The sequence below is a fragment of the Mytilus trossulus genome, chromosome 10, assembly GCF_036588685.1.
Source record: "Mytilus trossulus isolate FHL-02 chromosome 10, PNRI_Mtr1.1.1.hap1, whole genome shotgun sequence".
Lineage (NCBI taxonomy): Eukaryota > Metazoa > Mollusca > Bivalvia > Mytilida > Mytilidae > Mytilus > Mytilus trossulus.
The window spans coordinates 49,795,159-49,867,247 of NC_086382.1; the positions used below are offsets into that span (position 1 = coordinate 49,795,159).

The 72,089-nt window shown below is 31.8% G+C and overlaps 2 protein-coding genes across 7 annotated transcripts; one reads left to right on the top strand and one right to left on the bottom strand.

The window, feature by feature from the left end:
- Positions 1-12,703: 12,703 nt before the first annotated feature.
- On the bottom strand, positions 12,704-17,300 carry LOC134687558 (glycoprotein endo-alpha-1,2-mannosidase-like). The gene is made up of 3 exons (XM_063547943.1): positions 16,717-17,300; positions 16,058-16,167; positions 12,704-13,518 (listed from the first exon to the last, which is right to left on the bottom strand). The coding sequence occupies exons 1-3, from the start codon at positions 17,261-17,263 to the stop codon at positions 12,808-12,810; spliced, it is 1,368 nt and encodes a 455-aa protein (XP_063404013.1). The 5' UTR covers positions 17,264-17,300; the 3' UTR covers positions 12,704-12,807.
- A 5,129-nt stretch (positions 17,301-22,429) lies between these two features.
- Positions 22,430-59,690, top strand: LOC134687559 (SR-related and CTD-associated factor 4-like). 6 transcript variants are annotated; one of them, XM_063547944.1, is made up of 17 exons: positions 22,430-22,631; positions 32,047-32,337; positions 33,163-33,280; positions 34,461-34,663; positions 35,647-35,844; positions 36,363-36,412; positions 38,391-38,541; positions 45,334-45,387; positions 49,758-49,978; positions 51,190-51,276; positions 52,110-52,201; positions 52,475-52,575; positions 53,109-53,216; positions 53,663-53,828; positions 54,108-54,254; positions 54,955-55,187; positions 55,685-59,690. In XM_063547944.1, exons 1-17 carry the CDS (start codon positions 22,596-22,598, stop codon positions 57,752-57,754), a joined length of 4,326 nt encoding a protein of 1,441 aa, XP_063404014.1. In that variant the 5' UTR covers positions 22,430-22,595; the 3' UTR covers positions 57,755-59,690. The 6 variants fall into 6 exon arrangements, with proteins under 6 accessions (XP_063404014.1, XP_063404015.1, XP_063404016.1 ...); XM_063547945.1 differs by having other exon boundaries at positions 49,758-49,972; XM_063547946.1 differs by lacking the exon at positions 45,334-45,387.
- The last annotated feature ends 12,399 nt before the right edge of the window (positions 59,691-72,089 follow it).

The window sequence follows — 72,089 nt, forward strand, 5'->3', positions numbered from 1 at the left end:
AAAAGATTCACACGGAAGTCACAAATCTCTACCGAGAAACGTGTATAGAACGGGAAATTGGCTTTGAAAAATTCGCTAAGATGACCGTAAATCATCTTTAAAATATTTTCAAGATGACCGTAACATATAATAAGGATGACCGTGATTGGTAAAATGATGACCATAATTTCGAAAGGATGACCGTAATTTATAAAGGATGACCGTACCTTTCATAATATAACCGTCATTTCTAAGTAATATCCGTATTTGTATTACCTTTTTTGTATCAAATAATTAATCGTGTTGGTGTAAGACGTATTTATAAGACAACATTAGTTTAAACAATATTTATTCAGATAATTCATCATATTATACAAAGGAAATAATATTCAGTATCAGAAACAAGCAATTTCTTTTACAAATCTGTCTCCTTTACAAAAATAGTACACTTATTGAACAATACATAAATATAAATACTGGCATGCTATGTAATAAATATATGAATATGAAAAAGGTGAAAGAAAAAGAATAAGAAAAAATTTAATGAAAAAAAAAAAAAAAAAAATAAAAACATGAATTATTGTAATGTATAAATTGTGAAATGCTTGGGTTGCTATTGAGTGATGAAGCATTAACATCAAGGATTAAAACGTTTACTTTTAATAATATATTTCTGCACCAAACTAAATAAAAGACTATTTTGCTCATTTGAGAGTACCGTTGATCCAAAAAGCAAAGTTTTTGTGTTAACTTGGACAGGAAGAACTGAAACATAATCCAATAGTTCTTGTCAGTATATATAGGACAAGATAACAGGAAGTGAGAATTTGTTTCTACATCACCACAACGACAATTTGGAGAGGCTACTAAGTTACGAAGGAAAAGGTGAGAATTCAATGAGCTTGAATCCACTCTTAAGCGAGCATGAAGAATTTGACCAAAACGATGTCCTATATAATAATACGCTGGGATCTTACTATTTTGTGTACTTATTTGTTTTTTGAATAATGATAAAGATTCACATTTTCTTATGTTTAAGTTAAGAGTGTTCCATAGTTTTGTTGTTGCAGGGATGAAATATTCAGAATATAAACGGGTCCGTGTGTTGACTTGTGAAATATTATTTATTTGTCTTGTATTATGACCATGCCTACTGCCTACTGAATCAGGCAATAAGTCTTTTAAATACGCTGGAGTTTTATTATTCAAAATTTTGTGATAATGAGTTAGTCTGTGACTGCGTCGTCTTTCAGATAATTTTTCCCATCGAGTTTCAACATATAAATTTTTTATACTGGTAAGTTTAGTACCCTCCGTTTTGTGTTTTGTGTTAACTTGGACAGTTATTATTTTATTTGGAATACATTTTTCAGCAGCTTCTATGATAGTTTTTGTTATTTCGGTTGTAAATTGTTCAACGTTATTTAAGTTAATTACGGAATTCCAATTTTTTCAGATAAAATGTAACGATATCTGTCATAGTCTCCTGGATCATATAGCCAAAGTTTCCGCTTAAAAGTTTTTTGACGACATTTTGGAAAGTTCAAAAGACTGATTATAGGACAGTGAAAACGTATTTGGTCTAATAAAGGTGGCCCGACTCCACAGTAATTTATTATGCGAGCATCATTTGTTATAAAAAGGTCTAACAATGATGACGACGATTCAGTAAAATGAGTAGGTTCATCTATGATCATTTGAGTAAGACTAAATTGGCTTAACAAAGGTGTAATTTTTGAAGACAACATTATCCTAAAGATAGACAAATATAAGACGTGCTTCAAATACATGGTTCGTCATATGTAGCATCCAACTACAAGCCAAATAGTTAAAAAGAACTAACCGAGCCCCTTTTGCGACAAACTCAACAAAAAACAATGCATACAAATATGGACAGTTCTTTCAATAGACGGTCATCCTTTTAAATTTAGTCATTCTTTATAAATTACGGTCATCCTTAACAATTTACGGTCATCTTTTAACCAATTACGGTCAGCCTTGTTATGATTCGCTAATCCTGTTACGGTCATCTCGATTTCGATTTACGGTCATCCTCGCAAATTTTTCAATTCCAAATTCCCGTTTAATACACGTTCCTCGGTAGAGATTTGTGACTTCCGTGTGAATCTTTTATACATTTACATCGTATCAAAGTATGCTTTGTAAAGAAAATGATATAGAAACAACTTAACAGACAATAAAAATACTGACCTAATTTTTCATCCGACATCTTGGGATGACCGTGAATGCAGTTACGGTCATCAGCTTTACCCCAGTGAAGTATAAGCACTATGAGATATAGATATATAAAAACTGTTCAATAAATCCGATTTAGTTAGATTGTGAACTCAATCGGCAAAATAATTTGTCATTTGAAAAAATGAGATTATTTAAGATGGAAAATTTGTTCAAATAACACTGAAACTATGTTATGGACTCCTTGTAAGGAGAACACCTCAAATGATAAGTTAATTAGGAACTTCGAGAAATTAACACACTTGCAAATAAACTCATCATAAATACGAGGATTGAAATTTCATATTTAAGCCAGACGTGCGTTTCGTCTTCAAAAGACTCATCAGTGACGCTTGGAAACAAATGTTAAAAAGGCCAAATAAAGTATGAAGTTGAACAGAATAAGGACCAAAACACCCCTAAAAGTTTTGCCAAATACAGTTAAGGTAATCTATTCCTGAGGTAGAAAACCGTAGTATTTCAAAAATTCAAGGTTTTTGTTAAAAGTTAATTTATAATTGTGAATATATCAAAGATAACGCAAGTCATCACAGAAGTGCTGACTACTGGGCTGGCGATAACCTCGGGGAATTAAAACTCTACAGTGAGCCATAACACGACAAAGGGATAATCAAATTGACAAGGAAATGACAAAAAAAAACCACCAACAATCTCAGGACGAACACTGGTAAAACAAACAAAAAATTGAGCTATACAAATCACAAAAAATTATGGGTGATCGGGCAGGTACACAAATCGTGCTTCATATGCAAATAGACCTTACTTCATATAATAAACCGCCACAAACCTGATGAATATAACTCCCGAGAGGGGTTATTTTTGTGTTATTTTCACTTCTCAGCAGAGGGAGGTTACCACTGCTAGCGGACTCTTCGTCTTGCCCGAGGGAGCCACCAGCTCAGAATTCGGTGCTTCGGTACTGACATGATTAAAAACATACTTTTGAACCATTCCCTGTTAATATATCATAATATTATTGAGAAACTAAGGTTCGAACTTCCTCATGGCAAAGATTACTTTAAATGAATTTGGCTATTCTGATTATGTCACTATTAATCATATAGCTCCCAACATTCCTATGTATAAGTACATCCATTGCTTTCAAATGTTTGCAAAAACTGTCAGAAAAACTTAAAAAAAGGACAATCTTATGGGTATCATCCTTGCTGACTAATTGAAAGTCGCTGGACCGTAACATGAAGGCAGAGCCTCGAAAAAGTCTTCAAACTAATATGTTAAAATAGTAATGCAACTTTATACAAAATACATTGATTGTTCACAAGTACTATAAAACTGACTAAAGCAGACAACTTAATACTGAAAATTCATATTAATTCAATATAAAAAGTAAAATAACAAAACTACTTAACTCTGCAGAAAATTCAAAACGGAAATTCCGAAGTGGATCATGGCATAGAAAACAATGCCTCGAAATTGCCATCAAACTGATATAGTCTTAACAGCCAAGTGGTGATATCAATTTGAAATTTTGTGGTGTAGACATTTTGTGTTTTTGTAAATAGTATCAACGTGTTAATAAACGAGATTTGTTTTTCTTTCTGTGTGTTTTTGTTTGCTAGATTCATAAAAACTATAAAACAAATCATGCAGTGGTCGCTATCTACGAGTTAACAGAGTCTATTCATCACCAGAATAATTGCAAACAGTTCATATCTTCTACATGCTATTAGTGAAGTTGTTAGTTGGAATCGTTTTAATGATGAGTATAATCACTATGAAGCAACTTTCAGAAAGTAAGACCGTGTCACATACTAAATTTTAGGGAAATTGTTATTGTTTGTGTCTGCTGAACTGTGATCTTGTTTAATCATTCTCAGCTGGAGCAAACAATTAGAATGTATTGAACTAGTGGACAAAAACATTCAGTCTGCATATAACTCATTGGTAAATGACAGAACCAAAATTGAAGGGGAATGTTTTGTATGTTTCACGTTATTCCAAAAAAGAATTTTGTAAAACAGTACTTTCGTTACCACTTGTTAGCCAAGGATATCAAAGTTTAAACGTCAAAAATAAAGGCAACAAAGTAAACCGATGTTCAAAAGTGCTACAAACTAAAACAGATGTACGCATATCGACTATATATAAAGCTATGAACTGAATACAAACAGACCAACAGAAACACTATACTACAATTAAAACAAACGCCAACGAACATAGAAAGGGGCTATTTGGTATTATTATCCATATTCCAGATTTGGTATAGAACATTTGAAGAAAAAATATTGAGTGAACCTGGTTTTGTGGCCAGCCAAACCTCCCGCTTATATGGCAATGTTTACAAAAGCGTTAAAATGACAACACTACGTCATTTGAATACAGTAAACAAAACACAAGAACACTCAGGACAAAACAATACATAAATTGATAATTTAAAGGTACATTACAACATGTTAATCGCAAAAACGAACACCTCATATGACTTTACCACAGTATACACCCAGGTATAAACTCACCGTCACTTAAATAGATCATCACGACAAAAAGTGGTATACTTTTTGTGAAGTTTATATCATCACAGGTAAATTTCTTAAAATATATTAGATTTGTGTTTTAATTTATAGACACGTACAACAACAATATTGAACAATATATAATTTGGATTGATTTCAAATGGTTTTTTTATTTGTAAATTTTAGCAGCTGGTTTTTTGGTAAATCAAAACTGTGTATAAACAAGACAATCTTGTGCGTATAGTTGCTTAAAACATAAAATCATACAAATGAAATGTTGAGTTTGTATCTTTTAAACTTTTTATTACTGTATAAAATAAAAATAAAGGAACATTAATATAAGGCAAGATCATCCAAAACGAAACAGTAAACCGACATAAAAATTGAAAACAAACAACTTTAAATAAAAACATCATCTCTCCTCCTCACAACTCTGTTGAAGTAGTTGAAGTGTAAGGAGCGCACTCTTATATTTGAAGAACGTATATTACGAACATACACAAGACTAACGTATCATTTGTAATATGTATGCGATGCGGAAGAGGGTATGTTGCTGCTGAGAAATAGGATATTGGTGATTTAGAAGATGAATCGTCCCGTTTGTCATAGATTATCAGTGTGACTTCGTCCATCTGTGTCAATATTGAGTAAGAGACCAAGGTAAGAAGCAGTCCTACTAGTATCAGAAGTATCCTTACTTTCAAGTTTACTGGGATATATGCGATGCAAGTGATAACCAAGATACTAGTAGTTTAATGATAGGACACCAACAATATCTATGAAAGAAAGAAAAAAGACGAATTTTGCAAGGTGTTTTTTTTGTCTTTTAGATGGTTTTGCATGAATTCTACAAATATATAATTGCAGATCAAAAAGTCTAACAGTTTCAATGTATTTTCTGGTAGAATCAGTGTTGTTCTCACAAAATAAGAATTATTATAACCTAAATCACGAAATTTGTATCTATGATTCCAATCTTAATAGAAAAAGCTCAGTTTTATGAGATGTTGAAGTCGATCCTTCAATTGAGCATGGGGAATAGTAGTGTAAAGCACAGAAAAAAGCGTTGCAACATTGCAGAGATTGTGATCTAAAATTGACCAATAAATATTTAGAATCTAATTAAAACCACTGGTTGAATATATATCATCATAATATTTGTGAAGGCAATCTTGTACTGTAGAAATAATAGTGGTCAGTACTTTAGAAAGATGTTTAGTGGAACATCTTGATTATCCAGCTATGTATTGTTCCTTTTAATGGAGTTTGGTGAAGTTTTGGTATCCCGTATAATTACGGTGTATTTGCTTTGTTTTCTTTGATGGTAATACCAAAAGAAAAGGACTTATTTGTCATTTTCTAAAATGTCATCCGCTGTAAATTATGTTAAAAGAATATGTAGGATAACCAGTTTTGCTGTTCAGGTTATTTTGTGAAACATTCCAAATAATTGTTTTTGCATATTTACACATACAAACAATGTTATTGGAGGCTTTATCTGCTGGAATAACGTTACGACATAATTGTCACGAAAAAAGAATAACGCATCCACAACCTCCGGGTTCTTGAATGGGAGAAACCCTTTTATTCGTAGCGAATCGTATTTTTGTTAATGCGCTTCTGAATGCATGATCGAATAGCTTCTAAGAGTATCCAGATCTTGTACATCTGGCTCGTGCTTTACCTATTTTCTGACGTATTAGTTATAATCTTGGTACCTTTGATAACTTTATAGTCCTCGACTATATCAATCAGTTACCTGAAATTCTTTTTCTTGTTGATGGGATGGTGAATTCTATGTTGGTCCCTTGGTTAACAACTCTCTTCGTTACTTATTGGCTACGATGCCAAGGATGCTAGTAAGAACATGACCAGCTAGACTATAATTGAATTTTAACGATACACTTGAGCAATCAGCAGGTTTGGGTTTCATATCTTTCAGTTTAAAAGTGAATTAGTCAATGTCAAAATCATAACAATCGATCTTGACCAGTATTTTAATGTCAATGCTATTGTACTGAAATTCAAAAAACTTGATAAAAATAAAATCTCAAAAATACCGAACTCCGAATAAAATTCAAAGCGGAAAGTCCATAATCAAATGGCGAAATCAAATGATTAACACATCACACGAATGGACAACAGCTGACTTGGTACAGGCATTTTCAAAGTCGAAAATTGTGTTTTAACCTTGTTTTTGGTGTAATACCACCATTGATTTTCCCCTATTAGTCTTTGTTAAATTTGCACTTTTCAAAAAATTGTGCAGAATTTATCTTTGTTTCAAATAAAGAAATACTTGGCATGAGTAAAGTTTTATCCTGTCCAGTTCTATAGAAAAAGTTTCACATAACATTTCATTGCATATAAGAAAATAACCATCATTGGAAGTTAACCAATCAAATTTCTCCCCTTATTCTATCTGTGTACAAGGTTTAGTCACCATGTAACCTCAAGATTACAAAATTTTCTATAGAAATCACAATTAAAAAATAATGGTGTTTTGAAATACCCAAGACATATGTTTATGACACAGAAATAGTTTTACTGCAATAAAATGTAGGATTAATTACCTACAACGGTCAAATTCAAGGGAATATTTCTTTAGACCTACTTTCGTATGCAACCGGATGTGATGTACCATGATTTGGTGGTATTACACCCGATTTATAGCACTATAAACCTCTAACTTGTATGACAGTCGCATTAATTCCATATAGCTGTTTTCAATTCATGATCCAGTCGCTAAAAACTTGTTTTAGTTAACTAAGGACATAATTACCCAGAAACCGAAGAACACTTTTTGGGTTAGTATGGATCATAACTCTTGATCAGTGTTTAGTATATGCCAAAAACCATCAAAACAAAACATGGCTCGCCCATGACAATGTTCTTATAATTATTGAAGTCTGCAAAGCTGACAGGAGAACGGAATGACATTTGCATAAATATGTACCCTGCCTCTTTGTGGTGAGTTATAATGAAGTGAGTACATGTATTGCACTCCTCCTGGTGCCTGAGTTTTTAACTACATTGAAGACCCACTGGTTTTGGCTGTTGTTTGCTCTTTGGTCGGGTTGTTTTCTCTTTGACACATTCCCCATTTCAACTCTCAATTGTATTACTGATACCTTTTATCATGGTAGTATTAATTGTGCAAGGAAATAATGTTCCTACTTTTTGACCTAAGGGTTACATTCACAGCTGTACCGTTGTAAAAACTGGTACATGCATTGAGTACAGGAACCAAAATCCATACATATGTATTATAAGATAAGAATAGTTTGTAATGATTCTGTCTGACTCTTTAAAACCATAAATATTTCATGCTTATCAAAAGATGTATATCAGTCGTTAAAGACAGAAAATCTCTACAGTAAAATAAAAATATAGTGTTCTTCTTTCATTTAATGTAAAACTAGTTACTAGTTTCCCATATTCACTAAGAAGCATGGAGACTTGTACCAGACAAACATTAGTCAAGTGCATTAGCCATGATTAACTATGTACAGTGATTTCTTTTCGTGTTTTCATGCAGACATGGTAAAACATAACTTAAATCTGCATTCAATATATTGGTGCAAGTATGAAATGCACATGATATAAGTATGATGTAATTTTAAATCATGTAGCCTATTTCCCTTTATACCTAACTGTCAATAGCATTTGATATAATAACATTTATCATTCTGCATGTAGCTGTCCCAAGTCAGGGTCCTGTAATTCAGTGATGTCGTCTGTATATCAAATTTGTATTCCCTTCATTGTTTTTTACATAATTAATCAGGATTTAGTTCTCTCCTTTAAACTGTTTCAAACTTGTCATTTTCTGGCCTATTATCTATTATAGATTTATTTTTAGCTGAAGGCAGTACCCTAACTATAGCTTTTAACTTTGATGTAATTTGGTGTTTGGAGGAATTTTTTTCTCATTGCCAATTTTACCACATCTTCTTATTTTATAAGTTGATTGGACATGGTATTCTTCATAACTAGATACAGTTGAATCATTTTACATCTACTAGTATATAAAATAAGGAGACTTGATATGAATGCCAATAACACCAACTATCCATCAAAGCTCAAAGGAAGTTGATCAGCAATTATAGGCCACTGTAGGGATTCAACAATGAGAAATACCCATACTGTATACTAACTCGGCAGGAATATGCCCTGACATGGTAGAGATAATACAATTCAATTCAGAAGGCTATAGGCCTATTTTATACAAAATGAATTTACGAAAAACAAATATGACAGACATGAACCAAACAAAATTACGGCATGGTTAAACATGTTTGTAGCAGTCAATCCTCCAGTAATCTGGGACAGTGGTGAAACAGCATGATAGAAAACAACGTATGTATGAGAAACAGAAACAAAGGACAACCACTCAATTACAGGTTTCTGGCTTGGGACAGGCACACATTAATACATCATGCAATAGTTATATGCCTATTATCTTATGTTCTGCCTATAAAGAATGCCCTACTAGTAAAGACACAGTGTTAAGTATTAGACAAATTAAATTGCTTGAATATATTATCTTCTTTCATGCCAAACTAAATGACTAATCATACAACAAAACACATAGATAACAATGAACATATATTATATATGTACTAATTCTAAAAATTAATTCTGAGACAGATGCACCATACACACAACTTCATTACTAATATAAAATCTATTTGATTGTCTATTTATGCAATGTTCTACTGATCTATATATACATACATGTAATTATAAATTAATATAGATTATGTGTATGAATAAATTTACACAAAAAATACAAAAATAAATCAAAAACAAGGTCTTTGTATATGTTAAATATTTTCTTATTATTTTCATACATTTGTATTGGATAAATCAGTATTGAATTTCTGAGACAGACTGGGAACAAGTAGACATGCAGACTTATTTCTACACACTAAATATGTAAATCTCAACAACAAAAAAAGGATGAAAAATATGTCAGTTAAAAAACATTGTATATAATACATGGACAAACAGATCTATAGATGCTGATTAGAATTAAGCTATTTTGATATAACAATGGTTTGAGATCTCTAAATTGTTATAAATAAAAATATCTGATCCAAAATAAATCCCTTGTACCATTGATTAAGGTATATAATATTTGGATTTCGATGTGTTTATAACAAAGCATTCTGCATCAATTTTAGATAAATAAAATAACAAATGACATACCAGGTAAAAAAACCCAAAATAAACGTCAGTTTAACAACTAGTGCAATAGAGATAACAGATCTAATTGCATGGCAGTATTATTTTGGTAGATATTTTCGATCTGATTTGGATTTTCCAATAAAACAGCATATTCACCTAAAGAAATGTGATATTTAACATCTTTTACATGTATTATTATCATAGTCAAAGGTATGGTGCACAATTGGTTTAGGTAAAAATTAGTCACTTTGATGATGTTATATTTGTTTTAAAACCAAGCATACAATATGGGTTTTTCTCATTGTTTTACCATTATATTAAAACAAAAAAAAATATGTTGAAATGACAGAATGATAAATGTATGTTTATTAATTTGTAAAATACATATTGTAAAGATAACAGGTTACATAACTGTATGATTTATAATAAATATACAAAAAAACTAAATCATTAATCATATGCAATAGATATGCTTAAAAAAATCTTATTGGTTTCATAAATTTGTTTATCATTAATCAATATTTACTTTCTGAGACATACAATTGACAAGCAGATATAGGTTTTCCTATACAATGTTTAACATTGATATACTACATTATGTTATAACTCTGTAAAGGTAAATCTTAAAGACGAAAAGATGACAGCTGCATAACAGAAAACATGTCATACACTATAGGGACTAACAGATAAACAGATGCTCAAGGTACCTAACACTACAGGGAGATAACTCTGTAAAATCAGCAGAACGTTTTAATGACATTGTGTTGGAAAGGGAATATAAAGCTTTTCAATGATCAAAATCTGTTTTTGTCAAACTGCTATGTAACCAGTGTAATTTTTCTGATTAATTGGTTGGTTTAAATTTTTTGAAATTTTATATTTTTGTCAAATGGTCAAAGTAATTACTTTGTCAAAATTTTAAGAAAATTAAACAAGCCAAATTAACTTTAGTTCAGGTGTTGGGTACCACCTTAAATGCTTCATTCCAAATATTTTTGGGATATCTATATCTGGTTATGAAACACTTACAGATCACAAAATATTCTTATACTTTTTTTGGCAAAATGGATGTCTAACATATATAAAGTTATGAATTGGTATTCTGATAAAAACAAACTAGTCAAATTTTACTCACTTCTCTCTCAACTATAAGTGGCAATAAAATGACATAACACAAGAAAACACTTTAGTCAAGTTTATCTAATTCGTTTGTCAATATTAACCTAAAAAAAAAGTGTTGAAATGATGAAAAGATAAATATTCATGTTTAAATTACATGTCAATAACAAAAATTACAGGTACAATTAATAAACAAACAAAAAAACCTAAATCATCAATCAAATACAAGGTACTTTTATATGTTAAAATTGGTTGTATCATTAAAATTAATGATATCAGTCTCAAGTTTTTCTGATTATTTTTCTTGATGATACATACGTTTTTTAAAGAAAGGCAATTTGAAGATAATACTGCATTTTACCAATTTTGGTGATAATTTTGCATTGACTAAAATAAAGTTATTTATAAATATATGGGAAGAAAAAAATTAGCATTATTTGCAATAGAATTTTGCTTTGGACGAAACATATACATGATGTAAAATCTTAAATTTTTTTCTGGAAAATAATCCAATCTTTTTTTTAAATACCTCAAATTTGTAAAAATATGTCCCAATCAAATAAATGTTAAAATAAAGCAATTTTGATGTTAACATGGTTTACAACTAAAAGTATTCACAAGGATCTGTGATATTGTGAATTTTAGTTATACATGAACTTGAAAGGTATTTGAAAAATGGATGTGGTGGGGAAATACATGTAGTTCTTATCCTTAAAAAATCAAAGGGAGACAATTGTTTTCAAAATTGATCTAGTAAAGAAAAAGTACAAGGAATCAGCTGTCAGTTTAAGCTACTCCATATACAAAACAACAACAAAAGTTTCTAATTTTAAAATGATTGTCCTCTCTACTTTGTAATACAATTTATTTTGATTTTAATTTTTGGCAAAATCTTAATTAAGTTCAATGACAGTATATAAACTAAAGAAGAGGTTACATTTAGCCTAAATTGCTACCTAGCTTTTATTTTCATGCTCCATTCAACAGTTAGTGGTTAAATCTGTTTCTTTAATGATTTTAGTTAATATGAAGACAAATTCTGACTCTGACATGAAAAACTGCGGAACTACAAGTTGATTACATGTATATCATATATATATTTAGGGGCCAGCAGAAGGACGCCTCCGGGTGTGGGAATTTCTCGCTACATTGAAGACCTGTTGGTGACCTTCTGCTGTTGTTTTTTTATTTGGTCGGGTTGTTGTCTTTTTGACACGTTTCCCATTTCCATTCTCAATTTTATATAAATAAATCAACTGATTAATGTATAACATGTATATATTGATTACAAATTGTTACAATGAAGTAATCAAATAAGCCACATTCATAGGTCAAAAATGTTTCACTTATCCTAATCACCCCCCCCCCCCCCCCCAAGCAGAAGTAGAATTTTTATCAAAAATGTGTTTATATATGAAATAATAGGGGAATGTCAAACTCGTTTAATATGAGAAAAAAAATTACAAAAAAAACCACTTTTTTTTTCTAATTTAACAAACTATAAAACTGGTGAATAAAAGATTCAGATTTCATTGGTTAAAAAAAAATCTACAATAATTACATAAAATGTTATTACAAAAGTTTACAAATCTATTAATATCTATATTAAGTTTTTCATACACAAAAATATATCGTTATGTATATTAATAATACTATAATCAAAGGAACAATAAATTAAGGGCAATATTTACATTGATGCAAGATTTTGATTTATCACTAATAATGTTATGTTATGAACCTAGAACTTTGAATTATTTATGAATGTACAAGTCTGAACAAAAGTTGTTGTTTATTTTCTTCTCAAACCTAAAAAGGTATCAACAATTTTTCTAGTCAATTGGAGATAATATAAAGGCCCTTGTGAGCCATAATCTAAGTAGTAAAGGTCTTCTTCAACTTTTTTCTTTGTGGCTGGTTCAATCTGTGTCCCTTCGTGCCATTCATTGAAAGATGTTATGGATAAAAACTCTGGATATAAGTCACATGCAAATTTTGACGCGGACATATAATATGAACCATTGTCTCTATTTCTAATATTTTTGGCATTCCATGGTCTTATCCTTGTGTCAATATACCCTGGCCCAATGCTTGGTATAAAGATTTTATTTCTTTCTTTGGCATATTTCATGATTTCTCTCCAATGACCCCATGTACTACCATAAGAGAATCTATCTGTTGCAAAGTATGAATAAAATCCATCAAAGCCTGCTTTAATTAGATCTGATTTATGTTGTCTTTCAACAAAAAGTCCTATAAATATACCATCCAATTCTGTATTTCTCACAGTTATAGCACCATTAGATTGGAATATTTGTGCCCAGTTGCCAGGTGGAATGTTATAAGAATCGTAGATATAATATACAGGTAAATGTTTCTTTTTCATTTTGTCATAATGTCTATAGAATGACTCATGGTCTCCATATTTGTCTAGAATATACTTAATATTGTCTCTCCATGTCTCTGGTGACCTGCCTTTATATGGCTCTATATGGAAAGCAATCTGTAAAGAAAGGATGATGATATATTTCACAAATAAAACTTTTCAGTGTAATGACCATGTGAAACAGTGATTAACCTATTCATGATAAAGAACTGTTTTCTTAATGGAGCTCGCTATCATCAATTTTAACCTCATATTTCAAGTAAACTGGGTAAAACTATATATTGATTTGTGTACATAATCTGAAAAACATTGTTCCATAATTATAGGAAAAAACAAAAGAAATTTCATAATTTTATGACAACCACAAAATCAACATCAATTATTTATTTTTCATCATGCATAAACTTTTGTTCAGTATTTTTATCTTCCCCCCCCCCCCCCCCCCCCCATAACAACATGGCCAGCAAACTAATCAATCTTTAACCCTTTCACGTTCCGCCAAATTGGACGTAAACTTATGGAAAGACACTATCAAAGTTCAATCGCATATAGCATTCGCACTGAGGCTTACATAAAGGTCGTTTTAGGTCCATTTGAGAGATAAATGATAAAATATTTCAAAAAATATTATATATCAGAAATTTTGTCTTTTGAAGTCACGTGTTATCTGTCCAAAAGTCACGTGACTTGCGAAAAAAAAGTAAAAAAATACAAAAGTCTTCAGAAAAAGGTCGTGTGGAGACTTTTATAAGGGCTAATAGGATAAAGTTTAAGTGTCAAAGCAATGTCCTAAGTCTGATAGACACAGGAAAGTTACCATTATGGTATAGTTGGAGGAAATACGTGCTATATACCCCCAAAACGTGGATGCCCGCAACATGCAAAATAACGGTTTTCAGCCGTTTTTTCGTCAAAATCTTATACTTGACACAAATTTTAGCTTAAATTATGTTTTTCCAAGCAGCACATAGAATTTTGACTTTGAAAGTAAAGATTCAATGAATTACCAATAATTACTTTGGTATTTTGGGCCTATGAGGTTTTAGTTTAAGGGGGGGGGGTGCAATTAGGACACATATTCTTTAAAAATATACAAACATTGTTTTTAAGTTAACTTTTGTATGTATTCATGACCCTCTTTTTGAAATTGAAAGTAAAGTTAAGTTAAGTTTCATTTAATATAGGAATTTATTTTTTCACCTCCGGCTTTGAGGTTCGAACATGCAATCTTCCTGCTATGGGCTAGTGCAGCTTCCCACTGGACCACGGGAGTTCCAGTTTAATATATCGAAATTTTAATACTTAACTCTTTCATAAAGCAACGAAGTGAAAGTAATCAAATAATCAGCCTGTTTACTGTTTTCGTTTAGAAATTAAGTCTCGATATAACATATAATTGTTGTAAAACCCATTATTTTGAGCAAATATAGGATGATATCATACTTTAGTCTGCCATTTTTTTCTAGACTTTTACCGGTTTCTTTATTTGAACAAAAGTGTTTTCGACATTTCCATAACCAGGCACATCAGAAACAATGTTCTGTTACATCTATTTCAACTTCGAAAAAAAAAAATCATGACTTTTTGTCTTTTTTGTCTTTTTTTCAATTAATTTGGAAAGAAATGACCACAAATTGAGAGTGCATTTCAAGTAAATGATTGCGTTGGTACACTTTCAATCACTTTTTTCACTTAAGTTCAAGTTTTAATCATACTTTGAATAGTTTCCCTCAAAAATACACGGCGAAGTTAATAAAAAAAAGTCATATTGCCCCTAAAATCAACAGTTTATTTTCCCATACTCGACGGAAATATTAAGTTCAAATAAAAAAAGAAAACACGGTTTTTACAGGAGAAAACGTTGTTCGTTAGGGACGATTTGATACCAAACCGTACTCGGAAGAAGTTTTAGGCACCACTAATCACACAGCTGTGATATAGGGGATTGATTTGAGCCATCAACCACTTCTGTACGTCAACAAATGTCAAAGATTCAATACTTTGCGCAAGTTAGTTACCCAAAAATATAGCCCATCGGTACCAGAGTACCGATGGGAACAGGAAGGGGTTAATTCAATACTACCATTTGAATGCTATTGTTAAAAAAAAAGCTTTTTATATTAGTGTACGACTAGTTGTACGAGTATATTTTAAGTATATTTCCACCCACCTGTAACAAAGTTAGAACAAATGGATAAGGGGAGATAAATCCTGTGAATACATGTAGCATCACTAATTCTATAATTTACAAAGCTAAAAATTCATGAATGAATTAACTACATTTTGATTCTGAAACACTTGAATCATACTAAACAAAAATATGTCTGTAGTACATGGATACCCCATCCACACTATCATTTTAAATGGTCAATAGACCATGAAAATGGAGAAAAATCTGTAATTTGGCATTAATATTAGAAAGATCATATCATAAGGAACATGTGTACTAAGTTTCAAGTTGATTGGAAATTAACTTCATCCAAAACTACCTTGACCAAAAACTTTAACCTGAAACAGGACAGACGGACGAAAGAACGAACAAATGAAAGGAGGAACGGACGCCCAGACCAGAAAACATAATGCCAATAAACGGTACATAGAAAAAATATCTTGTGAAGTAAAGAGAGAGAGATACATGTAGTTCAACCTACCGTACCTTAATTCTATAAAGAGCTGAAATATCCAATAATTCTGGTATCAATGAATCTGGTTCTTTGCCCTCATTGTCTGCTTGTCCACTTGGATACCATGATACAACACATACACCTGTCATTATAAGAAGACAATATCACAAAAATGTCAAAACTGACTTTGGTTTGGTTTATGGCAATCATGCAATATATCATAATCATGATAATTAACAATTACACTGTCATGAAAGTCATGAAAGTGGGAGGTTATGCTAGCTTTTTTAAAACCTGGTTTAACCCTCTATTTTCTTTGGAAAATGTCTGTACCAAGTCAAGAATATAACAGTTGTTTTGAATTTCTTGATTTGGTTGATATAGTCTAACATTTGATTTTTGTTGTTTTTTATGGACTTTTCTTTTTTTCAAATTTATCTTAAGAGTTTGTTATCTGCCCTTGGTCAGGTTGTTTTCTATTTAAAACATTCTTCCTTTACGTCCTCAATTTTACATGGAGTTTTAGTTAACATTAAATATCTTGTAACAAAGAAAATACATCTGTCACAGTATATCTGTATAAGAAAGACCTACCTACTTCAGCCTTAACCAGCAACTTCTGCAATAAACAGATGAAGTTTCAGTGAAATAACTTGTGACATTAAAAATACATCTGATAAGAAAAACTTACCAACTCCTGCCTTCTGCATCTGAGCCATATGTTTATGAATGACATTAGGATCACTGGAGCTGTATGGTCCTAGTTGAGGGTAGAAGTTAGCTCCTATATCATCAGGGGGCACATGTGTTCCTGTCTGGTATTTTTTAGCCTCATCTTTATTCCAGTGCGGTAAATATGGGTGATTCCAGTGATAATATTTTTCATCATGATCTGGATTTCCATACCATGGATAGTAGAATATATGCACATTATAACTCAGTTTGGATTCTACACGAATGATTAAGTTATTGTCATTTATATGATTTTCTGTAGAATCCTCTTCCACATTTTGAAATTTAGAGAGTTTTGAATTGCCTTGTGGTGTTTCATTTACGAGCTGTTTAGGCCTTGCATTTATATCAAGTGAATCTGCATATCTGAAACTTAATGAGTTTTGAGTTGACTCCTCCTTTGGAAACTTAGAAACTATAAACAGACCAATCAGAATATACAATACACATGCCAATAGCAAGAAAACAAGAAACTGTTTCCTCCATCTACATGTTAATATTTTCATTGCTTTTGTTGGTTTTCAACTAATTCTATTCTCTCTAGTCTGTCTTTCAAACACCTGGAAAATAATACAAAATATAAAGTCATGGTCATACATTCAGAATGGTTTTAATAAAGATGTATCATTTGACATGCTAGTATACAGCTCTAAAGACTTTAAGGACAAATTTATTTTACCAAATTGTATATTCTCTCTACACAAAATGGCAATCTCATCATCTGATCATCTGACCATTGATAATTGCATATTTCAGGAAAAATACAGGGTTATTATTACAAGTATATCAGTCCTCCATCATTTTTTTAAAAATATTCTTCCTTAACAGTATCATTGCTTAGATTGTGCAATACATGCTAAACTTGCATGTTATTTTACCACAACTAAAAAAATTCATACATTCTATCTATATTTATTAAGAGAGCCGTGGTGTAGTGGTTAATGCATCGGACTACTAACACAAAGGTTCATGGTTCGATTCCCATTTGGGATGAAAATTTCAGGAACTCAATTTTCGGCTCTCCCTTGACACCATTTGCGAGTATGGTCTTAAGGAAACGATGATAGTCCGTCGGACGGGGACGATAAATGGCTGACCCGTGTTAAGAGAGAGCCATATCTCTTGCACGTTAAAGACACCCATGTAGATTTCGAAAAAGAGTAGGCTAATGCCGCTACAAGGCAGCACTCGCACCTGCAAAGTGGAAAGGGATTAATATAAGTTGCAAAACTTGTTTCCCAATCCACTATAAATAAATATGTTTAGACAATATTTATTCTAAATCATCTTACTTTACCAAATGGTGAAATGCAGCAAATGTCATGTACATTCTTTCCTTGCAAGTTCTGCTCTATTTACCAGTCAGATCTTCATGAAAAATCTGGGATAAATACTCCAACATCATCTGTAAAAGAACTTCAATTGTTAAATCTTTTCACTTTTTTGTCTATTTATACTTTCCCTGTCCAATCAATGATATAACTAACTATTGTGTTGTTCAGTACTTCAATAATTTTAATTTAGAGATGTCTTCAGGTTTTCTCAATACCTCCTGATACTGCTATTGGATGTTAAAAAAAAAAACAGTTACCATGATAAAAATTTAACAGGAAAAAACACATTATCATGATTATTGTGATGAAAAAAAATGTAATTTTTAAAGAGCTCCTATAAATTTGTTACAATCAATTAAGTGGTAAATCTGTAACAGTTAAAAAGCAAATACAAATCATTAGCAAATGGAAAAAAATAGTTTCACATAATTCCATGTAAATGACATATATATTTTGGACCCCCCTCTTTTTTGGACGATCAATGCATTTGAATGGGGACATGTATAGTCGGAACCACCCCCACCCCTTTTTAATATGACTGGATCCACCCCTCTATTTTTATCTATATGTACGATGTATATTGTGAAAAAGCAATAGAATAAGTTTTACAAAATAAAATTTGCATCTTGAATTTGATGATCGCAATAATAAACTAGATGCTCCGCAGGGCGTAGCTTTATACGACCGCAGAGGTTGAACCCTGAACGGTTGGGGCAAGTATGGACACAACATTCAAGCTGGATTCAGCTCTAAATTTGTTTGTGATTAAATAGTTGACACAGCATAGGTTTCTGACACAGAATGAATGTGTTCTAATGAACTTAAAAATTTTGTTTTCTCTTAGAGCAATTCACTATGCTGTTGAATATTAATTCTCTCAAAATAATGTTTGAAGAAATTTTATTTTTATTTTTGAAATTTCAAATGAGAAAAATTGAACCCAATTTTTTTAATCACATCCCCCTTTCTCTTATTCCAAAACTAATCTCAATTAAAATTTCTAATGGAGTTTGCAAAAAAAACTACTCAAATAAATACATCATAAAATATTAAGATGTAAAAAACTGCTTGTTATCACTGAATGGTAAAGATTATTTTAATTTATCAGTTGGTAGTAAAAAGTGAATATACATTGTATATTGTATGTAACAAAGATTTAAGTTGATTCGGGACAAAGAAAGATAACTCCAATTAAAAAAAAATCTTGCTATTTCACAATATTGTGCAATTACATATTTCTTGCTTACTATTCTGGACAAAGAAAGATAACTCTAATTTTAAAAAAAAATTGCTATTTCACAATATTGTGCAATTAGATATTTCTTGCCATTGCGCAATACTGTGTAATTGAAAAGACTTGCTATTGCACAATACTTAATATGATAATTTTAGATCCTGATTTGGACCAACTTGAAAACTGGGCCCATAATCAAAAATCTAAGTACATGTTTGGATTCAGCATATCAAAGAACCCCAAGATTTCAATTTTTGTTAAAATCAAACTAAGTTAAATTTTGGACCCTTTGGACTTTAATGTAGACCAATTTGAAAACAGGACCAAAAATGAAGAATCTACATACACAGTTAGATTTGGCATATCAAAGAACCCCATTTATTCAATTTTTGATGAAATTAAACAAAGTTTAATTTTGGACCCCAATTTGGACCAACTTGAAAACTGGGCCAAAAATCAAGAATCCAAGTACATTTTTAGATTCAGCATATCAAAGAACCCAACCGATTCATTTTTTGTCAAAATCAAACTAAGTTTAATTTTGGACCCTTTGGACCTTAATGTAGACCAATTTGAAAACGGGACCAAAAGTTAAGAATCTACATACACAGTTAGATTCAGCATATCAAAGAACCCCAATTATTCAATTTTGATGAAATCAAACAAAGTTTAATTTTGGACCCTTTGGGCCCCATATTCTGTTGGGACCAAAACTCCCAAAATCAATACTAACCTTCCTTTTATGGTCATAAACCTTGTGTTTAAATTTCATAGATTTCTATTTACTTATTCTAACGTTATGGTGCGAAAACCAAGAAAAATGCTTATTTAGGTCCCTTTTTGGCCCTTAATTCCTAAACTGTTGGGACCTAAACTCCCAAAATCTATACCAACCTTCCTTTTGTGGTCATAAACATTGTGTTTAAATTCCATTGATTTCTATTTACTTAAACTAAAGTTATTGTGCAAAAACCAAGAATAATGCTTATTTGGGCCCTTTTTTGGCCCCTAATTCCTAAACTGTTGAAACCAAAACTCCCAAAATCAATCCCAACCTTTCTTTTGTGGTCATAAACCTTGTGTCAAAATTTCATAGATTTCTATTAACTTAAACTAAAGTTATAGTGCGAAAACCAAGAAAATGCTTATTTGGGCCCTTTTTGGCCCCTAATTCCTAAAATGTTGGGACAAAAACTCCCAAAATCAATACCAACCTTCCTCTTGTGGTCATAAACCTTGTGTTAAAATTTCATAGATTTCTATTCTCTTTTACTAAAGTTAGAGTGCGAAAACTAAAAGTATTCGGACGACGACAACGACGCAGACGACGACGCCAACGTGATAGCAATATAAGTTGAAAAAATTTTCAAATTTTGTGGTCGTATAATGAGCTAAACACATTCTGAATTTACAGTAATAATTATAGTTGATCTTATGCCTTATAGCCTGTTTTAAGTTATCTGAAAATTTTGGCATAAATTACGGTACCCACATTTGATACAATCTATTATTAGTAGTGATGTGCAGTAGTCAACAGTTGCTAAACCAGCTACAGTCTGACATGTATGGTCAAAACCTAGGTTGGAATTTTTTACTTTTCTAAAAGTGCCTATATTGTCATCATTATTTTTTTATATACCATTGGCCCAGCGGCTTTTATCATCCCTCTAGCAAAGTAAAGGTATTCTTTTTAAAATTTCAAAAATCTATTCATATTATTAGCCATGTTAAATCAGATTCCAGTTGATCATAATTATAAATTTACATTTTTCTTTCTTTAAAATTTTAGCAATACATGTATGTTTCCCTAATGTCACAAATTCTTTCAAATTTCTGTTTACACAAGTTTGACTTTTATATAACCATACAACTGGAAATTAATGTTTTTATTCAATGTCCAGTGGCACATATTTCACCAACATTTTTATTAAAATATTACACATAACGAAAACAACTTATTTATATGTGTCTTCATGATCACACAACAAGTGAATACTATACTGATATTTCAAGGTTTCATTTGTAATTGTGGTTTCTTTTTTTCTTTTTTTTAATAGACCCAAATTATATTCTATTACTTACAGGCATATATTTAAATGACCCATAATGATATAAATAAATTCAAATAAGTAGTCTTTGTTAAAATCAGTTCCCTAGTTTCATATCTATTATTACAAGTATTAGATTCCTATCAGAAGTGCCAACTTTTTCAGGAGGATTAATTCTATATATGATTGTATTTTTCTTTCAAAGTACAACTATAAACATGCTTTCAACGGAACTATGTTCAAATTGACTGGTATGCTTGTGAGGTTGTGTAAAGACGTTCTTTAAACACAATATTAGTATGATTACCAGTCCATTGGCACATATTTCTGATCTAATATGATCTATGATATGAGTTGCTGTGTTTACAAAAGATTAATTACTGAATGTTTGGGGCTTTAATCAGCACATAAAGTTCTGTAAATTATATTTAATAGTATACATTTATATTAGTCTTCTCTTCACATGCTTCATGTGAATACCACTGTATAATTTACTCTACTTTTAACTTTAATGGCTGTCAGTTCATTGTTTCAATTGTTCTTTACTGAAGGCCATGACAATTTAATGTACATGTGTGCAAATTAATGTTATGTCTATGGCAGTGCATATCATATTATTCATAAATTACCCATATAATGCATATTTGGAACAACTTTAAAAAGCCATTTATGTTTTTCATAATGTTAACCTATAATATAATCTTATTTTTACAGTTAACACTTTGGATCTAGAATTAAATATCATTGTGATAATTGGAAATGTATAATATCTGAGACTACTATAACACAGAGAGATCATGATATGTAATTAATTTAACTAAAAAAAAATAGAGAGTAAAGTGGTATAGGCCTTGGTTTCATTGATTTTAAAGTCTGCTCGATCAAATAATTAGTATATAATCTTATATATTAGTCTACTTTTCATCAAATCTCGTCTCTGTTTTATTCATATAAATTGAAGGCAACATTTTTTAGGCAATAATTTAGCCAGGGTAAGGAAAAATATCTCATCACATGCCACTTCCTGTGACTGAAATCTAGAAGGATTGTTTTGATTGGCTTCGATATGAAAATAGCCCAATCAAATTAGAGCTTTTAAACCGTGTTTGGAAATAAGCTCCTGCGTGTCCGCCATGTTGGAACAAACACGCTAACGTCCTTCTCTGTTTTAGGCCTATTTCATCAAAAGACGATTACCAAGGAAAAGAATAAGAAATTTCTAATGACTATGGAGGCTGTCCGTGCCTTTAACAATGAGGTATTATACTTTACCTGCAGGATTTTGTTTGACTCATTGTCATTGAATCACCACGTTTTTTCTGTGGTATTTCATTTTCTGTAAATATATTAGCAAAATTGTAAATTATTGCTGAATATTTTCTGGTATTTCATTGCAATCTATTTTAGGTGAAAATGTCGATTGTCATGGTTATCAATATTGGGATTAGAACATCCGAGATGTTTTGATCAGGTAACAAGACATTTCGGCACCCAGGTCTGAGACACTCCAGCATACGTTTTACAAACTTTTGGACACCTTATGTATATAAATATATATGAAGAAAATAAAAAGAAACACAGAAATATTATAAATTAGTCAAAATATGCACTACAAAAGGTGGGGAGGGTAGGAGAGGTCCTGATCACGAAATCCAGAGGTCCTGGCTTTCATACCTGCCAACTTTTGAAAGTGCCCATCGGGGTTTCAGTGCGCGACAACACTTAAAAGGGTTACAATACTTTGCGACAACTATTTTGCGCATGCTGTTTTGTGGTCTTGAAAACTAAATTTTAAACACACCAACTTGAGACAGTGCTCACGCTACCACTGTACCAGGCGACTTGGGCGAAGAAGTCGCTTTCCCAACCGTCACTTCGCTTTCCCCGACCCCCAAAAGCGAAGACAAGTCGCCCTGTTGTTTACGATACTCGCTTTCAGTCGCTTCCGTCATCGGACATTTTCAATTTTCATCAACTTTTTATTGATAATTACAGCTATTACATTAATGCTAGCAAGACAAATCTTTGTTTGACTTGCTTGCTTTGCTTGTATCAATGTTTGCTCAAGCATGGCAAATAAGATAGGCGGGGCTTCAGCTTGTATACATAATACTTCAATTTTATTGGACGTAATGTTTGAAGTTAAGGACACTATTTTTTTTAAAACATTACAGGATGTCAAATATAAAGCGCAATCGTAGAAATGGAATCCAAAAAAATGTATTTCGAAGATATGCATTTTCATCATCCAACTTAAAAAACTGTCGTCAAGTACTTTAAGTAAAACAAAAAGCTATTCGAACACACCTACTCTGATTTTGTGATTCATTACATAGGTATTTCAAAGTTTGACCCATATATTTCATCTTTTAGTACTGTGATTTTTTATGTTATAAAGTCAACCCGCAGGGCTTTCCATTGAAATGGAAGTAGATGGCTCAATTAAAATTATAGGCGGCTATGACATGCGTTCGGCGAAGCCGGACGCCCACCAAGCTGTAAGGTTGGTGCTTTACGGCAGGGGGTCTGGGGGCCGCTCAAGGCCCCCATAAGCTCTGGCATATATAGAGCAAAATCTGCATTCTCGCAATCTCCTGGCACCTAATTTCATCTTTCAAATGACCATTTTTTATGTATGAAATTAAAGAAAGAAAGAAAAAAATCTCAAAGAAATTTCATTTTTTTTTTATGTTAGTTTTTTATTTTCATTACCTGATGCTTAACATTCATTTACTTTTAAAGGAGATTTATTTATATAATAATCCGGTTTGTAAAAAATCTTGATTGATTTATTTTGCATAACTACGTGCATTTGTAAACAAATGACCCCCCTTTTGTCTCTAAAAGACTGTTACGCATATTTAAATCATACAATTATTTCTCAAGCATTGACAGAAAATTGATCTATCCTCTGATTTTCTCTTTTTTTTTGAAAACTTCAATAAGTCGGATACATAAATCATTTGGAAATGTTATTTATTTGAGGTCGAGTCGACAATATTCTACTTTCGTTTTTGACCTTGATTCTCTGAACACCATGTGGGCTTTGAAAAATGAACTTCAAAAGATACTGTTTTCCAGATTCTGAATAATATGATCTACTACAGTTTCTGTAATGTGACTGATATTTCCATAACATAAGATTGTCATCCTATCTGATTGTCTTCACGTTTTAAAAGCCAAAAAAAGCCAATGAGTTAATGACCATCGGAACGTCTCTATTGTTATCCTTCAATGACCACCGGAACGTCTCTCTTGTTATCTTTGATAAGAAACGATGCATTCTGACTTTAAATAGACAACCAATCAGTGACCTGAATTCATGTGAACTATATTTAGCCCAAGATAAACACTGACTTTTCATCCTTGTTTATCGTGACCGCGACTTTGCGACAATACATCTCTCGACTGCCTTTAAACATATGAAAAAGACATTTTTTTCTTTTTAAATTTATAATTTTGTCAGTGAAGTAGCCGGCACTTGAAGCCTCCGTAAACGGCGGATTTCCACCGGCTTCAATGGAAAGCCCTGAACCTGTAGCTTTGCTATATAAAAATGATAGAATCTGAAGCGAAATCATGTATCAAATATTCTTGCTTTGTACGTTTTCAAGACAAAGTATTCATCTCAAACACACCTTAACATAAGAAGGTGCACTTGATTTTCGAATAAAAGGGATAAGTCAAGTAAGGGGTAAATGACTTAATTCATCCCTTTTATTTTTTATTTCCATTGTTATTGAATATTGCGCACTTTCAGTTTGGATTAATTTTTGCTTGCAATCTTCAAAATGATTATTCTTTGTTTATAGAGAAGGCAATAAATGCTTTCTGTAATGTTTACTATAGTAACATTTTTTAAAGTGAATAGAAACAAATAAAATAAAAATTTTCTTCTCAAATACGAAGTGTTTTTATTATTGTAAAAAACCAAACATTTGCATAAGTTTTCAATTTATCTATTACATAGTTAAGCAGAACAATTAGATATCAAGTCGACGACATGGTTGTCTATCAAGTTGGATGAAGAAGTTGCATAACTTCCGATTTTTTTTAAATTACTACGGACGGAAAACATAACAATATATAAGTTCAGCTATTTCCGTGTCTGCCCTTCCATTATGTGACTCAAGAAAAAAAAATCAAAATTGGTAACAATTGTATCAAAAGGAGAAAATCGAGTGAACCTTCTTATATAAGGGTGTGTTTGAGATGAATATATTTTGTTTTGTAAACGTACAAAGCAAGAACATTTGATACATCATCTTGCTTCAGATTCTATCATTTTTATATATAAAAGCTACAGGTTGACTTTGTAACATAACAACATCACAGTACTAAAAGATAAAATATATGGGTCAAACTTTGAAATACCTATGTAATGAATCACAAAATCAGAGAAGGTGTGTTCGAATAGCTATTTTGTTTTACTTAAAGTACTTGACGACAGTCTTTTAGGTTGGATGATGAAAATGCATATCTTCGAGAGAAAAAAAAATCTACAATTGCGCTTTATATTTGTCATCCTGTGATGTTTTAAAATTAAGTGTCCTTAACTTCAAACATAACGTCCAATAAAATTTAAGTATGATGTAAACAAGCTGAAGCCCCGCCTATCTTAATTGCCATGCTTGAGCAAACACTGATACAAGCAAAGCAAGCAAGCCAAACAAAGATTTGTCTTGCTAGCATTAATGTTATAGCTGTAAAGAAATTCAGACATAATCGATTTTATTATCTAATGAAAAGAGGATGAAGCATTGTTTTTGCAGTGTGTAGCAAGTTATTTAATAAAAATACAACTTTTTATCACTTCGTGCACTTCCGAAAGTTCTGGAGCTTGTTACTCAAAAACGTACATCAACCTAACTTTCGGCTGCAAAATAAGTTTGTTACTTCATTTAAACGTGATAACAGTTGCCTCCAGTAAATTTTCAATCCATTTATTGCATTAAAAACGTCATGATACTTTCCAATCCAAATAACTTGTCAAACATCGTTTATTTTTGTAAATTTTCTTGCAATCGATTTCTAAACTATGGATCGGAAATGGACCAGCTATGACCGAAATCCGTATTTTTACAAAAATTACTAGGGACGCACGGATGGAACAGCTGACAGAAGAATATTGATCCCAAAAGGGAAAATTAAGCATTCCACAGGCATTAAAAGATTTTGGTTACATCTAAATAAACTCATCATTGATTGGTGTATATCATTCCCTATAATTTAAATGGATTGTTGTAAACTATTGTAAAGTTGCTTAACTCTTAGACTATAACACTAATGTCAATATATTATGGCCCAGCTTACCTTTATATATCTTTTGATGAGAAACACTGAATTTCATACACAAGCTAGTTTTTAATTAAATTGTAATTGTTATTTTATAATTTCTTTACCTTTTTGAAAAAAAATTTTTTTAGTGCTTGATATTTAGTTGGTAGTTTCTCACAAGGCCCTTAGTAAAATTTAAACAACTTTTAATTTGAAATGTTACTTTTATTGAATACTTCGATAAAAATTGAACAATATATAAAGAACATTATTTACAAATGACCGTTTATACTACAGTAAAATCCAAACATTGTAACGCACCGCACGAATGACCACTTCTCTTTTAAATCTCACCACTTCTCCCTATCAGTTTCAAAAAGAGAAGTTACTTCTCCCTATAATTCTGAAGTAGTGTGAGCCCTGTGAGATGGTCGAGAGCAGAAAGGAACACCTCCAACAGATACCATAACACCAGCTCAGTCACTTAAACGCCACAAACTCTAAATTTGGGCAACATATGAGAAAAGGCGAATTAGAACCCGCATCATTTTCCTCTACATAATTATACGTTGTCTTGTTGCCATATATCCCACACTGAGACCTACTTACACAATCTGATACAAGAACATGACAACATTCACATATTTACTCTTTCAGACCCATACAAACCACTAAAGATTCATACAAGTATTCATTCTACCCTAGAACAATCTTGCAATGGAACCTTCTCCCAGTAGCTGCAGTTCAATGTACTACTCTTGAAAGCTCTCGAGATCAGATTCCAATATCCGTTCTCAATAAACATCTAAACATTTAAATAAATTTCAAAATGTATAGTACATGTACAAAAACAGAAGAAAAAGAAGTTATGCTGAAATTTATATAGTAAAATCAGTGCCTGGCACCTTTTCATCAGTATGTTGATGGAGTGCACAGTGCTGAATTATAAAGAAGAAGAAGAAAAGTGTCATATTTGTAAGATGAGCTTACAAGCCTTTTTCTTAAGTTTATTTGCATGATTCTTGTTATTATATATCAGTAGAAAAGATGAACATGTGGCTGCAAGACCAGGAATTAATTTCATATTGTGCAAGGCATGTTAGATAATTGTTCACTTTTCCAATTTAAAACTATGCACAAAGAATGACCTTTATAAGTGGGATTAAACACATAGGGGTAACCCCTCAATATAAGGAGATTAATAACCGGTTTTTAAGTAAAAATGAGCACATATTCATATGATTTGAAGAAACTTTTCCCAAAGAACTATACATCTTATGATCTATCTTGTATTATATGGTCAACACATGTACATGTCCAAGAATTTTGATATGTTCTTGGCCTTATATCTTCTTTATTTTTCAAAATAATTGGACCCTTAATTTAGAAAAGTTATTCTAAATGTTTAATGTCAGAATTTCCCATTTTTAAGTTAAAAAAAATTACATTTAATTATTTTTCTATTTTATTTTTTACAAGAGTAAAAGTGACCCCTTAAGTAAGTCAAGTCTCCATTTAAGAGATTCCTCAAGTGGTTTTTTTTGTTTTGTCCATGTGAAAAAATAAAGAATAATGCATTGTACATGTACTTTAAATAATTTGGTAATAATTAATTGAATACATAAATTTATAACATTTGTTACAGCAAGTGTAATATCAATAAATTAGTGAATATTAAAACTACTATTTATTATCTTCATGGTAGAACTGCATCTGACATTGAAGTTTGTCAATCACTCATGCTTTTATTCTTATTCTGTGTAAGAACCTTCTTGCAGGTGAAAACACATTTGTCATGTTCCTTGATTTTAACAGAGGAATACAACACAAGTTCAAAATCTAGGATGTTAGAATAATCTTGAGAGAAAACGTTTTTGATTGGCTGATTAATTTGATCATGAGAAACATAGAATTTGATTGGCTGAACACAATTGTATTCCATTGGACACAGTTCAAAATCGGGAACAATCATTTTTTTCGTGTAAATTTTCACAAAACCGTGTTTTAGAGGGTTTTTCACGATCACGCTCGTGCAATCATGAGAAATGGTCAAAATCGTGTAGGACACGCCTAAATTGTGAAAGTTGGCAGGTATGGGCTTTAAATAAATTTAAATCCTGTCATCCCGTAATTCGAATAAAATAATTCCTCGACCCCGAAAGGGTCTAGCGCGAAATCTTGAGCTAAAACACCCGAGCTGGAGTTCGATAAAGGTCTTACCCCCTCACTACAAGACCTGCATAACAAAAGCCTGGTCACAACAAATCATACGATTTTTGTTGTGGAAGATCTATAAAATAGTTGTTTGAAATGGCAAAAAATACTTGGAGTGATCTCACATGTCCACAATGGGTACACATAAGAGAAAAAATTGTAATTGTACCGTTGTAGGTAAGTTTGACATTCATATGGCAATCATGAGTTGTTTGGGGCTATTTTTCAAGTTTTTCATTCCATGTGATGTGAGTGTTACTCTCGTGCCATTGTCGTTTGGCATTTCGTCGATTCCTTGGTATATATACTGTTCACGAGCTGGAATCAACACGAACAGGACCATATTTTGCTCTTGTTGGAGTCTGGTCTAGTCAGCATGGCCAAGTGAATCGTTCTGTTGGAATAGTCCAGGGTTCGAAATAAGCGCTATCCCGCTTGCCCGAGGCAAGTAAGATCTGCAGCGGGAAAGTGAATCTCATCACATAGTTGTCCGCCGGGCAAATTGATATTTTGTGTTTGTGTTTCATTCTATCATGTCAATTAATATAATAATATATGCAATAGGTCTTAACCATTTATTGTTAATGAATTTGTGCCAATGAAATATTTGTAAAACTATGTCAGACGTAATTTTGTACGATGTACAACTGTGTATTTTTGTATTACTATTTTCGCCGTCTTTATTTATTTCATATGCGCATGCCAGGAAAATCGTAAACATCGTAGTTTGTCCCGAATAATTCTATTGGTCAATTCCTATGCGTAAGCCAATGAGCGCTGTCGTTTTAGAATGTTCAGTCGCACCTGCTCGGGGATTTCCGCTACTAATCGTGAAAGGAAGTCGATACAATGATCCAATCAGAACGCGTTTTGCAAACGACTTTTGAGTTGATTTAAAAATGAAAGTGGAAAGAAACAAATGGAAAACTTTTTAGTAAATTATGTCCCCCCTTTAAAAAAACTTAAAGAATCCAACGTCAACAGGGTTGAGCAACAAAAAAAATATGAAGAGGGAAATAGAAAACGTAAATTTTTGACAAAATGGCTGGATGAATTTAAATGGCTGAAAGACACAGAAAAGGGGATGACATGTGAGGTTTGCGTTCAGTTTGGAAGTAGTGGCAGTTTTGTAATAGGATGTACAAATTTTAAATTATGCATTGTTTAGAATGAAGCATATTTTTTACAGGAAATTTGACAATTGGGTCAGTTTCTACATGTACATCTGAAATTTTTTTGTCACTTTTTTTTTGTAAAAGTAAAAGTTTTTGTTTAAAAAAGGGTGTATAGAAACTTGAAATCATCTGCCAGAAGAGGTCTAGAATGCAGGATTTGGCACCATTTACCTCAGAGCTTCTGGGGGCCTTAAGCGTCCCCCAGACCCTTCGCCGTCCGCATTAGTCGGGCAAGTTAACAGATACAAGGGCAAGTTAATCTAGATATTGACTTGCCCTTTTCTTATTTCTACCCCTTAATACCAATCCCATGGCAGATGGTATGATTTGCCAACCATTCATTCCATTTGAATTGTATTGTTCTAAATTATACACAAGTGACATGCGAGTTGACCAATTTTCATGTCGTGGCACAGTATGGCTGTGTTGTTACCAGGGCTTAAGGAACACTAAATGCATTGACTGTTGGTGTGTAAGACTGTCTTTTCTGTCCTCTTTCCAAACCAACAATGATGTTGCATAATAGAGTCTGCACCAGGGGACCAGTACCTTTTTTTTCAACTGACCCTTTTTGACACAGGCTTCTGTTAATCAACATAATAATTTGTCTAACTTGCTTCTACTGGCACAGAAACCCAGTTTAACATTTTATTAACATCAAAAGGTATTCCAAATAGTTTTAAAATCTCAAGAAATTTGCACAGCAGGTGCTTCAAAAATATTGCAAATGTCCGACTTCCGGTATTTGAAACTAATTGCAGACCCGGACTTGGAAAAACCATGATAATTTTCCGGATTTCGTTTACAATGTCAAAAAAATGTCATTAAAAAAAAAGAATTCGACCTACTGACCCTATTTTTCAAAATGATGTTACTGGAAACACAGAAAATAATTTTTCATGCCTAATTAACAGTTTCAACAGGTGTTACAAGTTGTGATTACAACTAATCTGCTGATCTCCATCAGATCATGATGGGTTGCTAATCCGTTAATTATTAACCTCCTAATTGACCATCATAATTGTTTCCACCAGTAAAATCAGTTTATCAGCATTTTAACAGCCAGGAGTATACATATAGATTCGTCATTTGATCAAAACTGTTTTCCCTTGGACAGTTCACATTCACATTTGATATTTAAACTGTCATCAAAAAGTTATGACAATGAGCATTTAAAAGATACAACTATATTAAAAACCTTCGAAACTGTTTTCACGAGTCAAACACGCTTCCTCTACCATGTTTTTTGCATGCGTGCCGTGAAAGTATTCCTATGCATTTAAAGACACCGAAAACATAAAATACGAAATCATTTAGTATGAAGGAAAGGAAAGAGATAAATATATAGCTTTATCTTACTATAGTGAAGTCATACAATAACTGCCATTGAAGCATGCCTAAGTCCTTTTAAGTCTGATAAGATATAGCTAGAACTAGACATCCTTGGTCCCTTGCATTGCTGTTACACAAAATAAGATTGATTTTATATCATGAAGACATGAATATTGCACAAAAGTGACTAAAGCCCTCAAAATTCTAGTATAAACCCTGCTATGGAACCAGTATTACATCAACAGCATCTCCACCTTCAGACTGTTGAAGGAATGCACCAATGTGTAGGGAAAGCCAACAAAGTATTTTAATTTTACATACATCGGTGTCTTCATTACTTAATAACCACATAAACTGAGAATTAAGATTTGTGGAATGTATACTCTGGTATGAATTGAACAATATGAAAAGTAAGATACACAAACGTATGGACCTAAATATAACAGTAAAAAAAGAAAACTTTGTAGTGTCACAAGCAAACGAACTCTTTGAATTCTCATTTTGAATCTTGTCACTTCATCCTATCAGTTTCCAAAGAAAAGTTGCATCTCTTTATGGATATGAAGTAGTGTGAGCTCTGATGTATTATAGAAAGAAATCTGCATATAATTAGCAACTATATCTGCATATAATTTGTAACTATAAAATGTTAAACATTATTTCCTTCTTTTTCAGTTGTCATCTTTGTACGAGACCAGGCCCCCTATATCTAGGGCCAAGATGGCTGCTGTAACAAAGGGTGCAATCAAGGCCATAAAATTTTACAAGCATGTGGTACAGAGTGTGGAGAAATTTGTACAGAAATGTAAACCAGAGTACAAAGTACCTGGCCTTTATGTTATTGATTCTATAGTCCGTCAATCAAGGCACCAGTTTGGGTCAGAAAAAGATGTCTTTGCACCAAGATTTACCAAGAATATTTTGCTGACATTCCAGAACTTGCTAAAATGTCCCACAGAAGAAAAGGTATATAGGTTTTAAGCTTATGAAGACATTGCTTGTTGCTTTTGTCGAACAGAATAAAGCAAAATATCAAAAGTAAAATAACAAAATAATCAGAAAAGCTTTTAATTGTGTGTGTAAGATATAATAATACAACATAGAACTTTAAATGTAAATGTGGTAAAAGTCTTCTGGGTTTAACCATTTATATGCAAAACAAGGATTGAGTCAGCTTTATACCCTGTGATGAGTTTTTAGGTTCATCACGCAACAGCTTTCTGTTAACCAAACACTTGTATAATTTTACACTTAATATTATCCACTTGCCTCAGGGGTATCGTCAGTGAGCAGTTTCACATGCAAAAAGAAGTATTTTAATTTGTTCCTGCTATTTTTGTTGAAGAAGAAATTGCATGATACATTTTAATTGATTATAAATTTTCAAAAATGAGTATGAATTGTATATTCACATTACAAGTTTTTGATAATGATTAAAATTTAATTTTGGATGTAATGCATCTTCTGATTGGCTGACATTATTTTGTTATGAGCCCATAGACATAATTTAGTCATGTGACTGTGATGTCATCAACGTTTTTTCATGGTTTTCTACTGTTTAAAAAGGAATATAGAATTAAATTATAAGAAATGACTGTAATATTTTTTCTTTCTATTCGAAATAACATAAAAAATTTGGAGCACAATGTTAAATAACCAGCTACGTGCGTTACTCAGTGTGCAACAAATTGTTCATGTTATTTCTTCATAGACAGAAAAAATATTACAGTCATTCCTTAAATGTAAAATCTGCATGCTACATGTTGATATTGTATGATTCTTTTATTTCAGAGTAAAATTGTACGTGTATTGAATCTTTGGCAAAAGAATAATGTGTTTATGAGTGAAGTAATACAACCATTGTTAGATTTAACAGCTGATCCAAACAATCCTGAAATGGCTGCCCAGGGTAAGATTATATAAAAATTTGTAGGAAATTTCTTGACACTGTAGGGGCCTCGTTTGTCTAGTGGTCAAAATATTTCTTCTGTTATCACTAGCCAACCAACACTTTATCACTAGCCAACCAACACTGAGGTGAGTAAGAACCCCACTAGTGTGTGCAGATGCACTCAACTTCTCCAATAAAAACTGATGGCTACTAAATAGCCCAAAAGAAGTGTTATAACACCAAAAATCAACAATTAATCTTGACACTGAACATGTGAACAGTCTTAATACACAGAATATTCAATAATACATTTGTTTTTATTACTACATTCCTCTCTACACTAGCTAGTCCACCTTAGTTTGATTTGAGGAAACATTGATACTACTCATCAGTGATATTGTTTGCCTTAAATTAGTGGAGAATAAAGGCTTTTTCCCCTGGAGAAGAATCCCAATTTGAAAAAAAATGGCTTAAAATTATTCCCAAAAAGACAACTTGTTTCCCTAACAGTGCAGTCTCAATAGTAAGTATGCATGAATGCAAACTGAAAAACACTCATTTAACAATTTTCTTGCCTAAAATGACTATATGTGCACATTTGAGGGTCTATTTATGTATCATCACTGACAAAATGGGGTCTTAATTAAAAGCAGGGTTTGACTCTTGAAATTTGGTCTGTAAATTGAAGTTTTAGTAAAATTCCTGGTTTACTTTATATTTCACAATTTGATGAAAATGACGCATATTTTTCCAATAAAAAAGGGTAGAGGTAGTTTTGAAAAAAGCCAACAATATCACTGGTCATAAAAAAGTAAAATAACAAAAATCATGCAAAACTCAAATCTGAAAGTTCCTTAAATAGATCACATGATGATTGAAATAATTAGGGGCATTAACTATTTATCAAATTGTGGAAGCAGATGCCAAAACAATCTCAGCATAAGAGAGATTCATATTATGTTGCAGCTGACACACACAATGCAATCTGCTGTAATATACAATTTACAGGGGATTCCTTTACCTAAGAACAAAATCCAAATCTCTATTTTATACAGTTGTCATAAAACTGGACATTTAATGTTATAGGAATGAAAAATTCTGAAATACATGTATATGCTATATATTTAATATTATTTCTCTTCTTTTATTCTGAACTTGAAAAGATAATAGAAAATGATGATGCATTTTATCTTTTTAGTACAAAGAGCAGCCGAGTATATTGTTAATAAAACTGGAGCAACAACTAAAGCTGCTGGTGGTTCTAACTTAGATACTTCAACATCGTCAGAACCTCCATCAGAACAGGAGACGGCTCAAAATATAATGGACACAGCCAATGCACAGTCAACACAGATAGATATGCTGGCCACAGTTAATCAATTACTGCAACAAACGCAGACGGTAATACATAAGTTAAAAAACAAAAAAAGTGTCTGTTCTCATAGAAAATATAGATGGTATATATTTTGGTCATCCAGATAACTTTCAACATATTGTCATTACTAGTATATTCAGGTATCTAATTATAACAACATTGAAACTTGCTTTGATTAGGGGTTCAAACACAGTACTAACATAACTTGGTTTCAAGTTTCATGTTTTGAAATATTAAAATATTCAATAGAGATGATACACAAGAAAAGCATCATGTGAATAGAAAGGAAACTATATGACAGATAATTTAGAATATAATATGAGTTGATAATTCATAAAAAAAAATGTTATGATATTGTTACTACATGTGCTATAATACAAAATATATACTTTACTGTAGAAATTCTTTTAAAATTCAAATCTTGGAGTAATCCCCCCTTTGAATAAAATGCGTACTAGTATTTGTTAAAAACAGACAATGATTATAATTTAAATGACTTTTTTCATGTAAATAAAACCAAGAAAAAAAATCTGTAAAATTGCAATTGAATTGCATTCCTGCCTCCAAATTTTCTTTGTTCATTAAAAATTTAAAACGATTGTTTTCTGCAATTAACAATCCAAGAGATGGCAAAATATCTACTCACTTTCAGAATTATTCATCTGCCTGTAAAGATAAAACCTTTATTTAGTATGAGTATTTTTTTAACTGTGCTGTTCCATTTGAATATACATGGTACCCAAGAAGGCACTTTGAGAGTTGGTAACTAGCATTAAAAACAATTTAAGAATCCTCTTACATTTTCCCTGTACAAAATAGTCTTTTAATTCCAACCCATGACAAAGATTTCAAAGTGCCTTCCCAGGGTCCCATGTGTGTTTCTTGGAACAGCCCTTACATAAAAACTTCCATATTTTATGTATTGGAGGGAGGAAATCTTATACTAGGGAATTTTCCCACTTTTATGCACTGAAGATGTTCTTTAGACATGGTCTTGGTCTTGTTTTAGGGAAGTACAAGTTTAAGTGCACAACAACAGCAGTTGCAACAGTTACAGTTACTTCAACAACAGTTGATACAACAAACTCAGTTGATGCAGCAGTCAACAGGACAACAACCAGTTATAGATAGCAACCTGTTATCCCACATACAGACCCTTACTAGTCAACTTCTCAACAAGAAACCTCCAGAACCAGGATTTAATAAGGTTGACAAACAGATACAACATACACAGATTTTTCCCCTAAAAAAAGATTTTATTGTATATACCAAAAAGCATGATAGGACTACTTTTTCATAAGGGCTGTTCCATTTAAACACACATGGTACCCAGGGTTGGCACTTTGAAAATGAAGTAATCATTTGTAGAAGTAGTTAAAAGAAATTTTCTTTACAAAGTGGTCATTAACATGAGTTACACTACCCTTTAGTTAAAATATGGAACTGCCTTGTATGTTTTTGTGAAACCACCATAGGGGGTTGAAAACAGATGTTCTTTTTGTACTTATGGTATTTTTTTTAGTTAAATGTCTTTATCAGAACTGAAGTCTTAAAAATGAAAAACTTCATCATCTTATGAGAAAGTTGAATGATTTGTAAAATGAATCAAAATTAATTATTATTATGGTAATTGTATAGAAATGATTCAAATGAATCAGATTTCTTTTTGTAATTAAAAGAGAAAGAAAAAAGATATATTATAACATTGTAGATATTATATTGTAGAAGTTATTAGATTTTGACTATGGTGAAAGTGATGAAGAAGATGGACAAGGGTACGTAAACATTTCATTATTTATATCAATACATTTGGTGGTAAAGGAATCAAATCTAAAACATGTACTAAATTAATCTTTCTCAACTCTATACAAATACATGTATCTTAGAATCTGTAGGAAAAGGATTAAAGAAAGGATTAAACTGAACAAAGTCAGTTTCAAGATATTATTGACGTGTGTTTGTCAGTTTGATTGTAAAGTTACAGTCACATTTATTTAAAGGTGTACTTTTGAAATACATCTTATTTCCTCCAAAGATAACAAGAATATCGACAAACCTTTCCCACCTTCTGTATAACCATTTGAATCTACATGTAAACTATGAACAAATTTCAAAAGTAAGAAATTGCTTGTATTATCAGGTCTGATCTCCTAGTTCGGCTGTTTACAGCAATATTCATGCAACTTCAACACAGACATGACCAAAAGAAAATATAATGAGAAAGCAGTTCCCCTCTGCAATTGATGGTATTTGAGTTATTGATTTTACATCATGTAGATATTGAATTACGCCAAACATTGAGTTATTCTCTTAATAAATGATCACTAAAGACAAAGAAAATGAAACATAAGTCAATTGCTTTGCAGAGGTTAGATTTGATTTGACATCCTAGTGATAGTTCCAAGTTGTTGTTGATAGTTTCCTAAAAATGGTAACCCTGACTTGCATCAACTTCACCAATAATTGAAGCAAGCTTAGGAACAGTTTTCAACTTCCAGTCATTACCCATTACCGACTACAGTGCATTCATTTATTTTTAACGGGCTCCAATTTTCATGGAATAAAAAAACTTGGGTTTTCATGGATATTTATTTCGGGTTTTGCCAAAGTAAGAATTCAAGTCTACAACAATATGTAATAGGTTGAACATTTATATTTGTGGTTCACCTGTTACCTGGAAATTTTATGAAAATTTGTATCCCATAAATAATAATGAATCCACAATAATACTTTTAACAAAATCCATTATCAAAACTTGAGTCCCAAGTGATAGAAACATAACCCAGTTTTAAATCCTGAAAAGTCTAAAAAAGCAGAGCTCTGAGAAAATAGCTTGGGTATGCAAATAGTGGTGAAAAGAATGTCAATACATTTAAAATATTGTTAATTGTTAAAAGTCATAATTGTGACTAAGAAGATCAACATTTTGATTCCTGTGAAAAGACAAGAGTTGCAGCTTAAAAACAGTGATAAAAAGATGGGTTTGTTTTTGATTTTTTTTTTGGCTCTCTGTGCATCATCTGTCTTTGTGTAGTATCCATTTAGTGGTGACCCTAGTTATGGACTGTCTATAATTTCTTCCAACTCTTCTTATGACAATTTCATTATGCCAAATTCTTAGTATTGGTTTTCTAATGTTTCAGAGAGTAGAAATGTCAAGTTGCCGACATGATTTATGCCAAATATCTGTTAATAGATTGTCATTTGTATGGAGAAAAGAATCAGCTTCAAACTGAATTAAAAACTTGTTTATATGCAAGGTAGAATGTAACATAACAAATATATACATGCCAATGTTACAAAGTGCCATAGGTGCCATACTTCCATGATATTAAAAACTTGTAAAAAGACTATTCTACTAAATGGATGCTCACAAAGTACATTTGATCACAGAACAATTGTTTATATTTATCAGAAATGACTGTTCCACGGTAAAATATACAATGCATCATAAAGAAACTAGCAAATTTGATAGTGATTTTTTAAACAACAAACATTTTTTTCCTTTCCGAAGAAGCACTGTCATTTAATTGTGCAAACAGTCATTTCTGGTAAAACTGATGATTTAAAAATATGCCATGATGCAAGTGTTAGTTCAGTCAAAACATTATAGTGCTGATAATATATTAAGGGAAATTGTCAAACATAGAAAGTGCTGACAATATGAGGGGTAGTATCACAACATATAAAGTGCTGACAATATGAGGGTGAAATATCTGGTGACAAGGTTCTACTCTGATTTAATTTTTATAGCCCACAGAATGTGTTGGACCAAAACCTAATGCATCAGATCCAACAGATGTCTCAAACCATACAGAAAAATGAACTGCTAAATAAGGAAATGAACATGCAGAAACTACTGCAACAACAGGCAGAGTTTGATCAGCAGATTGCTGCATCACAGGTAATACATTTGTTATGTAGATTATGTAATAAGGCAAATATTAAAAAACAAAGGTAGGGCAAAGGGTAATTTATTATAAGGGGGGATGGAAATGCAATGGATTCGTTTTATTTGTAATACTTTTCATCTTATGAAATCTAATTTAAATAAACAACTTTTAACTTATTTAAGAGTTTGTGTTTTTGATGTGTCCCTGTTATTTGGAAGGTAGAACTTGAGCTGGAATTTAGAAAAATAAATTATTTTTGTACGAAATTTCATACAATATATGCATCTTTTTTTAAGCTATTTTTGATACTTTTGAACAAGTCTAAAACTTCAAATAATATTATTGAATTTGCATCACTATTATTTCAAAAATAAGCTGTATTTAAAAGTTGACGGTCATTATACATGTTATAAGTGTTCAATACATTTTTGTATGTAGAATTTGAAATTAAAATCACTTCTTATCTTTTTAAGAGTAGAATGCCCATAATTTTAATGCATTACCATTAAAACTATCCCAAGTGAAGATATTTTTTGTTTGTTATGAAAACTAGTTTACAAATAACGATGAATCCAATGTAGACAAATCAGAAATAACTACTGTAAATTCAGAAATTATTGCAATGCTTTATTAATGAAAAAAATGAATTAAACATGATTTTTTGGATGATCTCAAAAATAAAATTCGATTTTAGTTCATATCAAAATGGCAATAATGTAGATGCACACAACAATTTCTGAATTTACAGTAGTTTGTTGTCAGTTATTACACTATATTTGAATTGTTGCTATCTTTTAGATTTACAATACCTTATCAAACAGCTTTTTATGGTTTCTTGATATTTATAATTTGTTCTTACTCTGTAAACAATGGTAAAGATGATATCTTTATTCTATTGTCACAACAGTAATAAGACTGAATGGATTGCATGTAAGAATTATTCACTTCACCTGATGAAGGAATTTCCAAATATCAGTAAATTTTAGATGATATCATTTATGCTCAATACTGTTAAAGGCTGTTTGATAACATTGAATTGGTATTGAGTACTGTGGATTCATTATAATTCTTTGAATACCAATTTTCAAGGATGTTCCTTTGATGAACATTGAATTTGAATTTTAAAAAAGTATAAAATATATATAAAGCTTAAAGGCAAACGTTTGCTAAATAAATTTGAATTTTAACAAAATGACAATTTATCTTTAAGTCTTTAAAATTGGTACCCACAAAAATAAATGATCCACAGTCAATATATACTTTTCATAACTGACATGACTGAGTCTTTTTGACATGTACTGCTATACTTTTTTAAATAACATGTGTGAAATTTAACTTTCAATAGACATGGAAGAGATTTAATTATTACACCTCTATTAAGATGTATACCATTCATACAGCTATTCATTATTTTTTCAACACATCTTAAGGAAACTGGCTTGTCATGTTTTGGATTTTTTGTCAGATTCTCGGAATCCTCTAGTTTTATCCATTAAAATGCCTTTAACAAATTTGCCCGGTGACCCCCATTTTTCTTTTTAAAATTCTTTAACAGGTATAAAGATAAGCCATCTGTAAAAGTCTTATAAAAATTTAATTACTTTTTAACAGTTTTCGATAACTTTAACTTGTCAATGATAAAGCTATGAAAAGTCAAGAGAGAATATTTTCCTGCCAAAATTTCAATGGCTCATATCTTGAAAACAAGGACGGTGACCTATATATTTTTTTTGCTTTTTGGATTCCTTTATTAATTCCTTATCAATATAAAATAGTGTTTTGAAAAGTTAATAACTTTGAACCTGAGAAGTGAGCTTCCTTAAATTTGAGAGAAGAAAATAAAAGATAAAAATTTTGCCGTTCAAGCACACTTCAAAATGGAAAAAAAAACAGTTCTATTTGGAAAAAAAAACTTGTACTAAAAGATAAAGAGAAAAGACTCAGTTATAAAGCAAATTGTTATAGATATAATTTTGACTTTCAAGTTTCTTTTACAGGTAATTTTTTTTTTAATTTTGTAGAAATATCAAACTGAAAATTTCTCAACAAATCTGTTAGGCCTGGGGGTTTTAATTTGCTGTTTTACAAACTTTTTTATTTGAAAGATTCTGGTCATTTGGTCAGATGAAATGCAAATACATTGCACCAAAATAACATTTTGCAACCCAAATAGTAGATCTGTCCTTCGTGAAAAAAAATTACATTTGATATTCCACTGTGTGTACACTGATTCAACTGAACCCATGCATCTTATGATCTGATCTTTCTAATTTTAATGCCAAATTAGAGTTGTTACTCCTTTTTTATAATCCACTGAATATAGAAATTGATAGTGCAAGTTGGGCATCCTTGTACTATAGCAAATTCTTGTTTTCAAAATATTTATATGGATTCCATCTGCATAACCTTTAATCACTCCCCTCTTTCAAAAGATATGATTAGTTGGGTTTGCTTAATGTTTTTTGGGGTGGTTTGATTTTGAGGAATTTTTAGTTGGCATGCATAATTCTGAAATGTAAAAAAAATATTTCATTTATTAATACATCATATGAAATAAAATTTTAATGATTCTAAACACAAGAACAAAAATTAAATGTTTATTTATGGGATAAAATTGTATCTTCAAAAAAATATTGTATGTCAGAAACAGAAGTCATGTTTGATTTGTTGATGTTATTGTTATTACATGATAAATATAAAAGGAACAGCTGTTTTATAATTGATTACTTTCTGAAGTCAATATGTAATTTTACTGTTGCATATTGAATTTTTCTGTTCATGAATTATCACAATGGGGAGAAAGTCATATTTGTGTTACTGTTAAATCACTTAATGTCATGAACAAATATTCAAATAGACTACAGTTATCCAATTTAGTTTTTTTCACTATACAAATTTAATGCTCTTTTTGAAAAATCCTTTGTAGTTATAAAACTCTGCATTTTCTTCTAAACTTGTTTTTTTCGTTATCTTTCCAGATTCCCTATTATATAGAGACTGCCTAATTTTAGATTGAAATTTGATACTGTGGATTCATTAATAATCCTTGGATACCAATTTCTTGGGTACAGGGGAACCACAAATTTAATTCAACGAATGCAAGTTTTCTAAAGGAATGACTGCATTCTTTGCCAAAAACACGAAATTAAATTTCCTCGATTCTCAAACCACGAAAATTTGTGTCCACTTAAAAAAATGAATTATGTTAAGAATATGAACAAAAAATAATTGTAAGCAACAGAGGATAGATAAAACATAGTGTGTAGCAACTTTTGAACTCTTCTGGGAAAGTGGGAAAAATCGGGTAGGGCTAGAAAACAAGTAAATCTATAAGCCATACTATTTATAAGGATTTAAGTATTTTTAAAAGTCATCAATACATATATTGATTAATAAAGTAACACAATTCTTGTGGAGGGGGATACAAATTGCACACTCTAATACTGAATACATACAGAGAATGTATCAATATTATAATAATATCTTATAAAAATCATGCACATTTTGCATGATATTAGAATAATGTGTTGCATTGAAATACCAACTTGCCTGAATTTTTATTATCAAGACATATTAGGCCAGGATTTTTTAATTTGTTGGTTTACGGATCCGTCCGTAAGATGCATGTTCTCGTATATAATAAAAAAAAATATCGTCCATTTGGTTAAAAAACGGGAATGCATGACAACAGATTATTTAACCTGATATTCTCGTTTTTCCAATGGACGAGTCTATTACGTTTTTGACACGTGTGTTGAAACTTATTTTCGTACGACGTTTTTACTTTTTTTTCCTTCCTGCTTATTATTTTTCACCAAGTTTTGATTAAAACCTAAGTCAAATAACTGACGTGAATCTGTTTTTCTTGTTTGTGAATTGACGATTTAATTTCGTCTTTGTCAGTGTACCCCCCCTTTTTTACGGGAAATTATTAGACAATGTCATGCGATGTTTACAGCTGAGCAATAATAATTATCAAACTAAAATTTAAGAACGATGAAAAAATAGTATGACAAACATATATTAGAAAGGTGAAATATATTTTTATTTTGCATATCAGTTTTCTGTCTTGAAAGATCTTTTTTTTCTTTTTTTTCCGACCGACCGACCCAACTTTTTCATGGAGAAAATCCGTAAACCAACAAATTAAAAAAACGTGGCCTTAAATACTCTTCTGCTTATTGCAGATTTAAATGCATTGGGTTGATGGGAGGCACTAAAATTAGTATAAATGGTTGTTGGTTGCATTTTCTTTAGGGCTGTTCCAAAATTCATTAGGTTGGGGGTGTGAGCCATTGAAATGAATAAAATGTTGGTTGCATATTCCTCAATATTTTGTAAAAATGATCAATAACGTCAAAGAAAATTTATGTATGGTTTAAAGTGTAAAAAAATGTCTCTCATACCCACCATGTGCTTGATTCTGGAACAGCCTTCGGAATATTGTAAGGATAAAAAAGTAAATTAAAAACAATCTCTTCTGAGAGGATCAGGTCTTAAAAAGGCTTTTAAACAACTTGGTTCTTCACAGCTCTTCTGTTAAAGCATGTAAAACATGACTTTGATCGACTTGCTGACTTTTTTTGCTTGGATGTTTGCATACAAAAGGTTGACAGAGTTTCATTCTGTTTTATATACTCTGGGATTAGATTTGACAATAAAAATTGACATGAAATTAAGTTAATGTCCAATCAAATTCCAGTATATAATAAACAGACTGAATCAGACTACCTACCTGATGTTAACAAACATAGCAAACAAGTTGATTAAAGGTTTGCTTTTCATGCTTTTATAGAAGAGCTGTAACATTATTTTGTTTAAAAGAACTGTGTACAATTCGTATACTGTGGATTTCAGTCAAACTTTTTCAGCTACTAGTTCGAAATCAAATATTCTGACTTCTGACATTTTTCTTACTGCTCCAAACAAAGTTTTGCAAAAACATACTAGTCCAAATGAAATTTTACTAGACTGGGCCATTGGACTAGTGGCTAACCTTGCAGACTGGAATTTATTATTATTCATGGAATACCAATTTTCTTGAGTTAAGTTTAACAATGAATTTATATGTTTAGCCAAGTACACATTTTCCAAACATTTCTACATGGACTTTGACAAAGACACTAAACTTGAAAAGTACTAGTTTTTTTTCACTATAAACAAAATTGTATCCACAAAAAATAAATGAAACTACAGTATAAGTTGGATGCTAACTTTTTATTTTAAGAATTCTTCTTCATTATTTATATAAACTTTGTGTTATTTTATTGCTGTTTGCATTTCAGGGTAACTAAAATTCTGTGGGCTATAATATGAACATTAAATCAGATAGAACAAATTTGAACAGACAACATGCATGTCATACGTCTGTCGAGGTTGTCGTCCTGAATATGCATGAAATATTTTCCACTGGACGTTAATCAACCAACAATCAATCTGTCGAGGTTGAAAATGTCATACCACATCATTTTTTCTTCAGTGTTCTCCTCAGAATTTTCAAATAGTGCCATGGAAATTAACATAGCACTGGTTTTCCAAAAAAATAATAGCACCACGATATCACTATCAGTAGAAAATTAATGTTCTGTTTACTGCCTTTCATTTGTTTATATGATACATGTATATTGTCAGCACTATTTATGTTTTGACTGAACTTAATAACTTATGTATTAAATATTTATTGATAAAAACCAAAAGGTATCTGTATGGTACAAATATTGTTTATTTAGAGTAACAGTAGCAGTCAGAATTATTATCTATTAGACCATAGCTGTTGCTGTTACATTTTGCCCTATATTTTATCATTTAAACTAATTGGAATTGCTTTTGAGAATACTTCCAATTTAGCATAGAGGATGTAAAGTTCACTAAAATGAAGACCTACATACATTTATAAAAATAATTCCTCAGTTGGTGTTCATTTGATTATATTAGGTCATTAAACTTGATTGATGTCAAAATTCTCATCAAATCTGAAATAACTTGGTCAGTCTAAATTAAATTGTCTGTAAGAAACAACATGTACTTTGCTAGTTAAAACAAAACTTTAAAAGAATGATTTGTAAATCCTAAAACATGTTGAATCATTTTGCCCATTGGACAAATGAAAGACCAGTATGAATAGTAACTATCATTTTTGGTCCCTCTTTAGTTGGCGTTCATACTTTTTTTTCTCATCTCTGAAACTACACGTTTTAGTATTCAGATATTCTTTACTACACACAATGCATATATTTGTTGTAGTGAATTTTTATTATTAAAGGAAAATTTTCAAATCTATTAGTCTGAAACTACAAATCTCACTCTAAAAAGCTATAAGAGAAGGCAAAAGACATGAACATTAGTAGCCATTTCTGATTCAATAACTTTATTTTGAAACTTTTCCTTTAAAACTTCAAATTAATCAAATACAAATGTACAAGTAAGAATAAAAAGTTATCTAAATTAATTTTATCCTGATCCGGTTTAAAACATAGCAAGCATCAAGAGGCAGTTGATTTTGATCAATGAACTTTCATATTCTGTCACTCTTAACTTTGTTTGAATCTTAGCTACAAGTCTCAACTGCATACTTGGTTTTTGAATAGTTCTTTTAATAATGTTATCCATTGTCAAAAAGCGCATGTCATACTCTTGGAATCTAGGTCAAAGTTGGTTGCTTAAACTTTATTTAAGCAATTTGTTACTTTTTACCCAGTATAAAATAAAATTAAGATTCAGTAATATGAATACAACTTTTGATTTATTATAAGAATAATTAATGTTAAATTTAAAGATAATAAGAGGAGTTTCTCCTTGTATAGGTTGATATGGACTATAGGAGCTCGGTCCAAGAGCCAAGTCATTTTGGTCATTTGGTGAGTACGCTGATATCTTTTGCTTTTTCAGCAAAAAATTATTTTTTTAATTTTTCATATTCCTCTCATAGTTTTCTATCCACTTTGTGTTAATGTGTTATATCTTGCTATTAGCTTTTCTTTTAATTGCTTTGCATGTAAATAATTGCAAGAGGCTAGGGATTTTGCATCATTTAAAAAGAATCAAAGGTTATGACAGCTTCAACATGGATAACTTATTAAAGTCTGCAGCTACATGTATAGCATAACTGCTTATGAAAAACTTACTTTATATACTGTGAATTCACTTATATATGATCGATAACCAACTTTAATGATCTGAAGAAAGATTTTGTTTTCCTGGATATTTGTTTTAGTATTTTTGCCAAGGCCTGCATGCAAGATAATAGAAATATTTCTCCTTCAATGAAAATTTGATTTCAGTGTTTACCTATACCAATAAAATCCCCTAAAAATGGTCGCAAGAATAAAAATAACAGGCTATTATTTAAACTTGGAATTATTTTTAATTATGGAATTTGCATAATTTCTTGTGTTTAAATTTTTTAATAAATTCCATGTTTTTTTGGTGTTGTGATGTTTTGAGCAGTTTATAACACTTTCCATACAATGTATTATGGTTAGATAGTGTTGTGCGCGGCACAGTACATTCTATTGAAAATATACTATTTACTTTGTTATAGAAAGTGTTGTGCACAGCACAGAACATTTGAGTACAGAATATAACAAGTAATCAAGCAAATTCCATAATTAAAAAAAAATCCAAGTTCAAGTAATAGCCTGTTAAATATGGAATCCACAGTATATATCAAAGTGATATCGCTTCTAATTTAAATCATCAAGGTTATTTCTACATATGATAATCTTTACTGTGAACTTCATATGAAGCACAAATTTCAGGACTTTGATTTTTACCATTATCTAAGTACTTGGTAGCTTGTGCTAAATTAATACTTTCTTAGAAAGAAAAGTATATAACCTTTTTATTTTACAACTTTCTAAGAAATAACAATAAAAAAAGTTAGTTAAAGCATAGAAGTTTTCTATGCTTATATTTTGGTTTGCTCATCAAATGATGGGACACAGAAAAATGTGAAACCATGCTGGCCAATGCCTTATAAATTTGATGCATCCTAAGATTTTACCTTTATCAGGGTCACTTAAGGCCAACCATTTGAAAACTAAAAATGTGTATCAACTAATCAGTTCAAGAGCTATAATAAAGGACCTTAAAAAAATAGCCAAATTTGGAAAAACTAAAAAGTAAAGTTGCTGAATACCTAAGATAGCTCTATGAAATGCATGTTTTCAGTCAATGCTTTTTCAATGCATTCTATAAAAAAAAAAATCTAAAATAGGTAAAAAAAAAAAAGAAAGCTGAAAATACTGTTTCCAACTACTTTTCACAGAAATGAGTCTGTTGTTCAAATGTTCCTCAAACCAACTTTTCTGAAAACAAAAATCATGAAAATTTTCATGTTTTATATCTAAATCTGCTTGTTTTTTACTTGATTTAGTGCATTTAGTTTAATAATAGCTCTGTATACTCTGGCATTCCCTACACATATAGATGCATACACAAATGCCATCTTGAATTAACATGTGATGGTAGCATTGGAAGCAGACTGTTTGGTTAATTTGTGCCAGAATGAACCTTTACAAAAACTTCACTGACACATCATTGTTTAACCAAATACAATGTATTAATTTCCATTTATATGGATAAAAAATTCAAATAAAATTCAGTGAATGTTATTTATTGACATTGTAATATGACTAATTTGAAGCACAAATTTCAGGACTTAGAATTTTACTATATCTTAGTACTTGGTAGCTTGTGCTAAATTAATACTTCTTTAGGACAAATAGTTTATAACATTGTTATTTACAACTTCTTAAAAAGTAACAGATGTGAGACAGATAATTATAACCTTAACAATCTAAGCTTTTTGTGCTAATTGTTCATTGTCAATGTAAATGTTAGTTTGCTCCTATAATATTAAGATAGTTAAGATATTGCTGTCATTTCACTGTATATTTAAAACCTCAAATGCATCTCTTTCAACATTATTGGGGCCTTAGTGGTCAAGTGGTCTACATAGTTCTACTGTAATCACAAGCCTGTCAACACTACTCATGCAGTTGCACTTAACTCAATTCTTTATTGACTCGGATTGTCAGTATTCCTATAGAGGGTCAGTGTTTTTTTCCAGGCACTCCTGCTCCCTCAACCAAATAAAAATGGCCATCATGAAATAGCCAAAAAGTGGTTCGTTAAAATTGAAAATCAAATCTTTTAAAAATGATTCAAGCATAGCATTTAATACATGCATTGTACCACCAGCCTGTCAACACTTAGGGTTGGAGTTCTTTTTCCAAACCTGGCAGGTGTGCTAGACAAGAAACTTAATTGACTAGAATTGTCAGGTTTCCTATTGAAGGTCAATGGTTCTTCTAGGCACACTGGCTTTTTCCACAAATGAAAACTGACCATCACAAAATAAGAAAATATTGTTAAAAGTGGTGTTAAACACCAATCAATTAATTCAGTCAGGGGTACTACTTATACAAGTGTATTTTATTTACTTGAAGAAGTAAAAAAAAATATACACATATAAGTAAATTTGTAGGATACTTATACAAGTGAATTTTATTTACTTGTATAGGTAAAAAAAAAAATGGCTTAGTTATGTCCCTTAGGCATTCAGAATATTTTACTTGTATAAGTAAAAAAATCATCCTTTCTTCTTTTCTTGAATTCTTTTAAAGATTTCTTTGCTCTAATAGAATTTTAAATTGTGTTCCCTAGGGATTACAGATGTCTTTAATAATCATTCAAGTGTAATTTCATGGACAATGAAAGTCCCATTTGTTTGTTATCTTCTTAACACTGCTCATTTACAAGCCCCAAAGGAGCAATTTTTGAAGGCCTTGCGCAAATATACAAGATCTTTGCTCAATCAGTTTCTTTGATGAATTAATGAGATGAAACATTGAACTTTAATGAAAAAATTTGAGCAAACCTGGGAAAAAATTTTAAAGGCATGATTTTATATCTCAAAACTTGAGGATTTTTGTTGGATTGTAAGAAAAATTTACTTATACAAGTAAATTTTTCAGAAAATTAAGGGGAGATTATTCAAACACTATTTATTTACTTATCTGTGTATATTTTTTTTCACTTCTTTAAGTAAATAAAATACACTTGTACAAGTAGTACCCCTGACTGTAATTCATCAATCCATATATGCAATTTTAAAATATGCATGGAGCATTGTTCAAAAGTTACTTGTTTGAAGATATGTTGTTGGAAAAAAAAGGTTATTGACATGCCTTAAAAAAGTAGCTTGAAAATTTGAAATAATTGTTTCAAATCATGATAGAGATAAGGGGAGTTTGGTTACAAATTTCCAGTTCTCGGTCACATTAGCTTGATTTTGGTGGTAATAGGTCAATTTTATTTAAGATCTGTTTTTTTAATAAACCCAAATCCTTGCCCAATACATTATTGTCTTGCAAGATATTAATTCAACCTCATTTAGATTAAAAGCATGGAATATTTCTTTGTATGTTATTCACTGTAGGGTAACATTCATTTGAAGCACAAATTTCAGGACTTAGATTTTTACCATAACCTAGGTACTTGGTAGCTTGTGCTAAATTAATACTTTCTTAGGAAGAATTGTATATAACTTAGTTATATATATTGCAACTTTTTAAGAAATAACAATTAAACTATTGAAACATTCAAGAAGCCTTTTGTGCTAAATTGAAGTTATACACTTGGTCTAAATATCACAATATTATTTTACTATTTTCTAACCTAACAGTCTATTGTGGAGTAATTGTCAGATTAATTGATATAATAAAATCTATGAACTGAATTTCTCTGTTTACTATTCAACGAAGTATGACATTCATTTGAAGCACAAATTTCAGGACTTAGATTTTTACCATAACCTAGGTACTTGGTAGCTTGTGCCACATTAATACTTTCTTTAATAGGAAGAGTAGTAAATAACATATTTATTTTACAATTTCTTAAAAAATAACAATACAAGGCCACACAATAAATTAAAATATAACAGAAGTACAGAAAGAAATTTGAAATGGGATGCCTAACAATATAATTCTTTAATTCTAAAAGTGATACTGCTAGGTATTAACAGTTGTCTTTAAATAAATAATAAATGACACTGATGAAAACAATACACATAAATTTCTTTCTGTGAAATATTTCAGTACAGTACAAGAGGATTATGCCATAATAAATCTGAGGGGAGAGTATGCAAATCAAATTGATCTCTAAATTTATACTGTTGCCACTCAAAATTATTTAGAAAAAATATCAAAATGTTTTTATTTTACAGCCCCCTCAACCACCACCTCCAATGATGGGGATGCCACCAGAGCCAGGACAGCCATTTCATTTGATGCACGAACATCAACCACCACCTGCTGTACAGGGATACCAGGAAATGGACGAGGTGTCTCAGGATACTGACGACAGGTCACGTGATACGAGTCGGGACAGAGACAGAAAACACAGTAGTCGCAGATCTAAACAATCCAGAGATAGATCAAGGTCAAGGTAGACTTATTCATATGGGCTGGGCTAGAAAATGTTAAGCAATGACAATAAAACCAGTCTATCCTTAACGATAAAAATAAGTTCCTAAATATTCAGGTGGAAATATAGATGGGTCAGATGAGATGAGAGCATCTTACTGATTGTAGACATACATTTGTATCTGTAGAAAAATTTTCAATCTAATTCTTCATACATGTGAATTTGAACAAGTCTAAAATGGCTTTGAAGAAAGGTCAACAAATTTCGTTATTCTCAAGCTGGGCCAGAAGTTCTACTTTCATTCAAAAAAAATTGCCACTAACTTTATCTGGCAGATTTGTTACCACTATATTTTTATGAATTTCACGACCTTATTGTAATGTAACATGTATTTGAAGCACAAATTTCAGGACTTAGATTTTACCATTATCTAAGTACTTGGTAGCTTGTGCTAAATTAATACTTTCATAGGAAGAATAGTATATAATAACATAGTTTTATTACAACATCTTCCTGAGAAATAACAAGAATTTATTTAAGCATTACAAAAGTCTTGTAAGACATATTGCATAAGTTTACCTAAGGGGTATAATTCTTGATATAAAAGATTTGAGTATAGATTTAAGAATTATGGCATTATATATCATGTATATATATCTGAGGAGTGTCGAAAGCTTCATTTGATTGGTAATGCTTTACCCCACATTTGGGCAAACAGTTATATTCCGACAAAGAATTCTTGAGAGAGTATTCAAATAAATGGGAATAGAAGCTTTAGGAAATTGGCTGTAAATGGAATGCTAAGTTTTTAGTTCCTTTCTAATAGTGAACATGAAATGAACATGTGATGAATAAGAAAAATGGGAATAGAAATTTGTTTCCATTTTAAAGCATTACTATAAGACCAGCAAACAAGCACATAAGAAGAGTTATTTATGAATTGGTACACCAACAGTTAATTCTATTTCAGAGGACTTTCATGACAAGGTGCTTTCTGTCAGTATAGGAATAGAATTTACAATACTTGGATTGGTATCCCTATATACACAGTATATTTCTAGCTTAAACCATGAGCAGATATATGGTTTTTACATAAAATTTATCTAAGTTTAAAAAATTATATCGATAACGTCTTAATTATTTGATAAGTATATTCATGATATTGTATACTTGTAGTTGTGACGCATTTGTTAAGAAAGATATATTTTACTTATTTATTTTTTGTTTTACAGAACCCCCAAAAGGAGGCGTCGCTCAAGGTCAAGATCTAGAGATCGTCGCAGGAGATCAAGATCTAGAGACAGACATAGGAGATCAAGGTAGTTATTTAAAATTGCTTTACAACCTCATCTGGACTGTAAAATATTTCTATGTATGTTATTCAATGTAGGGTAACCTTTATTTGAAGCACAAATTTCAGGACTTAGATTTTTACCATTATCCAAGTACTTGGTAGCTTGTGCTAAATTAATACTTTCTAAAGAAGAAAGGTATATAACATATTTATTATACAACTTCTTAAGAAATATAAAAATCTTAACAAAATCACTTTTCAGAAATAACATTCTGCTGAGTTCTTTTTAATAGTTTATTTGCATATTATATTAAAAGGTATATTTTCATGAATATATGTACATGTTAGCCTGACATATCTTCAATTGAAACATGAAACCATTAAAACAACATGAGTGAATGAAGGAGAAAAAAATATCACAAAAAAATACTTTAACCAGATAAACCTTAGCAAATATGACACCTGTGACGTGTTTCATCTACAGACCAACTTCATCAGGGCATATATCAGTGAGCCAAACACTGAAACAGAACTAGAAATTTAATTGGTGATTGAAAAGTTATTAAAGTCCTTTGTTCTTTTCTGTAATTTTCCCCAAAACATGTATTTATTTATTTATGTGTAACTAAATCATCACCATCTTTCACTAGTTAGTACATCTCTAAGAAATAACTCTGAAATGACATTTGGTTTGTGCCTCCAACCATTCTATTTTGCACCCTTGAAATACAACACTGGCATACCTGCACTTTCTTTAACTTTTAGGGGGCATCTGTTGATACAGCAAACTTTAAAAGTGTTCCTTGTTCTTTTAAAAAGACATTTGTACTTAATTAATGAGAGATATTGTATTTCCAGGTCTAGAGACAAAGATCGTGAAAAGCAAAGAGAAAAAGACAGAGAAAGGAGGAAGAAAGGACTGCCTCCAATTAAGGAACAACATATAAGTGGTAAGCTTTAATACAGCTTAAACTTCATAAAATCCAATATTGTCAAATATACATTATGTTACATGCTAAAAAATTTCTTTTTGACTATTGGATTTTTCAAAAATCTCAATGTTTTAAAATATGACAATGCACTATAAAACTGCATCGATAATGGAATTGAAATGTTCTTACATTATTTCATATTATAAAAAGAAGTTACTTATGAAAATTATATATTGACTTGTTAAACAGCAATATTGAATATTTTTTAAACAATAATTCTCTACATTTCAGTGTGTTCAACTACCTTGTTCATTGGTAAGGTACCAAAGACAACAGCTGAGGAAGAATTGAGGGAAGAAATAGAGAGATATGGAAAAGTGGAATCCATCAATGTAAGATAATACAAAAGTTCTAGGTTTGAAAAAAATTATATATGGTTTAGTTAAAATTAAAAGGAAAGGTCTATGTAACAATGACTCAGTACAAATGCTGATGTTGGTGTTCTTGATCTTGATTTAAAGCACAAATTTCAGGACTTAGATTTTTACCATGGTCTAGGTACTTGGTAGCTTGTGCTAAATTAATTTTTCCTTAGGAAGAACTGTATATAACAAATTTATTTTACAACTTCCTAAGAAATAACAACATGACAAATTCTTTTTTTACTTTAAAGAATTCATAATTAAATGATTAAAGACCATTACATTATTTGAGATTGACTGAATCGGCAAAATAATTTTTATTTAAATATATAAAGAAGATACATTGAATCGGTTTTAGATGTTTAAATAAAATGTAGATATCATGGTATTTTGTTGTTAAATTGATATTGCCAGCAATTTAATCTGCATCTTTAAAAGTGTTTCTTTATAATGATAATTTTATAGCTGAAGCCAACAAATGCATTTGTACCCATTTTTTTTAGATGATTCCTCCAAGAGGTTGTGCATTTGTTTGTATGACAAGAAGAAAGGATGCTTCTAAAGCATGTGACAGATTGAAAGGTTACAAGTTCATGGGCAGTGAATTGAGGGTAAGACTTTATTAACAATATAGTACAGTTTTGAAATACTAAAAATCATAATTGATTAGTTAGAAGGCTGAGTTCATGCTGTATTTCTGATCAAAAGATTGGTTCAGACAATATTTGAAGAAAGAGAAAAGTTGTTGATGAGGACATATAATGACAAACTAAACAAATTGTATTTAAACTGTTAATCTATAGAAACAGTCGAAAACCAGACTGATTTATTATACTGTAAATTCAGAAAATATTGTGACATTTTAGACTAAAATGCAATTTTAACTTTTACGATATTGAGAAAAACCCTGTTTAATTCATATAAAAAATGTCAATTTTTTTGCATTAATTTCTGTCTTAGCAATAATTTATTCATCAAATTAAGATTTATTATATTGTGTTTAAGCATTGTATCTATTTTTTGTAAGAAAAACTTGTCACGCATGACTTATTTTCAGGTTGCATGGGCCCCTGGTATTGGAGTAAAGGAATCAGAATTTAAAGACCGTTGGGATGTAGAACAGGGTGTGACCTATATACCCTGGACACAGATGCCAGAAGAACTGTCAAAATTCAAAGATGGTGGTATTATTGATGAGGACTCATTAACGGAAAACTTGAAAGGTAAAAGATTGACCACAAAATTTAATGTAGTTGTAAAGGAAGGATAGATTTCTATTTTATGGTGCAATAAATTATATTGTAAATGGGCATTACCCTAGCATGCCAAAAGGTTATAATTTGAGTATGAAAGGGTTTATCTGACCTAGATCTCATGTTCATTGTTCTCAGATTAATGTTACCTTTGTCAATGAAGGCATAAAATAGTTCTAATTGGAATATAAAAAAAAAGAAATATTCTTTTTGCATCCTATCATATGTTACTTTCATTTCTATAAATAGGTAAACAGATAGGTGGTGAAAAACCTGAGGTTACAGAAGAACCTAAGCCAGTCCCAGGACAGATCCCTAATTTACAAGGAGGTCCTCCACCAATGCCAGGACAACCCATGACTGCACCAGGACATTTCCCTCCAGGGATGCCACCTGGTAAGTAATAAGTACGTCAGAAAACATCTTTTATAAGGATTAGAAACTGGAATGGTGAGGTTTTCTGTTACCTACACAGATTTGTACCAATTACAGAAAAAAATATGTTTTCAGACAACGACTTCATATTACTTTTATCAGCTATAAAATGCTACATCAAAAACCTTAGCTCTGTCCTTGAATGAGCCCCTGATTGTGGAGGGAACTAATTGAATTGAATCTAATTTTGTACAGATATTTAAATATGCAATTTTTTTCCTCAACTGTTGAATAATTTTTTGAATGAATCAACATAATGTAAACTGACCCAAGATGATGACACTAAATTGAACTTTAATAAAACAGTAATTTGAATGTAACTCATTGCTCTCAATAGAAGCAGAATTCCAAGAGGCTGAATATACACACTATGCTGCACATAAATTGCTTGGCGTTATCTGTACTATCTTAAAAAATTACAAACTAAAAACTTAAATATTAACTGGACTAGGATCAGCAATTAATTACAACCAAATTTCATGAAACTGACCGAGGCTTCATCCAACATTTGTCAACATAAAAAGGACTTTAATATCAGCTGAAGTCTCACATACAGAAGATTTACATACAAGTGAATTTTAAATGATATGGTAATCCTTTTTCTGAAATTATGTAATTGTCAAAAATATTTCCCGCTCAAAATGACTGTTTGTGTTTACAGGTATGATGCCTCAAGGTGGTATGATGCCACCAATGGGGATGCCACATATGGTTGTACCAGGAAGTATGCCACCTGGTCATATGCCAGGACAACTTCCTCCCCATTTGGCAGGACAACTACCACCCGGTATGCAACAGCAAATGGGAGTTCCACCAGGGATGCCACCACCAATGACTGGTCAACCACCTCCAGGAATGATTGCACTTCCTGGCGGAGGTGTGGGGCTTAGACAGGTATGTAGAAACTACAAAAATACCTGATTTGAAAAAAGGAAGAACCCCTTAACTTTATTCATGAATATTTAAAATGTAAATTTTAAAAGGCTAAATCAAACTTTGTATTAATAGATAAAGGAAGATGTGGTATGAGTGTCAATGAGACAACTCTCCATCTAAAGCACAATTTATAAAAGTAAACCATTATAGTTCAAGGTAAAGTCTTCAACATGGAGCCTTAGTTCACACCAAACAGCAAGCTATAAAGGGCCTCAAATAAAACCATTCAAACGGGAAAACAAATGGTCTAATTTATATAAAAAAACGAGAAACACTTATGAAGCACATCAACAAACAACAATTACTGAGCATCACTCAGATTCTTGACTTAGAACAGGTGAAAACAATTGCAGCAGGTTTAAACCTTTTAATGGTACCTAACCTGCACCCTTATCTGAAACAATAGTTTTTATTTTAAAACACTAGCAATATTTGAATAAGTGAATCTTTTTTAGGTTGGTCCACCAGCTTCCAATGCTGCAGGTTTACAACTTGGACAGAACATTCACAATGTAATGGCTAGTTCAGCTCCTGCAACTATGGTATCTCAACAGCCAATCACAGTGTTCAGACCTGGCTTCCAACCACAACCAGGTTTTCCTCAGTTCCAGCAATTTCAGCAGTTTAGAATGCAGCCTCCAAACCTCAGCCAGAGACCTCCAATGCATATGCATCCTCCTGGAACACAGCCACCTCAGTTCATTAATACAATGCAACCAGGTCCAAGGGCACTATTAGGTCAAGGACCTGGTCCAAGGCCAATATTCAATCAGAAACCAGACATTGAAAATGAAAACTTTCCTGGCAACAAATGGCCTCAAAACAGGGGACCTCCTATTCTGATGGAACAACCAAGTCCAGGAGAAGGTTCTCCTGTTATGGATGAGAAACCCGAGAAGCCAAAGGATGATGAAAACACAGAAATGGAAATGGACCCAGAAGACAAAGAACAATTAATGCAATTTGATCTGCCAATGAGCTTTGGAAGTAATAAAATAAAAAGACAGGAACAAGGTGATTGGGTTCCCCCAGAAGAGAATGATTGGGGTGGAAGAGGTCGTGGTAGAGGTGGATTTGATAGAGGTCATGGAAACAGAGGTGGTCCAATGGGAGGACCAAGAGGTCCACGACCTTTAATGGATTTTGATAATATAATGGGTGGCCGAGGTGGAAGAGGAGGAGGTTTTGGAGGCCCAAGAAACTTTGGACCAAGAGGACCAAGATTTGACAACCGTTTCCAATATGATCGCAATTTTAGAGGCAGAGGTGGACCCCCAGGCTTTAGAGGTCGAGGTGGCAATAACTGGAGACAACCATTTGATGGCCCTCCAGGAATGGGAGACGAGGACCAAGGAAGAAACTCTGATGGTGAGGAACAGCCAAATGAACCTGGAGAAAAAGATGAGAATGCTCTTCCAACTGAATTTGGTAGTAGTAGACGACGAAGCCGTAGTAGTGATAGACATGAAAGCAGGGGAAGAGATAATTATGACAGGAGAAATCGTGATGAAGGACAAGGTGATAGGAAAGAAGATGAGGAAGAGAAGGAAGGTGAAAAAGATGAAAATACTCTGCCTTTAGCTTTTGGTAGTACCAAGCAAAGAGACAGAGGAAGTAGCAGTGGACGAGACAGAGGGAGAGGTGGCTATGAAGGAAGGGGAAGGGGGGATAGCTATGATAGAAGAAGTCGTGACAAAGATCAAGGTGATTGGGGAGGAGAAGGTGAAGAAGAAGAGGAGGGAGAACGAGATGAAAATGCACTTCCTTTAGCCTTTGGGAGTACCAGACAAAGAGGAAGAGGTGGTGGTGGTCGTGGACGAGGTAGAGGAAGGGACAGCTTTGGAGGACGTAACAGAGATGACAATTGGGGAGGTAATCAACAAGGTGATGAAAACCAAGATGGAGATGAAAATGCACTGCCCACTGAATTTGGAGGTCGTAAGAAATGGGATAGAGGAGGAGGAAGAGATAGTTATGGAGGTAGAGATCGTAGAGGTAGTGATAACGATCGGCGTGATAGAAGAGATGATCGCCATGGTGATGACCGTAGAGGAAGGGATCGTAGTGATAGAGGTGATAGAAGAGACAGAGATAAGGATCGGGATCGTGGGGACCGAGATCGTGACAGAGGTAGGGATAGAGATCACGACAGACGTGATCGGGATAGGGACAGAGATCAGAATGGAAGAAAGTCGCGATGGAGTGATGCTCCAGAAGCACCAAAAATACCTGAAAGTGACAATGTTCCTGAAGCAAATGCTCCCGAGGCAAATGCTCCAGAAGCAAATGCTCCTGAAGCAAATGCCTCTGAGCCAGTGGCTGAAGAGGCAAATGTACCAGTTGTAGAACCTCCTCCTGTTGTTGATTCTACAAGTGATGAACAAACTAATGGACAAATAGAATCGAGTGAATCTAGTAGTATACCTAACGGGAAGGAGGGGGAAAGTACTGAACCTGTAGAAAAAACTAGTGAACCAAAAACATCGGATCCAGAAAAAGTGCTAGAAGAAGGAGAAATTGAATGATGTTTATTTATTTTAGTCATGAGATGTGTTTCATTTTCTTACATTGTGACATTTCGTTCATTTTTCTACTGTTTTGCACCTCAAGTAATGTTTAGAATAGGATAGATGATTTTAAAAATCACATAGAAAAATTCATTTCATATGAATTGAAAATATTTTAAAAGATTTTTGAATAGTTTTAAAATATGTTTCCCCGTCTTGATAATTTTTTCTATAAATCATTCAGATGCATTAAAGAAATGGTTTAAATTCCTTAACAGAATTACTTCTACTGGCATTTCATTTTTTTCTCACTCAAGCATCACATTTTGTTGTTACTGTCAGATATTGTTATTGATGAATCGTGTAATCATTTTTGTGTTTAATTGTAAATTTGGATTTTTTTACTCTTGTTTATATCATGGATGGATGGTGAATTTTTATCAAACAAGTGTTCATAATTTGAGATCATGTTTGTAAACTTTGTGTGATAGATGTGTATTCTGAATTGCAGCATTCATAGAGAGCTTTGTAATGATGTATATTAGTTATACTGTAAGGACTGAAAATTGGCTTTATACAAGAACTTGGGTTGCTTGCTATTCAGTGTATTATTTAACAGCAAGTTTAACAAATTTTGCCATTTCATGATAAATATCTTCCCATGTCATATTGATTCAAGTAAGAATGTAAAATTTGTTTTACTGAAAGATTTTTTGTTAAAAAGGCTTTTGCATCTGAGGCCAATAAAGTTTGTAAGTAAGATTTAAAACAGGATTTGTTCAATTAATTGAATTTGTTCTATAAAATTGTATTATATTTTTTTCACATCCTGATTGATATAAGGGGAAAGAATAAGCTACATTTTGAAAACTTCTACTTATTCAAATGAATTGCAAAAATAGTTTCATTATCACCATGAAGTATTAAAATGAAAATATAGTCTATTAGAAATTAAAGGTACCAACAGATTCAGACAAATATCAATGAAAGTATTTTTTCAATAGTTTTTTTAGGAACTGATATCTTACAACCAGCATGTTTTGAACTTAAGAATTAATTCTAAAGATATTTTAGGTATTACATGATTCTTGAAAGCTATTTAAGATTGAGTTGGTGGCAAATATACCAAATTTTCAATAAAGTTCTGTAGTTTTTCCATAGGTTTTTATAACTATTCATAAGAATTATTTTTACCTATATATGTATAAGAATGTACATTGTTTGGAATGTAGAAAATGAGTATGGCATAGGATTTTACTTGGTATTCAATATATTTGATGATTTTTTGTACCAAATAATGAAAAAGGGTTGTGTTATCTTAAAATCTCAATTCCTGCTTTTAAAAATAAGTTTAAGACATACTTAACAATGACAATCATACCAACAAGATGATAGATAATGGAAAAGGGGTGATGTATTTCTTTTGACATTACTGAATACAACATGATGTATGTGATTACAAAATATTTATACAAATATGCTTATATGGCAAAATAACCATTGATTTTAACAGAGAGAGAGAGAGTGAAGTGTCTGTCTGTGAAAGTAAATGAATGTATGTGTGTGTGTATGTGTTTGAAAGATGTGACTGTCTGTGTGCATATTTAGACATTTTGATGAAAATAGCAGTGTTCCATATAGATATTTTTGTTAGTACCAGAGAAGCTGAACATTTTACTCAAATTGAAACAGTTGATTAGAGCATATATTTTTTTAAACAAAATTAAATTTCCTTTATCTTACTAGGATGTGAACATCATAATCAGGCTTTTCAATACAAAAAAAAAAATCTAAGTTAAATTATGCTTTTAATTCTGAGACATAGAAAATATTTATATGGAACACTGTATTAACATGATGGGGGGAGGGGATAAATGTTTTACTTTGACCTTTTTAGTCAAGGATATGTAGCTTGTTTTAACAAGCTACTGAAAATAAATGATAAAAGACTAAATACTAACTCTAATTTTTACACCCAAATAAGTGATTGGAAAGATATGACTGTAACTAAAATTAGGAAATAGAATTGTATAAGTATTACCAGTGTGAGGGAATAACAAAATTGTATTCTTTCTATGGTGTATGTATAGTCTTCAGGTTGGAAGGGGTGTCTTTAAAGAGTTTGTGAATCTATTTTTTCTTATATGGATTTCAGCAGTTAAATTTGTGCAGGAGAATAGGATTTCAAGGTTAGTTATGAAGGTCATAGTAGAAGTTCATCTCAGTTCTAGTATTGACTTAGGCACACTTATCTCCCTTGTTTAAGTGTATGGTTAAGCTCTGTTGTAGGTCATAATTAGTCTGATACGATTGTGACAATTGAAACAACGATTATACGTTTAAGATCAGATGTGCGTGATAACTGCTGAATGGTAGAAACAAATATCTTTTGTTAGCAAACAAGAGCAGAATTGAAAAGAATTCTTTTTCCATTTCATCATGAATATGCATAAAAAGAGATGGTTAAAGTAAAATGGCATAAAAAAATATGACTAAAAATTTCTTAGACCAACTGGCACGATAAAAGACTGATTATATGTGTGGGCCTAAAAAAACTCAATTATATCTGTTGCAACCATTTTTTTCATGCTTCAAGCTTTGATGCTCCTTGTTATATACAGCTGTTAGAATTCTGCTTCTTTGTCCTCTGTATTTGATGGATGAAAACATGTGGTTTGGTTGTACCAACTGAATTATGGTCAATTCTGACAGTTCCTCGTGTGAAATCATCCTTAGGGTGGTATCTCAATAAGCCTTTTCTATACAATAAATCGTTCAGAACATGCATGAAATATTTGCCACTGGATATTGAGCAACTAACAATCAATTTGTTCATATTATACAAAATTGCTCATCACCATAGCCCGTTGGAATTTGACACCATCAAGATGGACATTTAAGTGACATTTTAAATACAAAGAAGGTGGTGTTGAAGACTGCTAACGTCTGTAAATAAATTTGATTTGATGACTTCATCAAGATATGTCCCTCCAAAATCCATGAAGGCCTGAGAAGTTGATAATTATATTTCTACTTCCAGGATCAGTAAATCCATCTTCAAACCTTTACTATTAGCTCTGTATAGTTTGAAATGGTACTTTATATAATTACTTCTAACGGAATCATAGACTGATGAAGCTGAACAAATAACCCATGATAATGCTGTAGTACATTTCATAGAAATTGAACCTGTATTAAAAGACCACCTGTCTGTAGAGACTACTTTTTTTGCTCTCCCTTAAATGTTCTCTTAAAACAGGTTTGACTTTATATGGTTCAAAAGAATTCCTACCTAAAAACGAGAAGAAAATGCAGGATTTCATAATTCCACGAAAAATTTAGATTTTCGATTACATTTTGCCAGACCTAGTTCCTCCTGTTCTTCTTCTCAGATACCTGTACACCAATACCTTATATAGATAGAATTGAAGCAGTGGGAATATGTATAGGTCAATTGTAAACACAACTAATTACAGGTCGGTTGTTATTTGGGTAAATCATAATTCATAGAACGAGAAAGGACGATACTGTTGAGAGGAAAAGTCAAGTTATGAAATAATATTCTAGATATATTACCAATTCCCATGATATTATCATTTAGACCGAGAGGGTAAACTGTCTGTAATTTTTTAATCCAATTTAATTCAATTATTTTCCGTGATCGTACAAGACTTTATATTGTCCTGTTTTGGCAAATATTCTCAATCCTACCAGAATGTCACCGTCTCTTCAAGAGTTTTTTTATCAAGAAAAGGCTATTGTATATAAATACGCATTTACGATTGCTCTTCAAACTGGTTAATCTTTGAATCGTAAAAAGATGATGTACTCTTCGTATACAGGACGTCCAAGAATTGCTAGATAATTGCCTGCACAATTTTGAAGAAAGTCCGATCAGTCGCTTAACGTTAAGGATACAATTGTACAACTCAGGGAAGCCCAATTATACCTGTATATTGGATTGTGCATGTTCAACTTAATTGAAAGTGAATACGTTTGAAAAGGGAATTGCTGATCATTTTCTACTTTGAAACTTCGCATAAGGATATCAATCTCCGTCTGTAACCGTAATGAATTATATGTAGGTTGAAGATAAGATCCAGAAATACAAGTTACTCATATTTGAATAAATGGAGAATAAACTCTACAATCAATTAATCGAGAGTGTTTCCTCCTTTCCGTTTATATCATTACCGTTTGGTTTCCTTCCTCAAGATATACCAGTAGATGTGTAAAGGCAAAAACACGATTGGCAAAGTAAATCTTGAATTGCTTTGACCTGATAAAATCTCTTAAGGTAGCACAATACAAAGATTTTTTTACTTCCAATCACTAAACTTTGAAATGCTGTAACTTTCTTATGAATGCATAGAAAATAATAAAAGAGGTATATATAGATAGATAAAAGATCAATCTTTTAAATGAATGCAATATTTTTATTATGCAATCATGTAATTAATTATTATGTAATTAGTGGCAAAATATGGGTAAGTTCACTTGAATGAATTTAGCTCTGTCATCTCTTTAACTATACAGAAAATTTTAACGAAATCTTAATCAACACATCATGGGCTTCAAAAGGGTGTCTCAGATTGTCTCTATGGTATTCCATTCTCTCATAAATCTCAAATTAGTGTAAACATCCTTACCACATACAAGAAGATAATGTTTAATTAGGTGTAAAATTTGTTCTATACATTCTATCTGAAATCTGAGACACCCTTTTGAAGATAATGGCCATAGGAACAACATATAATAAAATCAACCCTCTAGGGATACCTATGCAGAAGCTAATTTCATTTGAAAGTGGAAATTTGGTGAAAAATATTTTAGACACAGTTAACATTATAATTGGTTACACAATTGTTGCATAATACTAACATTGCATTAATTTGAAAGAGTATTCTGTAAGCTATCCAAAACTACCACTTTTATAAATTTTCAATCATTATTAAGAAAGTTACAGCATTTTAAAACTTGGGAGTTGGAGTTATAAAATCTTTGTATTGTGCTACCTTAAATACGCTACTAGTATTTTTTTAAATAAACAGAGTTTATTTGTATTCGTCAATTAAAAGGTTTTTTAAGCCACCAAACCCTGTATGAATGGTACTGAATATGGGAGAAAACCAAAATCTTTGACGGTATGCGAAAACTGGCTGTTATAAGTAAATTTCCTGCCAAAAGATGCGTTTTATTCCAGTTCTGAAGGTAACAAATGGTAACCTTGACATGTGTTTAACGAAATGCTTGATGTGTTTTAGGAAAATGACTGCTTCGATAGTATTTCCCTCGAATGCCGATGGCGGGTCATTCTCAGCCAAACCAGACTTGAAACTTGATCTCTGCTGCTGTTCCACCAAGTATGCAATCTTATGGGAGTAAATTCGACACATTTCAGCATGTGTTCCCTTGTTTTAATGATTTATTTCATTGTGGACTTTATTTATTTGATTATAAAGGGTTTGAAAGGGTTTGTGTCTTATCTGTAACAGTTTGAGGTTATATAATCCATTCGAATATTTGTTTTCTTAAGTGTCAAGTTTTCTGTCGATGGTGACAATATCGTCTTGGTTGTCTTCTCTCTGGTCGAGTTGTGTCATCTTCCTTTTATTATGAGTTCCCTGTTTCCATTCTTTATTCTTACTTCATTCATTGTATGGTAAAACAATCTTGTCATCAAATAAATGTTTTCAATGTTATAAATTGGTCCAGCGGGTTTCGGGGTTTATTTCCATTTAATAGAATAAAAACACGAAGCTATTGGTCCGAGTACACAGTTATCGTCCTTTGATTTTCGTTGTCCAGTACACAGTTATCGAATATAGTCCTTAGTGTGGACAGTGTGTTACTTGCCAATTTTTGTTTTACCCCTTCCAAATTTATTTCTCCATGTTTTATGCCTCATATAGCAAGTTGGGGAAATGACACTGTAAAATAATTTGGGTCATAAATATTAATGTAAAGTAGTGATTAGGTCCATCTGAAAAAGGTCAAAAATTAGCACTTCGGAAGCTGTCAAAAGATTTCAAGACCCCCTTAACATAAAATTGTCCATATTTTGAGTTAGAGCTGATGAAGTTTTCTATAATTTTGATATAATTTGTCCCAAAAGTAGTACAACACACTGTAAAAATATTATTAAGAAAGCGCAGGTGGGATTTTTTTAATTTTCATTTATTGTCTAAAAGAAATGCACTACGAAATAACTGTGTACTCGACCTATTAATGATAATCGATCACCAACCCATATAAAGACGAACAATATTCAGTACTGATTTTAAGTAAATGATTTCAACAGATTTTTTTACGGTAAGTCAGTTGAAATATTCCAGGTTTAATAGCATACCAATCAGTCTGAATAAGAGTACACATATATCGCCCCTGACGAAAATGTCTTCAATATCGAGAGACCTACTAACTAAATTGTACAAAGATGGAAATTGGGACAAGTTTAAGTTTTATGGTAGCAGGTTTGTATAGCAACAGTAAATACAGCCATTTTCTGCCATAGTATATTATAAACATTAACATGGTTTTCCTAAGGAAAAATCCAGAGTAATGACAAACTGGACGTCAAGTTCAATATTGACGATACTCACTTTTACCGCCCACGAGTTGAGGTCTTAACTTTATTGAAAAATAGAAACTTATGTCGTTTCTATACATAAACTTAATAACAAAGGAGTAGGTCCGGTAAGGGCTGATTTCGGCCTCAATTTTCAAGTTAAAAGATTTTAGACATTTTTCAAACACGTCAGTGTCTATTTCAACTGATTCAATTAGTTTATGTGCAAGATTTTAACTGATTAAGTCATTAAAAACGCTCCGATTTAAGCTTAAATATGAAAAATCTATCAAATATACCAAAAATCGTCACTTTTAGATGGGGTTTGTCAAAAATGAAAGTCGCCGCATACGTGTTCTTCCTCAACCTTTATATATATTATGTAGTTTCGTCAAATACAACTTACATTTCAATATTATGGATGAACACGAATGCGGCATTTAAGACGGAAACCGTCTCAAATTTTACTAAAATGCAAAAATTGTGAAGATTTCAGTAATTTAGCATGACTTAATTATGCTAGTACTCGATATATGTGCATTGTATTGCCAAAAACAGCCTATATTTATGTAGCAGAAGCATTCTACTTTCAATTAATATCTTAACGATAACATATTCACAATTTTCTAAAACTGCTTTATTTTGGGGCCAAAAGGGGGTCTTATTGAACCTACTCCTTTTGATATGATGATGACCAAATGGCAGTTATGTTTGATATTGACGATTTTCACTTTTCCCGTACATGAGTTATGGTCCTGCTATATTTGGAAATGGCAACTTCCGAACAAATACTTATGAGCCGTCCAACCAATGTAAATCAAATTAAATATGCTATTGACAAAACGGAGGTCAAGTTCGATATTGACGATTTTCACTTTTTCATGAGTTATAGCCCTTGCTATATTCGAAATTGACTCTTTTCTATCATTTTCTACCAACCTTTGTTCCTATGATTTTCAAATTATATTAGTATGGTGTTCCTGGTGACAAAATGGAGGTCAAATTCCACTCTCTTTAGATATTGATGAATTCTTTATGACACGGTTAAGGAGTTATAACCCTCAATTTATCGAAAAATTCGACTTAATGTCTGTTTTTGGCTTATAAAAATGAAAAATTCGACTAATGCTATGTGACCGATGACAAATTAAGAGGTCAAGTTCAGTATCGATGACTCTCACTTTTGTAGTGTAGAAAGTTGTTGGGTTTTGATACATTAGAAAATGTCATTTTATGTCGTTTTCAGGGGCGGATCTAGCCATTTTAAAAATGGGGAGGGGGGGCCAACCCAGGACAAAAGGGGGGGTCCAACTATATGTCCCCATTCAAATACATTGATCGGCCCAAAAAAGGGGGGTCCTACCCCCGGAAACCCCTCCCCCCTTGGATCCGCCAATGGTTTCTGTGCAATTACTTGCGAACCGTTGAACTAAGATTTGAACGTATGAAATAGCCAGTAATGATACAGTGGTAATCAAGTTTGATATTGACGATTTTCTTTGTTTGGTCGATCATAGACTGGAAAATAAACACAGAATGTGACGTATAAAAAAGCAGTGATTGCTGTCAATTTGACAATAGTTGGTATAACTTTTTTTTCTATAATATGTTCAAGTTCTTTGTATTCTTGATCCTATGATATTTATGTCAAAATTTTAAGGGGTACCATCGACGTCAACATTTAGGGACAGTATGTTTGCGTTTTATAAGACATGTTTAACTATGGCTATCCTAAATAGAATTCAATGTCATTTGGACAAACGCTCATTATGACTAAAAGACAATATCCAGAGTAAACTTTGTTTGTTTTACAGTATCATTTAGATACAGTCACCAATAATTTTTCAAACCTCCATAGAAATAATGGTAATTTAGGCAGAAGCTTTTTATGATCAAAAGACATTATCCAGAGTAAAATAATAAAATGTTCTTTTTTCATGCTTCCGTATTTTCAGATACATCTCGGCTATTCCATTAATTAAAAAGTAACAAGTAGTGTAAAACCTTAACAAAAACCCGGTTCTGTGTGTTTATTTATAGCCTGAGATCTTAGCTCACTTTTCTATAGTGTTGCCGGGAAGAGGAGTTTGGTAAAGTTGTGTCACGGAATAGAAGTTCCTTCATAATATAAGTTCCAAATGGAAAAACTATTCTGGAATATTATTTCCACAGGAATAAATATTACAGTAGATGTTCCTAACGGAATAAATATTATAGAATATGTGTTCCAACAGGTACAGGTGTTTATAATAAAGTTTCCACTGGAACTTTTGTTAGGTGGAACAAATATACGTTGACACCTACACTAGTCGGTTAAGTACAAATTCAGCAGGTCGGTTCAACTATCAATCATGTTGCATCAATGTGTTGTCGCTAGATTTATAGAAAATGTATGTCATTGATTTTGTTCGAGGAGTATTTGTGTATTGGTAAAAAAACATGTCTTTTTACCGAATTTACTTTGAATAGATTATTTTTTATGAACGGTATGTGTGTCTCTATAGCAATCTCGGGATTTGAAATAGCAGAACACAATAGGGTTAGATTTTCAACTAAATCGGCAAATGTTTATGTAGAACTGTAATTAAGAAATTTGTTAGTGATTGTTACTATAATATCTGATACTTTCACAAAGGTGGATTATATTTGCTTATTTTCATTTTTTTTTTAATTAAGGGGATGTTACTCAGCATAGTTTCGGAAAGTATTATTTCTACAGTAAACATCCAATGTATAAGGTTTTATAAATGGTTGTACAGATGAATTTGAATGGAATCATTCAGCCATATTTGTATTTGTAAATTATATAACATGCATTGCACTTCTCATGTCTTTGACTGTAAAATAAAGATTGCAATACTATTGTGTCGTCGGTAAATTGTCTTTTGCTTTCCATGCAGTGTTTTGTTCAATTCACTAGTTAAACACATAGTGTGGGTAATTGTATATACTAGTATATTTTACAGAGGCGGATTCAAGGGGGGGACTCCCCCTTTTTTGTTGGGAAATTTGGTTGATTATATAGGGAATCACTGAAGCATGACTGGAGCGGCGCCCTCTTTGGCAGTCAGTAGGCTACTAATAAAAGTTTCCGGATCCGACACAGTTTTAGATTCTTTTTTTCACCACTTCGCTTTTGCTGTATACGTATAACTTGTAAATTGTTTACCATTTGTACCATTGAAACAAGGCCAAGGCTCCGTGTTGAAGGCCGTGACGCAACGTTAGATATTGCTATTACCACGAAAAATAGCGTTAAGTAAATATTTGACGGGAAATTTTTTAAAGAAATGCTGAAATAAATTTTTTAGATTATACATGAAAATAAAGATTGATTCTTAAATTTTCACATTATGATAGAGAAAGAACAAGTGAAACTGCGATCTACTGCTCACTGATGATACCCCCGCCGCAAGTTGATAATATTAATAGTGTAAAAATATGCAAGTGTTCGGTAAACAGGAAGTTGTCGAGTGACGAATCTGAAAACGCATCACACGGTATAGCTGACATATATTTATCCTGACACCAAATTTCAGAAATCCTTGTATGGTAGTTCCTGAGAAAAATTTGACGAAAATTTTCAACTTGGCTATCATTTATAATTATTATGTCCCTTGATAGAAGATGTTGTTGAAAAAGTGTCCGTAAGTTATTCTCAAATATCGTGAATTCTAAATCTTGTAAGACGTTCAAACTTTCAGAGATTATAGATAAAGAAGCAATACTTGTAGAAATATGAACATTTAATTATAAAACACAACGTAAAAGTGTTTTGTAAAATGATAACATTTTAACCTATCTGCAAAGTGAGTTGAAATCAAGACAGTGTTTACAATATGAGTGACACAGGTGAAAACGATTCGTTTATAACGGAACAAAATGAAATCGATTTGTCGAATGTTATGATTGACAATACACAAAATGTTATTACCGATAGCCAATTTAATGACCAAGACATGCTTAACTTAATAAAATCCAGCTTTGGACAACTTGATAGAAAAACATTTAAACACGACCTCCTGAAACATACAGACACAGACGATCTTCGTCCTATTAGAAATTCTCTATTTGACTTAATACGGAATCGAGAACAAACATACAGAGATACAAAACTAGTAGAAAGAACACAGCGTGACAATGGTCAGCCACTAGGTGAAAAAATAGCGGATGACATATATGTAATTTATCAGTATCTTGAAGGAGCTAATAATGCTTCTGAACTGAGACAATGTGTGTCAAAGAGCAAAAGAACAGCTACTATATCCGATGAAACAGATTCTAAAATGTCCGATATTCTTAACAAATTATCAAGCAAAACAACTAGTACAAACAATGAAAATACTATTGTGCTTTCAATGTTCTTGGAAATAAAACAGATGATTAATGATAATATGAAACCTATGAATGACAAAATTGACAAGCTCAACAAAAACTTTGAAAATGAAACAAAAGTTCTGAAAAACAAGTTATACGAGAAAGACATATTGATAACAAACTTACAAAGCCAAATACACGAGAGTCGAGACAGAATTGGTAAACTTCAGGCTGAAGTGAAATTACAAGCACAACAGATAAAAGACAAAGACGACAACATTAATGACATCGAAAAACAAAGGCAGCTTAACGACAAAATAATAAGCCGACTGGATGTGATAGACAATAAACTTAAGAAACAAAATGCAACAGAAAAAAAATCAACGAAAAATGACGAAACAACAGACCTTGTGTTTATCAGCAAGCAACCGGTTACAATTGGCAATAACATCGTCCTTCATGAAAGTAAATCAAACGATTGCAATAATTACGAAGAAGACAACAAAAGTTACACTGATTCCAAAAACTACGTTGATTACTCTACACTAACAAATGACATCCAATATGGTGAAATGGTACGACCAATAGAGACAAAGGTAACCGACAATGACACAGCTATATTTCGAGGTGTTGTTAGAAAACGAACCAAACGAATTGTTTTATATAATGTTATTGCCGACAAACCATACGAACTAGTAAATAGTGCCGTGAGAACGTATGCGGAACAGAAAGATGTACATATTACGTTTACAAAACTTTTGAAAAAACGTGAAAATAGAGGTAAATCTACGTATATAATACGAGTGAATATAAATGAAGATGACTTTTTAAACAAAATTGAGACGAACAACCAGTTCTGGCCAAAGGGAATATACTGGAGGGATTACATTCCCTACAGCTCAAATATAAACAACAACCCAACAGACTCAAAATGGGACTAATTAAACTAATATTTATACTTTTTGTAATTACTCATATGTTTCGGGTTTCTACATGGAATATGAGAGGTGCAATGTTTGGTACCTCATACTTTCAGTCTGTGTTAAATGAATCAGATGTTTGTCTGTTAACAGAACATTGGTTAAACGAAAACAATATTTCATTTTTAAGCACCTTTGCAGATAATTTCCATTTGGTATATAGTATTGGTATAAACTGTAAAAATACAATTAAAGGTTCCGGTAGAACGGCAATTTTAGTACGAAAATCATTGAATTTTAAAATACAAAATCTTAATATTACAAATGATAGAATGTGTAGAGTAAAACTTTGTTCAGAGAAATATTATGACATGTGCTTTATATGTGTACTTTTACCCTCCACAAATTTTTCTTCGGAGGTTTATATGAGTTATATTGATGAGTTATGTACATGCTATGACATGTATTCTGAAGATTGTACTACTATTGTAGGAGGTGACTGTAATATTGACTTAACTGGTAATGCTACAAGTAGTAAATTAACTTGCTTTACAAATTTTTTGAATGACAGAAATTTATGTCCTGCACCATTACTGCAGGGCAGAGTTGGTCCTAAATATACTTTTAGAAGTAAAGATTTTACCAAAAAAACATTATTAGATTATATTTGTATACCTGAATATTTGTCAAATGATATTTTTACCTTAGAGGTTAAATCAAATTGTCCATATGAAGTTTCTGATCAGTATCCAGTTTTTGTACAGTTGAATATTGATCTGCTAAGTAGGACGTCAAACGCATACAACATAAATAAAAAGACATTGAAATGGTCAAAAGCAGATGATTTTGAACTTAAGATGTATCAAACCGAAATCGACAAACTTTTAAACTTTGAAACAAACTCTGATAATTTAGCAAAGGGTGATGTTGAGAGATTCTCCTCTCTTCTAATAAACGCTCTACATATGGCGTCAAATTCATGTATTCCTGTTGGAACATTCCGACCATATTTAAAACCTTATTGGAAAAATCAAAATCTAAATAACAGTCATTTCGAGCAAAGAAATGCAAGACGTAAATGGATAAACAACAATAAAACAAGAGAAAAAACTGATCTCAGTTATGTTGAATATAAAAATAAAAAACGAGAATTTCGTAAACGAAAACGAATCGCTGAAAAACTTTGGCAGGAGGAAAAATTCGAGGATATAAAACTTGCTGCTGAAATGGATATTGGTGAATTTTATCAACGTGTACGCCGTATGCGTAAAAGTGGTCCATCAACTACAAAGCTGTCATACAATGGCACTGAAGCTACAAACGATAGTAGTATATGTGAATTATGGGGTGAATATTTCCGTGATTTATACTCTGAACAACCAACTGGCTGTTTTGATGAAACTTTCTTCCATGAAATATCGTCAAAAGTGCAAACATACTTTCAAAACAGTGATAAAGCATCTATTCCAGAACTCGAAAAACAAATTACTTTAGAAGAAATTCGTGAACAAATTAATACGTTAAAGTGTGGGAAAGCACCGGGTCCGGATCGCATTACTAACGAACATATACTATATGGCGGGGATCAAGTGATCAAATATTTGTGTAAACTTTTTAATATGATCTTGAAAACAGAATATCTACCTGTTTCTTTTCGACATGGTATTATTATTCCACTGTATAAAGGAAGTAACAAAGATAAAACTCAACCGAACAGTTACAGAGCTGTGACATTAACATCAGTTTTAGGAAAACTTTTAGAAAAGATATTTTTGACTCGTATTCAAAAGCTTTTGGAAATTATTAACAATGTTGTACCTCATGGCTTACAATTTGGTTTCGTCAAAGAACATGGATCAATTCCTGCTATTTATACATTAAAGGAATCAATTAGGTACTATATCGAACGTTACTCATATGTGTTTTCAATATTCTAAGACAACGAAAAGGCATTTGATCGTATATGGCAAGGCGGACTTTTGTTTAAACTGTGGAATGCTGGAATTACCGGTAAAATGTGGAAAATAATACATTTGTCATATAAGACAGCAACTGCACATGTACAATATAACCGTTTGAATAGTCAGGTGTTTCAAATAAAACAAGGTGTAGGTCAAGGTCGAGTTATGTCAGCGTGGCTATTTGCGTTATTTATCAACGATTTAATAACTCAACTATTAGAAACAAACTGTGGGTTAATGATTGGACACATACATATACCTACAATTTTACTAGCGGACGATACCACTTTAGGTAGCAATACACAGTTAGAAGTTTAGTTTCGCATTATGGCCCCTGTGAATTTTTTAAATATGAAAGTTTTTGTACAATAAAATTGATTTTTAGGTAATTGAAGAATAACATAGCCTTCTTAGTGGGTTTATATGAACATTTAGATTGATTTTAACATGTTTTATAGGCCATTTCAATGATTGACAGTCCGTATTTTCCTATCCGTACCGTTCATAGGTCCATAAATTATTGTAGTGTTTATCAACAAAGATTTTGCGCTCGATCTTTTCAATTCAATTTTATGGAAAAACAAGCA

Coding starts and splice junctions, on each gene's coding strand:
- LOC134687558 (XM_063547943.1), bottom strand. CDS start 17,263: ATGAAAATATTAACATGTAGATGGAGGAAACAGTTTCTTGTTTTCTTG. Junction 16,168..16,716: donor GATGCAGAAGGCAGGAGTTG/GTAAGTTTTTCT, acceptor TTATAATGACAG/GTGTATGTGTTGTATCATGG. Junction 13,519..16,057: donor CAGCTCTTTATAGAATTAAG/GTACGGTAGGTT, acceptor CTTTCTTTACAG/ATTGCTTTCCATATAGAGCC.
- LOC134687559 (XM_063547944.1), top strand. CDS start 22,596: ATGACTATGGAGGCTGTCCGTGCCTTTAACAATGAG. Junction 38,542..45,333: donor AGCAGATTGCTGCATCACAG/GTAATACATTTG, acceptor CTCCTTGTATAG/GTTGATATGGACTATAGGAG. Junction 49,979..51,189: donor AGAGATAGATCAAGGTCAAG/GTAGACTTATTC, acceptor TTTGTTTTACAG/AACCCCCAAAAGGAGGCGTC.